The sequence below is a fragment of the Pleurodeles waltl genome, chromosome 12 (assembly GCF_031143425.1).
Source record: "Pleurodeles waltl isolate 20211129_DDA chromosome 12, aPleWal1.hap1.20221129, whole genome shotgun sequence".
NCBI lineage: Eukaryota > Metazoa > Chordata > Amphibia > Caudata > Salamandridae > Pleurodeles > Pleurodeles waltl.
In genome coordinates this window covers 443,385,727-443,457,815 of record NC_090451.1, presented here as the reverse complement: position 1 = coordinate 443,457,815, position 72,089 = coordinate 443,385,727, and positions in this window count along the sequence as shown.

Genomic DNA, 72,089 nt, shown 5'->3' with positions numbered 1-72,089 from the left:
TTTCAACTCGCCTTGGTAGTCTGCATCTATCACGCCTCCTAAAACTTGGATGCCCCTCAAGGCAAGCCCAGATCGAGGGGCGATCAGACCGTAATGCTCAGGGGGAATCTGAATTCCCACCCCAGTTTCAATCAGAGTGATGTCTCTAGGTTTCAATCGATGCATGTGTAAAGCATGTAAGTCAAGTCCTGCAGATTCTGGTGTAGCTCGATATGGGGCCAAAGCTCCTGGAGCTGTTTCCCAATACACAATGGTATTGCTCGTTGTAAACGGATTAATCTGTAAAGCAGGTGTGAGCATTCTCATGAGAGGTGTCTCAGCATTTGTAAGGGGTCGGTTATTCAAAATTTGCAAAGCATCATACAAATTATCCCTCCACCCCTTCAGTGTCCCATCATTCAGCTTACGCAATTGTTCTTTCAGCAACCCATTCATTCTCTCAATCAGTCCCGCTGCTTGTGGGTAGTAAGGTATGTGAAAAATCCACTCAATATTGCGTTGTGCACAATAGTCCTGCACTAGTCTGCCCTTGAAGTGGCTGGCGTTATCACTTTGAATCTGGAGTGGCACTCCATAGTACAGAATCAACAGATCTAGTGTTTTCAGGGTGCTCTGCTGAGTTGCGCGTTTGCAGGGAAAGGCTATGAGATAACCAGAGTAAGTGTCTACCACAGTGCAGGCATACTGACACCCTCTGCTCACTGGCATTGGTCCAATGTAATCAATCTGCCAAATCTGTCCTGGCAATTTACCTCTACCTAGCTGGCCTCTCACCACCTGTGGGACCGGTCTGTGCTGTGCATGCTGACAAATGGGACATTCAATGATCGCTGTTTTAATCAAATCTAGGGGAAGATGCATCCCTCTAATCTCAGCCCACCTGTGAGTAGCCTTTTCTCCAAGATGTCCGCATTTCTGGTGTGCCCATTTAGCCATTCCCACCAAATCAGAACTCTGCGCCTCCACTTCAGCCTCTTGAATCTTGGCTCGATCGTCTGCAAGACAATTGAACCATCGGTCTAATGAATCAGTTGGACAGTGAGCGTCCACATGATAGACAGTCACGGTGCTTTGAGGTAACATTTCCCAGATCTCCTGCCATAACTCCTTCCCCCATACCTCTTTGTTATGGATTTTGTACTGATGTGCATGCCACGTGGGAAGCCAAGTAGCTAACCCATTGGCGGTAGACCAGGAATCTGTATAAATGTGACATTTTCCGGGTAGCTCCTGTTTTAAAGCCTGATACACGGCATAAAGCTCTGCATACTGGCTACTTTTTCCCTGTCCTGTAGTTGTCAAAAGCTTCTTGGTAACAGGATTATAGGACACTGCCTTCCAGTGCCTTTTCGCTCCAACATATTTTGCTGAACCATCTGTGAACCACACATGTTTTTTGTCATCTGCAGACAAGTCTGCGAACGGCTGGCCCCACCCTACTGGGGATTCACACACTGAAGGTACATCATGCAACATTTCGGAATTCTCCACTGGAGCCTGCGCTACCTGCTCATGCAAAACGGCGGTCCCTTTTGGACCCGCTCGTGCCCTGTCCTGGACATACCATTTCCATTTTATAATGCTGGCTTCTTGCGCATGTCCAATTCTATGAGTTTTGGGGGAACTCATCACCCACTGCATGATGGGAATTTCAGGCCTTAAAATCACATTGTGTCCCAGTGTAATTTGCTCAGTATCAACCAGGGCCCAGTAGCAGGCCAGCAGCTGCTTCTCAAAGGGAGTATACCGCTCTCCTGCCTCAGGTAACTTTTGTCCAAAATCCCAGGGGCACCCTCTTTCTTCCTTGTTTTTGCCATAAACTCCAATTGGCATACTGCCCCTGGACTGTCACATTCAACTCAATGTCTCCCTCTCGAATCGGCCACAAATCCAAAGCATGCTGAATGGCGTCTTTCGCCAATTCAAACGCGCGCTGCTCCTGCTCTCCCCATTCAAACGCATTTTTCTTTCGTGTAACTTTGTATAATGGGGCCAAAATCTGAGACAAATGGGGTATATGTTGTCTCCAATACCCGAATAGTCCAATAAAACTCTGGGCTTCCTTCCGATTTCGCGGTACTGCGAATTCCTTGATCTTTTGTTTCACTTTTGGCAACACTTCTCTGTGTCCCTGATTCCACTGAATGCCCAAAAATTTCACGCTCTGAGACGGTCCCTGCACTTTCTCGGGGTTAATCTCCCACCCTTGATTCTGCAAATGTTCCACCACCCTGTCTAGCTGAATTTGCACCTGTTCTTGCGTCTCTCCCTGCATCATCACGTCATCTATATAGTGAGAAATTTGCACTCCAGGAACCACTGGTACTTCATCCAAATGCTCTGCCACCAGACGGTGGCAGATAGTGGGGCTATGTAAATACCCCATGGGTAATCTACAGAAGGTGTACTGACGCCCCGCCCATTGGAATGCCAGCTGAGGCTGGCTCTCAGTAGCTATTGGTATCGTAAAGAAGGCATTGGCAATGTCAATGGTTGCATACCAAGTCCCACTGTGTTTCTGTATGTTCTCAATCAAGGTAATGGTGTCTGGGACCGCTGCAGTCAGAGGAGGTGTATGTTTATTCAATTGGCGATAATCAATGCAAATCCTCCAACTGTTATCACTTTTACGAACAGGCCAGAGGGCATTATTCCACGCAGTGGTGATGGGAACTATTACCCCGGCCTCTAGTAAATCATGTATAGTCTGGCTAATCTCCTCATGTCCTCCCGGTATTCTGTACTGTTTCATTTGAATCACCTTAGTAGCTTGGGGAAGTGTTACCGGAGGAATCTTCAACAGCCCCACCCTTGCGGCGGCTATTGATATAAATCTTTTGGAACCAAATTGATAACATCCATCTTCCAAATGTAGGGTCATCCCTTTTAAAATGTCAATTCCAATAATGTATTCGGGAATGGGCACAATCAGGACAGTGTATTCTTTCTTTGGAAGTGCCCCTATTTTCATGGGAACCACTATCTGCACTGCCGGGGTTTCTTTTCCGCCCAATCCCGTAATGGTGAAGTACTGTCCCCTGAATTTTCTTGGATTGCCATGAATCAAAGTGGCCTCCGCTCCGGTGTCAACGAGGGCTCGAACTTTTTGAACATTTCCACGTTTCCATTAAATTTCTACTTTGACATGAGGTCTGTTATCTTTGCGAGCCCATCCCTGCACCGGAGTTTGGCCTGTTTCCTAATCTATTTTCACTCTGCGCACATCAGAGTCTGCCCAAGTCAAATCTGGATACAGTTTGCGGTAATTCTCAGGGAACTCCTCCTCTCTGTCTCTGCTTCGCAACCTCTCTGAGCTTACCAGCTCCCTCTCCCACTCTCTTCCTCGAGTTTTCCCAGAACCTGTCAGTTCCCGGTCTCTCTCCCTGCTCCGGGTTCCCTCTGCGCTTCGGTGCTCTTCCTCCCAATTTCCGTCTTCTGGGGATCTCTCTCTACTGTGGGGTTTTCTCCCTCTCTCTCCCTTTTCAACCTCTCGCTCCTCCCCTCCTGCCTTTCTCTGGTTCACCACTTTGTTATCCTTCTTGTTCCCTTTCCTACTCCCCTCCTTTTTATCCAAACCGCGTTTGCGGTACATTTCCCACATGTCCTTGGTGCTTATCCCATCAATTTCATTCCTGGTCACCCCATCTCGCATCAAGGCCTGAAACATGTCTCGCCTTGTCACCCTATTGTTATCAGTACGATTCTCAGACCGTGAATTCCTCTCTGGCTTAGCCCATTCTCCTAAATCACTTAACTCACGCACCGCTTCTACCACCTGAGACAATGGGTTACCCGTCTGATTAATTAACAAAGTCATGATGACATGCTTATATGCAGGAGGAGCGGCCCTAATCAGCCGGTTTCGCACAGACACACTTAAAATTCCATTCATCAAATCATGGGCATTACCCATAAAGATAGCTGTTTTCACCCCTTCTTCCTTCAATCTCTGTACTGCATCTCTCAAAGTATACCAAGGTTTATCATTAGGCGGCCAGTCTGACTCTGTCGGATACTTCTGAGCACACCCTTGCGCCGCTAGCTCTAACAAATTGGTCATGGGACCATTCCCTGGATAGGTTCTAAACTCATTTTGAATAACCGGGTCTGTACTTAACATACAAAGCCTCGGGGCGTCGCCGTGATCCAATTGGACCCCCTGGCCCCCCCCATATCGTGCACCCGCACCAACCACGTAAGCAATGTTTCCCCAGACCTCTGTCAAAATCTGTCTATCACATCACTTAGTTCTTGCTGTGTATAATCCTCCAGGGCATCCAACATCACCCCTCCAGGATTAGCTGGGCTATGCTGTAACTTTCGCCAATATATGGGCTGCGCACGGACAACATTCCTGCGCTCTGTCTTCTCCTGTCTAACATCTTGGCAGTCATCGCCCCCGGACCCATCTGAAAAATCAGATGTATCCCAGATGTTTCCATCCCAAAATTCAGGGTCAAAGGCTAATCCTGCCTGAGAGATAGCTAAATGCACCTTCTTTTTATTAACTTTCCCTCTTCGTTTCTTGTGTTTATATTTAGCTACGCTAACAGCCGTTCTCTCCGCAACCAGTTGGTACATTTCCAACTTATCACTTAATAATTTATTTTGACAAGCTAGCATGGTAGAGGAATTTCGGGCTTCCACTAACTCCTTCTCCAGCTGCTCGTGGTCTTTTTGTAACTGTAAACATTTTTCATACAACTTTCGGTACGCAGAAAGCAAGATCCAGCCTCGCCTCCCCAACGCACAAACCTCCCTTCCCTTGTCAATTGAAACTTTCCGTAAACATATGAGAAGATCTTCAGGTTCCACATTTAACATACACGCATTCCAATTTTCACACAAACCAGCACAACGTGACCATTCCTGAGCTAAAAGTTTATATGGGGCGGTTTCCCACCCCGGTATCTCTATGTCTGGATTTGCTACCTGAGAACCTGCTTTTGAGCTCGCTTTGATCTTATTAAGCATTTTTCCTTTTTTTTTTTTCGAATCCTGCCGACTACGCCAATTTGTGCTGCTTTACTCTTCAGAATATCAAAACTATGCACTTCAGGATATTTTAAGGCACAATGTAAAGCAATCACTCTCAAACACCTTCGTAAGTAGAATAATCAAGTTTATTTAAGGGGCAAGTTCTCACCTAGCAAAACTAAACCACACTAATATATATATATATACATCAGGAGAATAACATGAGAATAATGATAAAGATATAAGCACTCTGTGAATAATTGCAAGAGTAAGTGCATATAATACAAGCACACACAATATACCTCAATGCTCAATAGCATGAAAATGACAAGTGCATATTACGCGCGCACACACAATATACTTCAATGCTCAATAGCATGAAAATGACTGCAAGAATAAGTACACCTTACGCGCGCACACACAATACACTTAATAAATTAAAAAGCTTCACCGAAAAGAGCGTCTGCATCCCTCCGCCGTACACAAAGCTGGGGAACCCAAATCAGCTGACACAGGGAGCCTCTGTTCGGGACAATCAGTCCTCCTGGCGTTGCGTCCAACCCAGAAGAGAGTTCCTCAACCAGCCCATCCAGGCCCCCAACTTTTATAGTATCTACTAACGCCCAGGAGTCTTTTCTAGAAAAAGACCCCCTCCTTTACAAATTGTGCAATCGGAGGTACCTTGTTCACCCTTCGAGACGTCTCCTCAGAACGGGCCAAGTTCCCAGGAGAGGACTCCAAGGTGAAGCTTGCATTCCTCCTTGTGTACAGGCGCATCCCCCTGTTGTTCTAACTGATAGCTCGTGGAATGTAAATAGCGCCCTTCGTACCAGGCAGATGGAGCGAAGTTGAGCAGAAAAACACCCCACCCTTCAGCTTGACGAAGCTTGTGGAAAAACACAGAACAGTGCCTTACGCACCGAACCAGACTCGACAAAATGGAGTCGTGAACCAAAATGGAAGCGAAGGCCAATGAAAGCAGAGGCCAATGGTCCACACTCTGCACCACTGTTTACCTTGCACGTAGTGCTGCCGCATGCACGTAGTGTATGTAGCAATACAGCGGTACTTTAGTTAAATGTGTCCTTGTGCCAAAATTTATGAGAGAACGCAATGTTTGCTAATATATAGTGCAAAATGACAAATTTTTGCATCACATAATTTTGCGTAATTTCACAAAAGTTTGCAAAGCTTTCACTTAATTATGGGAAAGCAAATTATGTTAATTTCTCAGACCCCTACAAACAAATGATAAAGTTCTATTTTTAAAGATGCTGAATAAGTCACTTCCAATCACTACTAAAGCTCACAGTCTTCCAAGGAAGTGTCCCAGGGTTCAAGTGTGTCTCTATCCAGGGCTTTCACAAAGTGAAGTGTAGTCCACTTCCAACTGGCCAGCTGGTTAATATAGCCCTATTTTAGCCTTTTGAGGCCTTAAGACAGTAGAGCAGTGGTTCCCAACCCTTTGACTTCTGTGGACCCCCACTTTATCATTAATGGAACCCAGAGACCCCCACTGATTCATCATTGGAATCCGGGGACCCCCACTGAATCATTACTGGATGATTGGGACCTAATTTGTCAATATTTGTTAATATTTTTTAATTTTGTAAGCAGTCGCGGACCTCCTGAGAAGGCTTCGCGGACCCCCAGGGGTCACAGGGCCACAGGTTGGGAACCACTGCAGTAGAGGGGTAATGCCACCTGATCCTTGGAAAGCAATTTCAGTCTCCTTATTGAAAGCGGAGAGCAGAACACACCTCTGCCTTTTTCAATGTGGCATAACTGAGGCTCCCCTATCCAGGGCTTTAAATTCCCTCTAAAGTCCACTCTTATCAAAATGAGGAAACATCCCCTCTTGTGATGTGGAAACAGGTATAGCTCATCAATGTGTCAAAAGTGAGGACTCTGCTCCAGGCAATTTAAGATAGCTTTAGTTTCTGTTCACTCCAAAAGGGCACATCCCAGATAAATGTTGTGATTGCCCCAATATAGTCTTCCTCTTCCAAGAAGCTGATCGATTCTTATTTGGTAGAGTAACTACAGGAGGCCAGCACCTCTTATCTCAGTCCTCCTCTACCATAGTAAATCCTGCAATTAATGTGTCCCACCGACTTTGAAACCCACATAAGCTTGAAGTGAGTCAGAGGGTTTGCTGGCAGCTACACAGTCTGCTGCATGCTTGGAAAATGGTAGCACAATGTGATATCAACCCTGATGATTACTGGTAACAAAATAGCAGTCTCACAGATTGTAAACTCTTCATTGGGACATGGGCATCCAACTGAGGGGAGAAACACTACCTTCAACACTATTGCACATGTGTGAGAGAGCAGTGCTATTGTCCCCAGACATGCTGAGAATCAGCAAGTGATTTGCAGCACACCCACTTTCAGGGGCATAGCTTTGGGGGGAGGTTTCACACTCCCTCAATAAATGTATTTTCTGAAAAATTATTAGGTGCAGGTGCTTTCAGTCGGTATGGTTAGGTTCCTGTTGGATTATCCAGTGCCTTTTACACACACAGACAAAAAAGCACCTGCACTCTCTCACTCTCTATTTTGAAAGTCCTAAAAAATGTTGGTTATTTTTCAAAATATTGTGTTTTCTCTCTCTCACGCCGTATTCCTACCAAACTGCATTCCTTTCCTTTTTCACTGTCCCTTAGGCCACTCTCATGACCTCTGCTTGTCAGATAATGTATTTTAACATTATAGGCCAGCATGATTGTTGGAAACTCTGAAATTCACACACCCTAATCTTACTGACCAAGCCACGCCCCTGCCCACCTTAAGAAGCACTTCCAATTCAAACATTCTCCCATAAGAAAAAAAAGTTGCCTTCTCCATTCCTTCCTCATACCTGGTTTTGTCAGCATTACATTTTTTCATTCATGTACTGTACTCTACTCTTACATCCTGTTGCTGCAGTTCCATATCTTGTGCTAGCATACCTGTGTCTTCTATCTGTGTACAGACAACCTAATCCTTTAGTACAATCTCAGCTACTCAGGCATGCACATGTTCCTAAACTCCATCTTACCCACTTTAAAGAATCATTTCCGTTCTCCTTAACACTGCAACTAGTCTTTCCAGTACAATACAGGGTTTGCTTGCCTGAACTCCTAAAACATCCATTGCAACTCCTCCAACACGCCAATTGCCTAGTCCCAGGTTGAAGTCGCAGTGCTCTACAAATTAGAAACAACAATGAAAATCAGAAATTTTTTAAGCACCATTAACCAATGTTGTGACTATGACTTCAATGTTTCCAAATAGGAAAAGGATTCACACAATGGCCAACACATTCAAAGTACAAAGTCAAAGCTACAAATGTCTCAGGTGAAATTGAACATGGGCACCGTGGGAGCTACTCAGTGAACTAATATCTTGTATACATTTGTGAGACTGGCACAATGCTGGTGGCTGCACATATTTCTGAGCAGAGGGTTTTCTTTTATAACCACCTCCAAAACTGTAGGTATGAGTTTAGTTTTGAAGATCACTCATGGCAGTAAATGGCTCCACATAAAACAGGAAGGATCACAACACATGAACCTGCTACATACCTTATGGGAGGATGATACAATGATAAAAAGTAATAGGGACAGCATCAGGTTAGCTGTGCACACCGCTGGATTTTGCAGAAGTGAAAACACATGGTGATTGAGTGTGTCTGAATGACATGACTTTACTGATATTGAAAGTTAAGAAATGTTAAAGTGCTAAAGAGTGACCCTGGTGAATCTGCAGAACAAAATAATGGAATGCACATCATAAAATGCCTTAAGAGATATGGCCTTCTGTATCCTTTTTTGAGTCTCAATTGGTGTTTCATCTTTTGTAGTAGGTCAATGGTGAGACCTTCATCACACAATACCCTAGACTCTGGCCCTCATTACGAGTTTGGTGGCCTTTTGGCAAGTCTGCTGTGCTGGCGGCTGCCAAAAGACCACCAGTGATGGTGGTACAGTGACTGCCATTTTACGAGTCACAAACTGAAGCCTGCCAAATATAGCCACAGATCCTAAACTGTCAGGCTGACTGAGGGCGGGAGAGAGACAGCACCAGCACCACCACACCGACAACATCCCTCCCTCCATATTAAGACCCACAAATCAGTCATTGCATGGTGGAAAACTATTGGATGTGTGAATCACCGTAGTCTAAAAATCACCTCCAGCAGACCCCAACACCACATTGGACAGTCTGAGTTCCCCACACCGACCCACCTGCTCACTGCACTATATAAAACACCCTCACACACGCCCACAATCCTTTGCAACCACAACTACTGACATAAACATTGAGGAGCACACCAGCGGAAGACACTGCACATTGATACCATAGGCACCAACACACTTCCCACGTAGCACACACCATACAACTGCACCAGCAACACAATACACACATTGTGCCTGCACACAAACACCAGATACCACCAGCACACCAAACCAAACACCCCTACCCCACCAACCACCCTACACTGCACCCTACACACACAACACCCACCCACAACACAACCATTATGTCCCGTCAGAAACACCAACATTTCACAGATGATGAGCTGAGGGTCATGGTAGATGAAATCATCATGGTAGAGCCACAACTGTTTGGGGCTCAGGTCCAGTGAACCTCGATAGCAAGAAAAATTGAGTTATTGCAGAGGATCGTTGACAGGGTCAACTCAGTGGGCACCCATCCACACACAAGGGAGGACATCAGGAAGAGGTGGAATTGTCCACGGGGGAAGGTGTGTTCCATGTCATCACATCACCAGATTGCCATCAACAAGACTGGCGGTGGGCCCCCACCTCCTCCCCCTGAGTTCACACCATGGGAGGAGAAGGTCTTGGACACCATGCATCCTGAGGGCCTGACAGGAATCATCAGAGGGCTTGACTCTGGTAAGTGAACAACACTCCCCAGGCACCAACCACTCCTGTCCAACATGCATTCCCACCACCCATCAATCCCTAATCTACCCTATCTCACACTTCTGTACCACCCCGATCACCCCATGCCCCTCCCCTGCATGCCACACCACCTCATTGTCACTTTCCCCGCACAGACCCTCCCTAATGCATGGATACCAATCACAATGCGAAGCACCACAACTCTCACAATGCATCACTCCCTACACATCAAAAGATCACTGTCCCACTTCACAGTGGAACACCTGCACGGAAAACCATAGCACATGCCACAACAACTGGATTCTTCGACTGCGTTCCAACACTTGGCAATGACAGCAATGCTATTCACTATCCTCAAAACTCAATGGAAAATGGAAAAAATTGCACATTTCGTCACCTGCAAGCAATTTCTGCAGTGCTGCATCTGTCATTGCCATCACTGGGAAGCAAGCCAAGCTAATCAATGCATCAGACGATGATACGAACAAGCACATCTCCACAATGTAACTCTCTGTCTTTCCATCCACAGGTCCCAGTACCACTGCCACCGTGCAATGGATGCCAGAGACAGGCAGCCCTCCCAGGATGAAGGCCCTGGTAGATGTCTGGATATTGACAACTTGCCTGGTCCAGCAGGGACAACTGGTGAGTCCACCACCACCAGCACCACCCTGGACACATCGGAGTCCCCAACCCATGTGGCTACTGCAGCACTCCAACCCTTCATCCCCAAACCTGTGTTCCACAGACAGGTCAATCAGCAGTGTGTCCCACAGTACAGGGAGCAGAGTCAAGGCCACACACCCAAGACAATGAAGGTCCTGGTGAATTTGGGAGTGGGCGCACTGTTCCAGGGGCACAGGCACATGGGGCAAGGGGCAGTAGGAGGGCACCTATGGTCCAAGTCCCGGGAGCATACCACCATTCCCAGGACAGTATGAGCCAGATCCTCACAACCATGCAGGAGAACCAGAGGCTTCAGAGGGAATACCACCAGGAGGCCATGCAGCAGTGGCAGACCATCAATGCCACCATGGCCTCCACTGCAGAGGTGCTGAAGGAACTGACCACCATCCTGCAAGAGTCCTCCACCCACTAGCAGGCCCCTTCCACTAGCCACATGCCAAGAGAGCCCTCCACTTCTGTGGCAGCTAGTGGAATGGAAGCCCTGCCAGAGAACTCGCAGACCACCAGCACCCCTCCCCCTGTAGCGAAGGAACCTACACACAAGCGAGGACATCCATCCAGCAGGACCTGATACCAAGACCAAGACCACTGCCAGGAATTGACCCTCTCCTGACCATTCTCTTGTCTGCCTCCGACACACACTGTTGACTGTCCACTGTCATGTCTCCATTTTCCCATGGACCCCTGGATACTGGATCTGGACTACATACAGTTGGGCCAACTACTCCGAGGATTTCACCCACAATGAACCCACTCATCACCATTTGCACTTGTGAATCACATTAAACACCTTTGAGCACAGCTACTGCCTATGTGTCTTTACTGTAATAAGTAAGATTTTCTGTTGTATAACATGTCATTACAGTCAACCCATTGTCCTGCAAAAGTGTGTGAGATAGATAGAAGGGGGAGCAATGTGTAGCAAGGATGCTAGTAGAGAAGACATATTCTGTATACATGTGTCAAGGGAGCCAATAAAGCAAGGCAGGAACCAGAGTTGCACCACAAGAATGCCCTGCAAATAGACCAAGACGGGGACAGCTATCACAATGCAAGTCAATGTTGGCCACACAACACACATGCAGTACAATGTCGAAATCCCTAGTTTGGTTTGGCAGGTGGAATCTCAAACCATATGCCCATGTCGATCCACATTTCCTAGACATCCATACCCAATGGTCCTTCCCTCACAGCTGACAAAACATAACTAAAGGCATGTTCCACAGTCAGTAACAGTTAGGTTACACAATCTCCCATTATGGCCTGTGAGGGTAAGTAACAAAACTGATGACACCACTATGTTTGGCACTACAATTAACATACCAGTACAGGGATGCAACACAACAGCAGAGAAGAAAATAGCACTGAAATTTGAACAGTAACACCTCCTCTGATGGGCAATATGCACCCCCAAACCTACCCAGAGGGAGAGATGCACTCAACACTTCCACTGATGACAGACACCAGGAGGAGCTATGTCACAAGGAAGATAGAAGCACAGGTCACATACAAAACAATTGACACATACCTGTTCTCATGGGATGTATTGTTGAATTAACTCTGCTCTAGAGTCAGCTGCATCCTCATCATCTTCCTCCTCATCACTCAGAATGTCCACTTCATCAGCCACTGGTCCAGCTGCCACTTTCTCTACCTCCAGCAATGGGATTTGATGTCTCAGGGTCAGATTGTGTAGCATGCAGTAGGCAACAAGGATCTGGCAGACTTTAAGTGGTTTATAGAGTAGGGCACCTCCGGAGACGTATAGAGACCAGAATCTGGCCTTCAGTAGCCCAAACGTCCTCTAGATGACATGCCTCATCCTGCCGTGGGTGTAATTAAAATGGTTTTTAGCATCCGTAGTTGGATAGCTCACAGGTGTGAAGGATAGGGTAGCCAAAGTCACCTGTGTGCACAAAGGGTGGACCCATATCAATACCAGTCGAGACACAGGGCAGATTGTGAAGAGAGGTGAGATTACAGGGCCACACATACTATTGGATACCAATTCCAATTATTTCTTTATTCGAGTGTCGAAGACAATCATAATAGATAATATACACAATATATAAAAGACAAATAACAGATATTGTATGGGTGAACAGTAATAAATACAGAGATATGATCTACAAATTGAGGCTTTTGTAATAAAATACAACTGCTTTTATAAAACTACCGATTCTAAAGCAAACATCAGTGCTGGGTAGCAATTTTTAATATCGAGAAACAACTCTGCAATGTTTAAAACTATGAGTTTTAAGAAGAGGCAAAAAATATTGAACTCTACCAAATGTATACAGCTTACAAAATACTACAAAGTGAAAAACAGATTGGGAAGACACATTATCACAAGCACACTTCTCCCTTCAAGGTTCCCATAATCACCCCACAGAAAGAAGAAAAAAAAGAAGTAGCATAAAACATATAGGCCCTCATTAAAACCCTGGCGGTCAGTGAAAAAGCAGCGGTAATACAGCCCAGCAGAAAAAAAAAAGGAATAACGACCATAGCGGAAACCGCCAACAACATAGACAGCCACTTTAACACTCCGACTGCCACGGCGGTAGAAACAAACACTGTGGCGGACACCGCCAACAGACAGGCAGAGGAAAAAGTACCACCCACAGTATTACAAGAGGCCTATCCGCCATCTTTTCCGGGGCGGAACCAACGCTATCAAAAGCACGGCAGAAACAGTACACAGAAGAGAAACCACTCACCTCTCGACACCCAACGAGGAACCAGGACGCCATGGAACCCAAACTACACGTCCTGCCCATGCTGGTCCTCCTCCTTCTGTATCAGGAGAAGGAAAGATACAGTTGACAACCACGGTGAGTACTGCACCTACAACACAGGTGAGGGTGGGAGGGAAAAGAGAGTGACACACGCAACACGCAATACCCCCACCCTCGCCCACCACACCATACACACACATACATGCAGCAACTTTACATATACACCCCCTCACCCCTTGGAAGAATGCAAGGCCAAAAGGGAAATGAGTGTAACAATTGTAATCAATAAAAATCAGATAGTGCAAGTTCAAAAATCAGTATATACAAATATGTACACCAACTACACAAGTCCGGATATTACTCAAACATCGTCCGTGGATCAGTGTCCCAAAATGCATGGGCAAAGCCCACACAAGATACGTGACTCGAAATGGAGAGAACACTGCAGGGGCATCAGATCGAAATGTAATAGGCATCTCAGGGGGAGGAGGAGGGGGCATCTCAGCCGGATAAATGCATGACGCCACTGCTCCATGAGGGGGTTCCATGCCCACTGCTGTATCCTGGGGAGTGCAAAGCCACAGGCTCACAAGCCTTTCCAGTGGCTGGTTTGCCCACTACTGTTTCCTGGGGCGTGCAAAGCCACAATCTCACAAGTCTTTCCAGTGGGTGTTTTGCCCACTGCTCTATCCTGGGGAGTGCAAAGCCACAGTCTCACAAGTCTTTCCAGTGGGCGGTTTGCCCACTGCTCTATCCTGGGGAGTGCAAAGCCACAGTCTCACAAGTCTTTCCAGTGGGTGGTTTGCCCACTGCTGTATCCTGGAGAGTGCAAAGCCACAGTCTGTCAAGTCTCTCCAGTGGGTGGTTTGCCCACTGCTTTATCCTGGGGAGTGCAAAGCCACAGTCTCACAAGTGGATTTCAGTCTCCACTGGTTCTGGAGGGGGCTTTGTGCCCAGAGTGCTTCCTCCTGCCAAGGACTGAGGAAGCGCATGTGATTCTCCACTGGTTCTGGAGGGAGCTTTGTGCCCAGAGTGCTTCATCCTGCCAAGGACTGAGGAAGTGGATGTGATTCTCCACTGGTTCTGGAGGGGGTTTGTGCCCAGAGTGCTTCATCCTGCCAAGGACTGAGGAAGTAGATGTGATTCTTCACTGGTTCTGGAGGGGGCTTTGTGCCCAGAGTGCTTCATCCCACCAAGGACTGAGGTAGTGGATGTATCTCTCCACTGGTTCTGGAGGGGGCTTTGTGTCCAGAGTGCTTCATCCCGCCAAGGACTGAGGAAGTGGATGTGTCTCTCCACTAGTTCTGGAGGGGGCTTTGTGCCCATAGAGCTTCATCCCGCCAAGGACTGAGGTAGTAGATGTATCTCTCCACAGGTTCTGGAGGGGGCTTTGTGCCCAGAGTGCTTCACATGCAGTGTGGCGGGTCCCATTCCATCACATGGGTGTGTGCGCCACGGGATTGCCTGGGAACAGGTAGCATGATATGCCATGGAGGCAGAGACACATTCTACCCTGCTGCGACTTCACCTGACACCTGCAGGTACGAACAGTGCTGAGAGTCATGCCTCATGGACGCTGGGCACGGTCCAGGACGTCTTCTGCAGCCTCTGACGACTGCCCACTGGGGATGATTGCCATGTCAGCTGTGGTGGCACTGTCACAGGGCTGGTGGCGGTGCTTGCGGCGGTGTCTGTGGCGGAGATGCTGGCAGTGGTGCATGTGTCTGCACCTATTGAGGGACACAGCAGGATGACCCTTGCAGCCTCGGACAGCTGCCCACTGGGGATGATGCTAAGGACTGTTGCTGAGGCAGCAGACATACAGGTGGTGGTGCTGTTGGTGGTGCTGGTGGCGGTGCAGATGGTGGTGTTCACTGCCGTGCAGGTTGGTGTAGTGGTTGACAGAAGGGGTGACTCTGGTCCTTCAGTTGGAGCCACTGTGCCCTGTCCTGACATGCTCTTCGGCTTGTGTCCCTTCCCCACCTTTGATGTTGCTGCTGGTGTCTTGCCACTGTCCCCTTTTGGTTTGGAGGAGCCCTTGCTTGCTGGTAGGTGCGGCTTCTCCCTCCGGCATGTGGGCACCTTTTTCACCTTGGCAGGTGGCGGAATGGCCTGCTCCTTGGCCTCGCTAGGTGGCACACTGCCAGTGCTGATGGGTGGCCCCCACGATGAGACTGGAGTTGCTGGCTCCACTGTGCTTGGGGATTTGGTGGCTGAGGTGCTGGGCTGGGAGCTGGAAAGCCAGGCCCTTGGGGAAGGACGGGGGGGGAGGTGTAGGGAAGAGGTCAATGTTGGCTAGGAAAAATTTCTTAGACGCACTGGACAGGAAGATGGAGGGGGTTTGGGAGTGGAGGAAGAGGTAGTGGTTGTAGGAGGTGTACGTTTGCTGAATTTGGGGGATGGCTGCTGGGTGGGTGTGTGCCTGCGTTTGTGTACTTTGGGAGGAGGGCTCACAGACACACTGGGAGAGGACACAGGGGATGTGTGAATGGTAGTGGGGTGGTGAGTGCACGTGAGCGCTGTGTGGTGATGGGCGTGCTGGTGATGGAGGTAGTCAATGAAGATGTTATGCATGCAGGTGTGAGTGGAGACGAGACAGGGAGGGAGGAGGAGGACGTGGAGGAGGGGGACACAGTGAAGGCAGTGGATGTTGGTGTGTCTGCATGTGGATGGTGCTTGTGTGAGTGCCTGTGGGATGTGTGGTGCTTATGTTTGCCATGTCCACTCTTGTGTGTTGATGAGTGTGCATGCTGGTCTGATGGTGTGCTTGGGATAGGCTGAGGTAGAGGGGATTGGGTCTGGGTGGAAAAAGTTGGAGGGGGGAGGCTGGACAAAGGTACAATGGCTGCCATCAGTGTTGAGGCCAGAGCCTGAAATGCTCTCTGTTGGGCCGCCTGCCCAGAATGAATGCCCTCCAGGTATGCATTTGTTTGCTGCAAATGCCTCTCAACACCGTGGATGGCATTCAAAATGGTAGATTGCCCAACAGTGAGGGATCTCAGGAGGACAATAGCCTCCTCACTGAGGGCAGCAGGGCTGACTGGGGCAGGGGCTGAGGTGCCTGGGGCGAAGGAGATGCCCACCCTCCTGGGTGAGCGGGCACGGGACACACTCTGAGGGGCTGCTGGGATGGCGATGCAGGTAGGGGGGGTGGTGGCTGTCCCTGTTGATGCAGTGGGCACAGAGGTGCCCACCACCGCAAGGGAGCTCCCATCAGAGGATGAGTCGCTGTCGCTGGTGTATGCTCCTGTCCCCGTCGTGGAGCTCACCTCGCCTCCGTCCCACTGGTCCTTCAGACTCAGTTACTTCACCCTCCAGGGCCATGTGGGATGCAGCTCCCTCCTGCTCCGGTGCCACTGCTCCTCCGCCACATGATGCTAATGCACACAAGAACAGGGTGACAAAAAAAGGGGGGAAGACAGAAGAGACACATGGTCAGTGCATCCAACACCACTACCGTTGGTTGACACAACACACAGGGAGCAGCCCTATGCACTAAGCCATGCACTAACAGTACAGGGGAAAAGCACATACCCAAGGGGGACTCTGTCTAGACCCATTTCATGCACAGCTGGCACCTATGGGAGCCTGATTAGGTGTAGAGGACAAATACAACCTTTGGGGTTGGACTAGGAATGAGGCTGCAAAACAATGGATCTACCTTTGGGCTTATGCCCTCACCTAGGGGAACCCACAGGCTACCACCCCCACCCAGACACCTGGTCAAGCACACAGAGTCAGCTGAGTGAGAGTGTACTCACCCCTTTGTGGCTGCTGTGATGCCCTCAAGTGCCCATCCAACTCCAGATATGCCACCGCCAGTATCTGGTACATCAGGGGGGTAATGGACGACAGGCACCCTTTCCATGTTAGGATGCCATCCCCAGTTGGGCCTCCGCCGTCTTCTTGATCCAGCGTCGCAGGTCCTTCCATCTTTTCCGGCAGTGGGTGCTCCGTCTATGGTAGACCCCCAGGGTCCGCACTTCCTTTTCGATGGCACGCCAAATACCCTTCTTCTGGTGGGCGCTGACCTAGAGGAAAAGTGAAGTAAGAATGGATGTTACTATCCCGTACAGTTCTTCTCACACATTGCCTAAAAACCTCCCACCCTGGCCCAGACATACATACACAGACACTATCCTCACATACTGGCCTGTCCCCCTCCCCTCCCTCTTCCATCCACAACACTCTATACAATCATGTGCCATTAACCATGCTCACAGTGTACTCACCTGTTTGTCTGGAGGACCGTACAGTTGCGTGTACTGTGGGAGGACCCCATCCACTAGTTTCTCCAACTTCTCCGAAGTGAAGGCAGGGGCCCTTTCCCCAGACACTGTAGCCATCGTCACTTCCAGACACAGGTCACAGCAGCACTTGCAGTGTAGGTCCTCTCCTGTTGAAGGTCAGGTATCAAGTGAGTAAACAGTTAGAAAATGGTGGCAATGTCCACAGCAGTGCGTACCGTCACCACCGGCGTACATCGTCATTGGCTCCTGGAACCCATAGGGCCCAATGTTAACCAATACTGAGCTGTGCCACGGTCTTTGACCGCCTACTGCGATGGTGTACAAAGCCAGTGCAGTTACCTCATTTCCCCTTGTTCCACCTTACAGGTCAGGCAGCCGCCATTTCAGGGGGCCACATGGCAGGCCAAATAATTGCGTCACACCTATTTAGGCCAGGAATACAGACAGACAAAGGCACATGGAGAAATTATAACATTTTTACAAAAAAACATTGTGATACCTAAGTGTTGTATGACCCTCTGCTCACCGTTCTCCTCCGGTGTACAGACCCTGGTGGACCTGTCGACAATGGAAGAGAGACACATAATTATCACTTACAGGCTTGATCATGCAACAATCCAGGAACGGTGTGCCCAGTTGGAGCCAGACCTGATTTCAGCTATCCGCCATCCCACAGGAATACCCCCTATAGTGCAGGTCCTGTCTGTACTCATTCTCCTGGCCAGTGGGTCTTTTCAAACAACAGTCGCCATGGCATCAGGGATGTCCCAGCCAATATTCTCTAACGTGTTGTCCAGACTGTTGTCTGCCCTGCTGAAACACATGCGCAGCTACATTGTTTTCCCTCAAGTGGAGGTCCCCAACATCATTGGTGCCATTGATGGCAAACATGTGGCATTTGTTCCCCCCCCCCCGCCAGGAATGAACAGGTGTACAGAAACCAGAAAAGCTACCATTCTATGAATGTGCAGATGGTGTGTTTGGCAGACCAGTACATCTCCCATGTGAATGCCAAGTATTCTGGCTCAGTGCATGACGCTTACATTTTGAGAAATAGCAGCATTCCTTATGTGATGGGGCAACACCAGAGGCACTGTGTGTGGCTAATAAGTGAGCCTAAGGTCCCCACACAGTTTCATTTGGTGTCTGGGTATGGGGAATCCTTAATGTTTGGAGGATGTCTATCAGTTGTCCCTCGATATTTGCAGGTGACTCTGGTTACCCCAACCTGTCATGGCTACTGACCCCAGTGAGGAATCCCAGGACAAGGGCAGAGAAACGCTGCAATGAGGCACATGGGCGAACTAGGAGGATAATCGATCGCACCTTCGGCCTCCTGAAGGCCAGATTCCAGTGCCTCCATCTTACAGGTAGATCCCTATACTACTCACCAAAGAAGGTATGCCAGATCATTGTGGCCTGCTGTATGTTGCACAACCTAGCTTTGCGACGCCAGGTGCCTTTTCTGCAGGAGGATGGGCCTGATGTTGGTCTTGTGGCAGCTGTGGAGCCGGTGGACAGTGAAGAAGAGGAGGCAGAAGAAGAAGATGTAGACAACCGAAACAACATCATCATGCAGTACTTCCAGTGGGACACAGGTAAGAAGATAGAACTGCTTTCCACATCTCATACTATTGTAAGAACTAGCATAAGTCTGCCTTTTTCACTCTGTGTATGGACCCTAACTTGCCACTTTGGCTTTTCATTTCACAGATCTGGGTCCCAATTTGTGCCCTCTGCTAGGTTTACTCGTGGCCTACAGCTGTGTAACATTGGTATGTGAACAAGTACATTGACATTGCTATATTCCAGAGATTTTGCAATTACACATTTTTGAAAGCACAGACTAACTCCAGATTGTGTTGTGATTCAAGGGTGTTTATTTCTGTGCAAATAAGTGGAGGGTGTGTGAAATGGGCTGGGGTGATGGTGGAGGAATGTCCATGGCAGAGTCCAGTCTCTTGGTCTCACAGGTGCATTGTCCAATGGGGCATAGGAAGTGGAGCTATGGAAGTTTAAGGTGGACAGGATGACAAAGTGGGACAGAAGGGTGACATTCAGGAGGGTCTTATTTCCTGGCAGGGGTCTTGGCAATGTTCTCTGTCTTGTTCCTGGATCTCAGGGACCTTTTGTGGGGTGATTCTCCTTCTGCAGGGTGTGGGGTGCTGGTGGCCTGTTGGTCCTGTGGCGGTGCCTCCTGTCCACTAGCGCCGGTGAAGGTGTAGGGCTGTTCATTGTCCAGGCTAGTGTCAGGGGCCCGTTGGTGTGCCACTGTGTACCTCATGGTGTTGACAAGGTCTGCCAGCACCCCTGCAATGGTGACCAGGGTGGTGTTGATAGACTTCAAGTCCTCCCTGATCCCAAGGTAGTGTTCCTCCTGCAGCTGCTGGGTCTCCTGAAACTTGGCCAGTACCGTGCCCATGGTCTCCTGGGAATGATGGTATGCTCCCACGATGTTGGAGAGTGCCTCATGGAGAGTGGGTTCCCTGGGCCTGTCCTCCCCCTGTCGCCGAGCAGTCTTCCAGCTTCCCTGTTATCCTGTGACTCTGTCCCCTGAACCGTGTGCCCACTGCCACTGACTCCAGGTCCCTGATTGTCCTGGGTTTGTGGGTTTGCCTGGGGTCCCTGTAGTAGTGGACACACTGCTGATTGACGTGTCCTGGGGACAGTGGCATGGGCCCACTGGGTGGGTGCTGTGCTGGTGTTTCCTGAGGGGGGAGTCTCTGTGGTGGTTTGGGACTGTGTCAGGGGAACCGACTGTCCCAAGGTCCCTGATGGGCCGGGCTGGTCATCTTGATCCAGGCGTGCAGAGCTGCTGTCATCACAGTGGGCCTTTTCAGTGGGGGGACTGGATATGTCTGGCACCTCCTGTCCGTGACGTTGGGTATGGGTCCTGTTGGGGTGTATATGCATAATTTTAGTATCTGTGTGTGACATCTTGTGCATTGGGTGAAGTACTCTCTACTCCTGTGCTTGCATCATTGTGTTAGCCCTTTTGTGATAGTTGGTTTGGGGTCTGTGTGGGTTTCTGTACTGGACATGCTTTGGTGACGGTGGTCCATGCATAGGTGTTGCATGCAGGGCCTTGGTATTGAGATGTGTGGGTTGTGATAGTGGGACATATGGATTTGATGGTGTGATGGGGTGAGGGTAAGAGTCAGAGTATGTGATGGTATGCAGGTGGGGTTGGGGGGATATAGTAGTAAAGATATGACTCACCAGAGTCCAGTCCTCCTGCTACTCCTGTGAGGCCCTCAGGATGCATTATTGCCAAGACTTGCTCGTCCCATATTGTTAGTTGTGGGGGAGGAGGTGGGGGTCCACCGCCAGTCCTCTGTACAGCAATCTGGTGTCTGGATACCACGGAATGTACCTTCCCCCGTAGGTCATTCCACCTCTTTCTGATGTCATCCCGTGTTCTTGGATGCTGTCCCACTGTGTTGACCCTGTCAACAATTCTCCACCATAGCCCCATCTTCCTTGCAATAGATGTCTGCTGCACCTGTGATCTGAATAGCTGTGGCTCTACCCAGATGATTTCCTCCACCATGACCCTGAGCTCCTCCTCAGAAAGCCTGGGGTGTCTTTGAGGTGCCATAATGTGGTGTGGGTGATGTGTGAGGTGCTGTCTGTTGTGATGTGTGAGGGGATGTGTGGGTGTGTGTTGTTTGAGGTGCATGGCTGTTGTATAAGTGATGGTGTGTGTGTCTGTGGATGCTGGTGTTGTGTTAGCTAATCTGTCTCTCTGGCCTTCTTTCAAATTTGTGGTTGTGGTCGTTTGTGGGTAATGTGGGTGTGTGCTTTATATTGGATTGGGTGTGTGGGTGTGGTGTGTGTATGTGTATCAGGTGTGTGCATTTCTATTTGTCCAATGTGGTGTTGTTTTGTAAATTTGTGTGCATTTTGAGCGCAGCAGTGTGTACCGCCAATGGATTACCGCGGTTGTAAGACCGCCGCGTTGATTCATGGGTATTGATAGTGTGGATGTATTCTTGTTGGTGTGACGGTGTGGGTTTTGGTATTGCCAGTTTATCACTAACCTTTGGTGTGGCGGACTTGTGTGGGTGTCTGTATTGTGGCGGATTCCGAGCTGTGGGTTGTAATACCTGTAGCGGATTTCAGCCGCCACAACGGTATGTTGCTGGTCTTCCGCATGGCAGAAAGCAGGATTTACTACCAGGGTTGTAATGAGGGCCATAATGCCAACTCCCAATTTTAACAATAGGGCTCCTCCCAATTGTTAGACACATTAAAATCGCTATTATGCTATTTAAAAAACATTTTCAACCATAAAAACATATAAATACACAACACATCACAATCTCTTAAAACCTTGTAGCCCACCAATTATGACAACATTTTAAAGCTCAAAATGTATGGTACCATGCTTACGATAAGAATTTGTATAAACAGTACAGCATGATTAAAAATGTACACTATTCTGCCAAATTTGTGCCCCCTTTAGAAAAGAACCAATCCCTCGCCACACCATCGCCTCTGAAGTCATACATAACCATAAAAAAGCTGGACCATATTGCACAAAACCCCTATCCCTCATAAGGGGTACTAAATTTTGTTTCCTAAAAGGTGCATATAGCTCACAGAACATAGTAAAGTGTATTAGCGTCTGCGGGAAACACCATCACACGGACACAGTTTTATGGTGTTCTGATCAAACTGCCCTAACGGGAAACACAGATTAGTTCTGATCACCCCCAAACGAAAACGCGTGATGAGGTCCTTTCCCATACGTTTTTGACCTGCAAGAGGTAGGTCCCTGGGCCCACCCCCATCTTTATCGTAATAAAGTCCCTCATTGATTTCTTCCTTAGCTCTATCTCCTCCCTCTCAGCCATTGCCATTTTTAGAAAATTCTCCTTTACCCACTCTCTATCCGCTCTGGATAGACCCTCTGGAGCATCAAAGATGTCTGGACTCCCCAATGCATTAACAACATTTCTTACATAAGCCAGCCGGGGAATTTCCTTAGCTTAATTGCATCGCAAACAATAACGCAGGATTTCCCTGTTTGAAGGCACAGATTCATTTGTCCGTATTGAAATCCACAATAAAAAGGGAGCTAATTTAATGGTGTCTTCTATAAAATCCAAATCCAGCTCAAGATGCAAACAAAACCCTGAAGTGTTTTGACCCACCCATAATAGCTTTCTACAAAAACGGTTTTCCTCAGACACAGGGGTCCTATTTTCCATGTAACCCCAGAGTGGGGTCCCATACAACAGAACTGGAAGGCATTTACGTCTGTATACCTTGAGCAGGGGCTTTATAGGTTTGTTAATAACCCTGGCAGCAAATTCAAATGCAGCACCTACAGTGGAGTTAAAGAGGCTCCCTCTCTTGGCGATACAGGATTTCCACGTACCCTTATCATCAAAGATCACTTCAAGATATGGAAAATCCTGCACCTTTCAAATTACCTGTTCCTTTAATTTTAAGGCGCCCACCTTACCTAGAGGTTGACCATAGACCCTAAAATGTGATGTGCTGCAATTTATCTCCAAGTCTAATAATGTCATGAAACTTTCTTATGCTTTAACTGCCTCACGTAGACCGTTCATGGTGCGGGCCATAAGAACAGCATCATCCACGTATATCAGTACAGGAATACTCTTGCCATTGATTTTAGGAGCGTCCTTGCATCTCTCAGCTAAGAAATCAAACAACCCATTTGTGTACATCAAAAAAAGGGTAGGGGCCAGAACACACCCTTGTCGCACTCGCCTATTTAGTTCAAACAACTCTGTACTTTCACCATGCTGCCCGGCCCTCACATTAGCATTGGTACCTGAGTGAAGATAGCGAAGCAGCTCCAGAATGAGAGGATCCATGACCATCTGGGTAAGCCTATTCTAGAGCTTACTACGATTTACCTTATCAAAGGCGCAGCTTGGGTCCATGAAAGCAAGGTACAGGGTGCCGCTCGTGGCCTGTGTATACTTGACAATCAGCATGAGCAGATTTAAACACTGCTCTAGGGTACCTAACCCTTCCCTGAAGCTGTACTGAGCCCTACACAAGATTGTGTTTTCAGTCACCCAATCCTCAATGCGTCTTGGAATAATCCGAACAAAAGATTTTTGCTGAGGAGTCAAGTAGTGAGATCGGGCGATACAACTTCTGATCATTACTATTGCCCTTTTTGTAAATGGGGACAATACATGCCGATCCCCAAGTAGCAGGGATTCCCACACTCACCGCTGCATTGAGAACAGTGAGCAAAATTGGTGCCCACAGCTGTGGACAATGTTTGTATAAATCCATTGGAATAGTATTGGGACCTGGGGATTTGTGACTCGCACTGCGTTGCAGCGCCTCCTTGACCTCTTCTAGGTTAAACCTAATAGCTAGATCTGGGGAGTGTCCCTGCTGATCACCCCTTTGGTCTCCTATAGGGCACACAGAAAAAATTTCACAGAAGTGGGCCACCCACGTCCCTGAGGTGAAATTACAATCCAAGCCCTCAGAAGTTTCCGTTTCAATAGAGCCCTTATTGACCACCTTCCAGGACAAGCTGGGGTTCTGAAGTAGAGCTGCCCTTTCCAGCTCCTCCCAGGCCTGCTCCTTAAGCTGTTGCTTTCTGTCCTTCAGGACAGATTTAAAGTGGGCCCTCGCATCTCTTACTAAGGTTATATCTCTCGGTTTTCACTTTAAAACCTTCCTTAGAGATTGCTTGGCCTTATTAAAGGGCTTGGTAAACCAACCCCCCTGAAGCTTGCATGGGCGGTGGGCAGCTACAGTCATACCTTCTTTAAGGGCTGTATTTACTATGGATATAGCATCCATGACTTCCGCTGGACTCCGAGAATTGGGCAAGAGTGTTCCTAAAAATATATTTAAGTTTTTACCCACTACCCTCTCTGTTAATTGCTGAATGTTAACTTGTTTCCAGCCAAGACGTCTACCCTGGTCTTCGGGACTCACCATGACCGGCACACCCCACACTAAGTTCTGCATTTTCTCAGGGAAATTAAAAGAAATCCGAGGGGGGGTTATGATCACTAAAATGCTGCACTACTACTTCACCTTCCATGACCATATTCTTTAAAGGAGGTGACACAAAAATATAGTTGATTGTGGTTCCAACCCACCTACCAACAAAAGTTGGGAGCCTGATGTATACCCATCACACCCAGGGCGGAGAAGTTCAGGAGACCCAGACTCCTTAAGCCTTTAAACAACACACCACCCCTCACATTGTGTGTCCCCTCTACTGACCTTACCTTGTAATCCTGTTCAAAAGGGTTTTCCATGGTGCTGTAGCTCCCTAATTTGGCATTAAAGTCCCCTGCCACCACTGCGCAAAAAATCAACCCAAAAACCTCCAGTCTGCACTTCAATTTCAACAAAACAGAGAAAAGCACCTCAATTTGACACCCAGAATCCCAAACAGCATTATAGAAGTTGACCAGCACAGCATTAAATTTGTTTGAGAAGACTACCCAAGTGATTAAAAAACCCTGATATTTACACGTAATTGGATAAGCTCTAGCTATTTTAGAGATTTGAATTATGGTGACTAAACCAGCTTTTGGGCGACCGTCTTGGGAACTTACAGCCGAGACTGTAAAACTTAGAAAACCATCACATACAGCCAACCCATTTGACCAGGACTCTTGCAATAAGATAAAATAATAGTGTGCCAAAAACTTCAACCAATTACTATCCAAAAGTCTAGAGTCATACATGCTGCGTTTCGATTTGTCCAATGTGGTGTTGTTTTGTAAATGTGTGTGTATTTTTAGCGCGGCAGTGTGTACCGCCAATGGATTACCGCAGTTGTAAGACCACTGCGTTGATTCATGGGTTGTGATAGTGTGGATCTATTCTTGTTGGCGTGGCGGTGTGGGTTTTGGTATTGCCACGCTACATTCCAGGAAATGAGACAACACTTCCATTTGAACCACCCCATCCTTTGATATTCAAGGCATCCGGAGGAGAATTCATCACCCCCCCAAGTGACTCTGTGCATAACGTCAATCCACCGTCTCCAGCTCTCTAGAGGGAGTAGAAACATAACCCAGACTATTGGATACATACCGATAAGCAAGGCCCAATCCCTCTGTAGTTGTGCGATCATGTGTGGAATGTTGCTGTTCCGCAGAATGAATGAGTCATGCACAGAACGAGGGAACTTGGCCATAACCTGGGAGATATATTGATCAGAGAGACACACCACCTGGACATTAATGGAATAAAGGTTTTCCGGTTCCTGTTCACTTGTTCATATATCCTGGGTGGAACCAAGGCAATGTGGGTGCCATCTATGGCCCCTATCACATGAGGGACATGTGGCAAATTTTTGAAAGCAGCTTTAACAGTGGCCAAATCTGCATGTTGGGGGAACCCGATATAGCAGGGCAGATGTTTAAGCAAAGCACACAGTACATCCTTCAACACATTACTGAACATTGGCCATGACATCCCTGCTGCCAAGCCTACTGTAATCTAAAATGACCCTGAGGCAAGGAAGTGGAGAACTGACAACACCTGTACTGTGGGAGAAATGGCATAGGAATGACGTACAGCAGGCAACAGATCTGGCTCCAACTGGGTACACAGCTCCATGATGGTCTGATGGTTCAGACAATACATCTGTATGATGTATCTCTCTTCCAGGGTAGCAAGGTCATCTAGGGTCCGGTACACAAAGGCATGTTTCCTTATCACCATTGCACCGTATCTGGGAATAGGAGAGAGGAGAAGTCAAAAGCTGATGTATTCAATGTGGGGACATAGTCAATCTATGCAGTAGTCATTATAGTTCATCCATGAAGCACCTAAAATTCAACTACTAATCACTAATTACATGTAAAATAGCAACCACCTGTCTGCATGCACAGGACAGATGGAAGTGACCTAATTCCGCTAGCGTTAGTCGTCATGGTGGTAGGCGGTTTTAACCACTGTGCAACTCCTCCTTGGATAACATTGTTGCCAATGGGAGACTGGGGCCAATGGTAGTCACTGCCGGCGGTGACGGTCATGTGGGCAGTGGGCGTGATAGTAATTTACTGTGGCATAACTCACTTGACTCCTGACACTCATGCAAGCAAGACCTCCACTTCTTGTGGTGCTGTGTTCTGACTCTGGAAGCTAATATGCCACATTCTGGAGGAGATAGGGCCCCTGCCTTCACCCAGGAGGAGCTGGAGAAGCCTGTGGACATGGTCCTACCCCTGTATGGACAGTTGTATGGGGCACTAGAGCAGCAGGTGAGCCTTGTGCCACAGTCCTGTCTGATAGTGATGTGCGTGAAGATGAAAGGTGTTGGGACAAGGCAGATGGAATGGATGCATGAAGATGGATGAGGAGTCTGAGCGTTAGTGACGTGATGACACGTGAGTGTGGTCATGAAATGTGCTGTCCCTGTGATGCCACTTTATATGACTTTGTCCTTCTGTCTGTGTCACCCGAGCAGGTCAGTGCCCATCAGAAAAAGGGGGTTTGGTGTGCCATCGCCAAGCAAGTGCAGAGCCTGGAGGCCAATAGCCAGTGGGGCACCCTCTTCAGAAAGCGGTGGGAGGACCTGAGACACTGGGCACATATGACCACAGAGGCCCAGCTGGGGACATCCTCCCAACGAGTGAGGGGTGCCCTTTGGACCTTGACTCCCTAAAGGCCCACATTTTGGCAGTGACCTACCCTGAGGTGGATGGGCGCTTAAGGGAAGCACAACAGCCTCAAGGGGGTAAGTATACACTCACACCTCAATAATGTAATGCTTGTTTGGCTTTGGGTTGACTACTAGTGGAAAGATGTAGCATAGGTCATTGGTAGATGCACTTTGAGTATGGGTATCAGCCATCCTGGCTGGATTGGCTTCAAAGATGTGTGCCCATACCATTCAGACGGTGACTTATGAGGGAATTTACTTTCAATTTGGGATTTGTGTGGTCACCCTCAACATAGTTTAAGAGCCCAGCTCCTACTATCAGCATAAGTACATCTGAGGTGTCAGGGCATTGCAATCAGTATCAGTCTTCCACTGTGACAGAAGTAATTAGTGAGTCTGCAATCAGTTTAAATGAATGTATGTTTAGATAGGCACAGTTGGCCCAGATGTCACTGTGCTATTTGTCAAAGGATTAGTGGACAGTCTACCTACCCCTGCAGAATTCTGTGAGTAACATGCACAGGATATATCTCCATAAACGGCCATGCAAATGTGCCAAGCACGGGGTAAGTGTGACTGATATGACCTCAAAGTACATGAGTGCTATTGTTCCACCAGCAGCAGTTTACATCAGCATTACTGTAGTTTTTTCCATGGTGTCCTACTATTGTAGCATGTATAGGTGACGGCATGGCCTGCCACAATATAGCAGCAGATAATGATGTTGTTATTCTGGGTGAATTTTGGGTTGGTATTGACCCATTGCATCCTGTCTTTCTCTGACACCCTCCCTCCCTCTCCTCCTCTGTCTTTGTGTGCATTAGCATCATCAGGCGAAGTAGAAGGGGCACCAGAGAGTGGGGAAGCTGTAGCCCAAGGGACCCAGGAGGCTGATACCAGCGGAGCTAATGGGACCAGTGGGACAGAGGGCGAGGGGAGTGCCACAGGGGATACAGGATCAACTAAAACATCTTCGGATTCCTCATCACATGGACACTCCCTGGCAGTGGCAGAGCCATCTGGGACCATCCCAGCACCATCCTTGTCCACCACCCCCCTTATCTGCACTGTCCTCGCTGTAGCTCCCCACCCAGTTGCCTGTGTCCACTCACCCAGGAGGGAGGTCATCTCCTTCGCCGCAGGCCCCTTTGCCCCTGCCCCAGTCAGCCCTGCTGTCCTCATGAGGAGGCTATTGACCTCCTGAAGTCCATCTCTGTGGGGCAGTCCACCACTGTGAATGCCATCCAGGGATTGACATCACAGATGCAGCATTCCAATGCCTACCTGGAAAGCATTCACAGTTCTTCCCTCCCCCTCACCTACCTGTTCCCAATCCCTGAGCCCTCTCCCCTCACCCATCCAAGGCACACTTTCATACCAAAATGCATCCACATCAACAGACGCAGTTTACAAGGACAAACACAAGCACCACAAAAGGCAACACCGTCATGCACACACACAACAGAAACAATAACATCCATTCCCTACCTGGACTCCCCCACCACCTTCCCCTCACAGACACTACACCACTTATACTTGAAGCCACCGCATTATCACTCCCACAGCCTGCCACAAGTGCCCTCATTCCCATCATCACCACAATTGCAGACCCCCATACGTGCATCCCATACACCACATGCGCACTCAGCACAACTTTCAATACTCCCACATGCAGTACATCCACCCTACCTGCAGACATCACCACATCATAAATTCACACATTCACCCTGCCATCTCCCTGCATCTCCTCCCCCTCCTCCCACTATACCTAAACACCCACACACACCCACCTAACAGTCACACAGCACACACATGGCATCCACGCTCACCCCTGCACCCAAGGCACCTCACCGTACACACCTTCCAACCACTACCTCTCCCTTCACTCCCAAACGTTTATCCAATAACCAACCTTGTGCCCCTACAAAACATACAAAACATTTCCTGCAAGACTTTTCCCTGTGCCCCCACACTGTCCCAGTCACTGTTCTCACAGGTGACATGTTATCCTCCACAAACCCCTGCCTTTCTCCTCCCAGTCCTCCCATGGTCCTCCTGGTACAAGCCATGACCCTGCCCACCTAAGATTTCTACCCCCTACAAAGTCCAAGTTCACCTCTCCGAAACCCAAACCCCCTCCCCCAAAATCAAAGTTCAAACCTAACCCCCAACCAAAACCAAAGGACCCCCCACAAAACCCAAACCTAAGGACCCCCCCTCAAAACCCAAACCCCCATCATGTAACCCCCCTCCAACTCTGAGGCGCCTGCATGCCCGTTGATGCCACTGCCATGTGAAGGCCACTTTTCAGGCAGGAGCAGGTCAGGTTGGAGCCATGGACATATCCCTGTGTGCCTGGGGCACACAATACAGTTGGACTGGCCAGTAGGCCTATGTTGTATATAGTTATTTATGATACTCACATTTCTATCTAACTTGTCCTGGCTTTCCTTCTACATGTATGTGTTGCATATGTGTGATTTGTTGTGTGTGGATTGTGTGTGAGTGTGTGTATGTGTGTGTGTGTGTGTGTGTGTGTTGCTATGGGTGTTTGTTTGCGTGTGTTTGTGGCCGTCGCTAGCTGCGCCGGGTGTGTGTGTTGTGTGTCGGTATGTACTAATGGTCTTCTCTCCAGTGTGTACTAGGCGGGTGTACTTACGGTTGGTGTCTTCCTTGCTGTCGCTGGTTCTGGAGTTGTAGGGCCAGCAGGACCATTGGGAAGACTTCCAGTTCGGGTTCCATGGCAGCTGCATACATGCCTGTGTTCCAGAAGGTGAGTGTCCTCTTTTATGTTGTTTGTTTCTGCCAGGCTTTTTGTGGCGGGGTAACCACAGTGGAAACCCTGGCGGTGTGCGACCTGGCCGGAACAACGTCATGGTGATAATATGGCAATCTGCTCTGCCAGGCCTGTGGTGGTGCAACCTCCTCCTCCATTGCGGCAGTCCTCAGACTGCCAAACTCGTAATGAGGACATCAGTGCCATCAGTGTAGCCCTACAGTGTTCCCTTTTGTAATTTCTCTTCTGTGCTTTCTCATTCTCCTCTTGGTCCAAATGAACTTGACTATGTTTTCTGCAGTTCCTCTGAGATGGAATTTAGACATCACCCAGCTCCTTTACATGCACCGTCAATGTGTGGTTGTGGTGAATGTATGGGGCCATTGTGCTGTTCATTGTTGCATGTATTTTTATTCCGAGAAAAGTAAAATACATCTTTTACTGATTTGTTTGCAAGTTTGTTTTGCAGACACTGGTATTTATGTCATGTTATGACCTCTCTTTTTAGGTCTAGCAATAGCCACACTCTTTTGATTTTACTAAAATCATGTACTCACTAATAGTTGCTATCATCAGGCTGTCTTAGTCAATGGATGTGGTTCTGCACCCTTTGTGATTTTCTTCCACCCATTACAGCAAATAGCACGGGCAGTGCTGGACCCGGCCGTTTTTGCAGGGTCATCCCCAAACTTTTTGCCTCCTTCCTCCTATTTTTCCTGACCTGTTTCTGTTGGCTTTTGAACTCTGAGCACTTTACTACTGCTAACCAGTGCTAAAGTGCATATGCTCTCCGTGTACATTATACTGTTAATTGGTTAATCCACAATTTGCATATTTGATTTACTAGTAGGTCCTTAGTAAACTGCACCAGAGGTGCCCAGGGCCTGTAAATCAAATGCTACCAGTGGGCCTTCAGCACTTGTATTTATGTCATGTTATGACCTCTCTTTTTAGGTCTAGCAACATAAGTAGCCGTGTAATCATGTCTTAGACTTGCCACTGCAGTATCTGTGTGTGTAGATTTAAACTGTAAATTCGACTTGGCAAGTGTACCCACTTGCCAGGCCTAACCCTTCCCTTTTTCTACATGTAGGACACCCCTAAGGAAGGCCTAGGTATCCCCATGGGCAGGGTGCAGTGTATGGTTAAGGTACGACATATAATAATGTTTCTTATATGTCCTAACAGTGAAATACTGCCAAATTTGGTTTTCACTACTGCAGGTTAACCTGGGGGCTGCCTTTAAACATGATTAAAGCGTAGCTTCCCTTTGGGAGCAGATAGACATGTGGAGTTTGGGACCCCTGAACTCACAATTTAAAAATATATATTTTAGTAAAGTTGATTTTGCAATTGTGTGTTTGAAAATGCCACATTTAGAAAGTGGGCATTTTCTTGCTTAAACCATTTTGTGACTCTGCCTGTTTGTGGATTCCCTGTCTGGTTTAGTTTGACAGTTGGGCGGTTTGCACCGCTCACCAGACAGTGACACAAAGGGGTCTGGGGTGTAGCCTGCATATTCTGAAGAGCCATCTGTGCTAGGAGGGAGGGCTGTGCCTGCCCCCACACAATGCAGTCTCCAACCCCCTGGTGTGTGTCTGAGGCCTTGCCTGGGCAAGGCAGGATTTCACAAACAAGTTAGATTTTTCCTTTGAAGTAAGCTTACTTCAAATGTCAGAATGGGTATAAGAAGAGGACCCAAAACCACAGACTTTAGGCACTTCTTGGATAGGACTGCTTTTCTGACAAGGACTGCTGCCTTGCTGCCTTGCTGCTGCCTGGCTGCTCCCTGGCTGTGCTGAGAAGTGCTCTCCAAGGGCTTGGATAGAGCTTCCCTCCTGTTCCCTGACGTCTGAGGACCAAAAAGATTTCACTCCTTCAACTGGACTCCTTGTGCGGCGGAAATTCAATGCACAGCATGCTAAAATCGATGCACAGCCTGCCCCGTGGTGAGAAATTCACTGCACGCCGAACAGGAACAACGCAGCTTGACTTCGCAAGGAGAAGATCAACGCAGTGCCTGTGTTTCAAGCGGAACTTTGACGCACTGCCCACCGGATCAACACACAGCTACAAGGGGACGACGCAGCCCGACTTCCAGAGAGGAATCGACGCAGCCCTGATGTGCGAGAGAAATTTCCACGCAACACCCACTGAATCGATGCAGCACTTGTGACTTCGCTCTGCAAGCCCAGGATTCCACGCACAGTCCCCGGGGGGCACCAGAAAGCCCCACACCCCCAAGAGGAAGCATGTCCATGCGCCAGAAATCAACTCAAAGCCTTCACCTGCGTGAAAACAAACGACGCAAGTCGGTGTGCGAAGGGGCGAAACTGACACACACCTCCCCGTTTACCACGCATCTCCTCCTCGGCGGTCCCTTGTGGGGATTTTCAATGCGAACCAGGTACTTTGTGCTTGCAAGAGACTGTTTTTAAGTGACATTTATTTGTTTTGCAAAGACTTAAGACACTTTATATCACTTTTACAGTGATATCTCAACATCTACTTATTGCATTTTAGTCATTTTTACCTGCATTTATCCAGATAAATATTATATATTTTTCTAAACACTGTGTGGTGTATTTGTGTGGTACTATATGGTGGTATTGTATGATTTATTGCACAAATACTTTACACATTGCCTTCTAAGGTAAGCCTGACTGCTCAGTGCCAAGCTACTAGAGGGTGGGCACAGGATAATTTGGATTCTGTGTGACTTACCCTGACTAGAGTGAGGGTCCTTGCTTGGACAGGGGGTAACCTGACTGCCAACCGAAGACCCCATTTCTAACAGACAGTCATTCAGCCCACTTCAGGTATTGGCTAACTTCACTGTGAGTGACAACATTCTGCTCCTCTCACAAGGACCACATCCACATACAGACACACACACAGTGGTTGTCTTAAGTGTTGTGTTTGCATTTTGTCATTGTTTTCTCTTCAGATTTATGAGGGCCCATCAAATTTCCCAACAGTAAAGTTTTGCAAAAACATAGCAAAACAAGCAGGGACAAAAGCCCAAAGGCTAGCATCCCAACCTTACCTCTTGGGTTTGCCAGCAGTTGCTCTTAATACTTTTACTTCGCACACACACATGCACCTTACTTGTTGTATTGTTGTGAATTGCTTAATGGTTGTTTGCTTATTGGTGGCTGGGGCAGTAAAATACTATGGACAAAATGTAGGCCCTGATTTAGAGTTGGGCAGAAGGATTCTGGACCATTGCCATGGCAAAGTGCTGTTCGTCCAGTACAGAAGTTCACTCTAACCTACTGAAAAGGTTTTACCTTGTAAGAACTATGGTGTAATGAAATTGCATTGAAATTGGAACTCATTTATGAACTGAAGATATTCAAGGGTAAAAATGGGTTTTATGATGGAGGTACACAGCCTTAACCCCTTCGCTGCCAGGCCTTTTCCTCCTCAGGTGCCAAGCCTCTTTTTGGCTATTTGGGGTAGTTCGCGCTTGGGCCCTCATAACCTTTTGTCCACATAAGCTACCCACACCAGATTTGTGTCCTTTTTTTAGATTTTAGAGGTACCCAGACTTTGTGGGTTCCCCTGAAGGAGACCAAGGTTCTTTTTTAAAAAATGGGGAAAAAATGGCTGCAGAAGAACGCTTGTGGTTTTTTCCCTGAAAATGGCATCAACAAAGGGTTTGGGGTGCTAAAATCACCATCTTCCCACCTTTCAGGAACAGGCAGACTTGAATAAGAAAACCTCATTTGTCAACACAATGTTGGCATTTTACTGGGACATACCCCATTTTTGCTATTTTTTGTGCTTTCAGCCTCCTTCCACTTAGTGACAGAAATGGGTGTGAAACCAATGCTGGATCCCAGACAGCTAAACATTTCTGAAAAGTAGACAACATTCTGAATTCAGCAAGGGGTAATTTGTGTAGATCCTACAAGTTTTTCCTCTCGAAAATAACAGCTGAAATAAAAGAAAATATTGTATTTGAGGTAAAAAAAAAAAAAAAATCTCCACATTTTACTATGTAACTTTTTCCTGCGATGTCAGATTTTTTAAAGCAATATACTCTTTTGTCTGATGGACTCTTTTGGTTGTGGGGATGTATAGGGCTTGTAGGTTCATCAAGAACTCTAGGTACCCAGAGCCAATAAATAAGTTGCACTTTGCAATGGGGTTTCATTCTATACTGGGTATACAGAAAATAATTTGCTGAAATATAAAAAGTGAAAAATAGGTATCAGGAAAACCTTTGTATTTCCAAAACGGGCACAAGAAAAGGTGATTAGAAGCAGTGATTATTTGCACATCTCTGAATTCTGGGGTGCCCATACTAGCATGTGAATCACAGGGCATTTCTCGAATAGACGTCTTTTTTACACACTGTCTTACATTTGGAAGGAAAAAATATAGAGAAAGGCAAAGGGCAATAACACTAGTTTTGCTATTCTGTATTTGCCCAAGTCTCCCGATAAAAATAGTACCTCACTTGGGTGAGTAGGCCTAATGCTCGCGACAGGAAACACAACATGGACACATCACATTTTTACATTGAAATCTGACATGTTTTTTGCATAGTGCCTACCTGTAGATTTTGGCCTCTAGCTCAGCTGGCACCAAGGGAAACCTACCAAACCTGCTCATTTTTTAAAACTAGACACCTAGGGGAATCCAAGATGGGGTGAATTGTGGGGCTCTGACCAGGTTCTGTTACACAGAATCCTTTGCAAACCTCACAATCTAGCAAAAAAACACTTTTTCCTCACATTTCGATGACAGAAAGTTCTGGAATCTGAGAGGAGCCACAAATTTCCCTCCACCCAGTGTTCCCTCAAGTCTTCTGATAAAAATGGTACCTCACTTGTGTAGGTAGGCCTAGCACCAATGACAGTAAATGCCCCAAAACACAACGTGGACACATCACATGTTCCCAAAGAAAACAGCTGTTTTTTGCAAAGTGCCTAGCTTTGGATTTTGGCCTTTAGCTCAGCCGGCACCTATGGAAACCTAGAAAACCTGCACATTTGTGAAAACTAGACACCTAGGGGAATCCAAGATAGGGTGACTTGTGGGCGACCAGGTTCTGTTACCCAGAATCCTTTGTAAATCTCAAAGTTGGGCCAAAAAACACTTTTTCCTCTCATTTCGGTGACAGAAAGTTCTGGAATCTGAGAGGAGCCACAAATTTCCTTCCACCCAGCATTCCCCCAAGTCTCCCAATAAAAATGGCACCTCACTTGTGTGGGTAGGCCTAGCGCCCACGATAGCAAATGCCCCAAAACACAATGTGGACACATCACATTTTCCCAAAGAAAACAGACCTGTTTTTTGCAAAGTGCCTAGCTGTGGATTTTGGACTCTAGCTCATCCGGCACCAATGGAAACCTAGCAAACCTGCACATTTTTGAAAACCAGACTCTTAGGGGAATCCAAGACGGGGTGACTTGTGGGGCTCTGACAAGGTTCTGTTACCCAGAATCCTTTGCAAACCTCAAAATGTGGTCAAATAAAACACCTTTTCCTCTCATTTCGGTGACATAAAGGGGATTATTCTAACTTTGGAGGAGTGTTAATCCGTCCCAAAAGTGACGGTAAAGTGACGGATATACCACCAGCCGTATTACGAGTTCCATAGGATATAATGGACTCGTAATACGGCTGGTGGTAAATCCGTCACTTTTCCGTCACTTTTGGGACGGATTAACACCTCCTCCAAAGTTAGAATAACCCCCAAAGTTCTGAAATCTCAGAGGAGCCACAAATTTCCTTAAACCCAGCATTCCCCAAGTCTCCCAATAAAAATGGTACCTCACTTGTGTGGTTAGGCCTAGTGCTCGCAAAAGGAAATGCCCTAAAACATTATCTGGACACATCAAAATGATCAAATACAAAACTACCTGTTTTGGGGGTGGAGGGGGGGCGGGTTACCTGTGTTTTTGGTCCTGGGCTCAGCAGCCAGCTAGGGAAACCTACCAAACCCAGATATTTCTGAAAACTAGACACCCAAAGGAGTCCAGGGAGGTGTCACTTGCGTGGATTCCCCAATGTTTTCTTACCCAGAATCCTCAGCAAACCTCAAATGTAGCTAAAAAATTAACTGTTTTCCCACATTTCTGTGTGGGATCACCGCACTGGGGCAGTTTGAAAATTTTAGGCTAACAAGTGCAGCAGAATTTTTATTGGTATAGATGAGACAATATTGGGTGGTAGGAATTTTGTGGATTCCTGCAGATTCCGGAAGGTTCTATCACAAAAATGTGGGAAAAATGTGTGATTTCCATCAAAGTTGGAGGTCTGCAGGGCTTTGTGGGTAAGAAAATGGTGCGGGGTGCATGTGAAGCACACCACCCTGGAATCAACCAGATATTTTGTTTTCAGATGTGTCTGGTTCTTGTGGTTTTTCCTACATGGCAGCGTCCCAAAGTCCAAAAGTGCAGCCCTCACCATTCCAAGTGGGTTGATTTTGAGAGTTAACAAGCTCTCATGGCTCAAATGTAAAACCAAAATCCAAAGTAATCAAATGTCCTCTTTCTTGCTGTGGGATACGATGCTTTAGTGTGCGGGGGGAGAGCTGAAAGACTGTTACCCCCTTCAGTTGGGGTGGGGGCATAACCAGGCCCAGTAGCCACCACCCCACTATTTTGTTTTTTTTATTCCATGCCATCTACGAGGGTCGTTCCCCATACATAAAAAACATAAAGTACATACATATATTTATATATCCCTGGTGTCTAGTGGCTTCTATCCCCGGGGGGGGGGCAGAAATGACCTAAAAATAATTTAGCCCCCAGGAGCGACCTTTTCCTAAGGGGTCGCTCCCCACATATTGGTGTCTAGGGGTTTTCTGCCCACCCTGGGGGCAGATCGGCCTAGTTATATTAGGCTGTGGCAGAAATGGCTGAAAGATATTTTGCCCCCCTCCCCCGGGGAGCGGCCCTTGCCCAAGATGCCGCTCCCCTCATGCGTAAGGATAATAAAATAAAAAACTCCCTGGTGCCTAGCGGTTTCTGCCCCCAGGGGGGACAGAAATGGCCTAAAAACAATTAGCCCCCCCCAGGGAGCGACCCTTGCCTAAGGGTTCGCTCCCCACACACATATATGTAAAAAAAATATATATTTAAATTCCTGGTGTCTAGGAGTTTTCTGCCCCCCCGGGGGCAGATCATCCTAAATATATTAGGCCAATCTGCCCCCGGAGGGGGGGGGCAGAAATGGCCTAAAAATAATTTGACCCCCTGGGGAGCGGCCCTTGCCCAAGGGGCCACTCTCCTTAAGCGTAAGTGTAATAAACCAAAAAATTCCCTGGTGTCTAGTGGTTTCTGCCCCCCCGAGGACAGATCAGCTTAATTATATTAGGCCAATCAAAACAATTTGTCCCCCCAGGGAGCAACCCTTGACTAAGGGGTCACTCCCGACACATAAATGAAAAAGAATAGATATCCTTGGTGTCTAGAGGTTTTCTGCCCCCCCCGGGGGCAGATCGGCCTAAATGGCCTAAACGGCCTAAAAACTATTTCTCCCCCGTGGAGTGGCCCTTGCCCAAGGGGCCACTCTCCTCATGTCTATTCCACCCCCCCAAAAAAAATTCCCTGGTGTCTAGTGGGCATTTCTGCTGCCCAATCGCATTTCAATCAGGTAGCAGAAATGCTTGCAGAGACATGAAAGGAAAGGAAAGGCCGTTCCTTTCCATTCATGCCTCTGCTGGCCCCCTCCTCCCGAGCGGAAGAGAAATGCTTTTGCAGAGGTGACCTCTGATGAGGTCAGCACGCTCTTGAGTGCTGATGTCATCAGACGTCACAGGGGGCTGGGGGAGAGTCGAGGGTGGAAGAGGAAGTGATTCCCCTTCCAGCCCTGACATGGAAGGGTGGCCCTCGGGGGGAGGGCTAGCGCTTCCCCTGAGGGCCGGAAATCGGGAGTAATGGTTACGTCCATGGCGCCTGAGAGGCCCGCAAGGGGTTAACAACATGGTTGGAACCACGCATGCCTTTATCACACATGCCTTTACAACAAATTGTGTTGTAAAAACATGTCTAGTAAAGGCATGTGTGGAAATGATATGCAAAACGGCATGTGTGGTTCTTTCATGCAACCCCCTACCTTCCCTGAGCCCCAAAACTACCCCCACACCTAATACCTAAACTACTGCAAACCCCCACCCGTCCTGAGCTCTAAAATAAAAAAAAACAATCCCAACACCCCCACCCTGCCCCTTAAAACTAAAGTACCCCAACCCCCACCCGCTCTGAACCCTAAAAAAACTACCCACCCCATAAAACTAAACAACCCTGATACCCTATCGCACCTTGAGACCTAAAGAAAAAAATATCCTGACCCCCACTCCACCCTTAAAAATGAAACTACCCTGACCCGCCCTGAGCCCCTTAAAAAAAGTACCTCAACCCCCACCCAAGCCCCTAAATACTAAACTACTCTGACATCCACACCCTGAGCCCTAAAACCTTCCCCCAATGAGTACACTACCCTGACCCGCACCCATTCTGAGCTCTAAATAAAAACTATCCTGACCTCCACCCCTAAAAAAGTAAACTACTCTGGCACCCTCTACCCACCCTGAGCCCTAAAACCTTCTCCCCATATAGGTAAACTACCCCAACCCTCCACCCATCCTAAATCCTAAAAAAACGAATCAACCCCACCTGTAAAAACAAAATTACCACAACCCCCACCTGCCCTGAGCCCTAAAGAAACTACCCCGACCCACCCACCAACCTCTTAAAAACTAAAATACCCCCACTCACCCTAAGCCCTAAATCCACCAAACTGCTAAAAACTACCCAACAACCCTGCCCAAACCCAACTTACCTCACCGCATCCTCTCCCGATCCTTTTTCCTCATCTCTCCTCCCTCCTACGGCCCTTCCTTAAACCTTCCCCAACCCTAAATTATAAACTATTCCCCCCACCTTAAGCCCTACAAAAAAAAAGTCCATAAAAAAAATAGGCCAAACCCCCACCCTAAACCTTAAAAAAAGAAAAATCCAACCCCTCAACCCGCACCTAATTTTAAAAAGCCTGACTCCTCCCCCACCCACTCCGAGCTCTTAATCCATCCCTACCACTAAAAACTGCTCCCAACTCTGCCCCAAGCCCCCTTACCTCACAGCATCCTCTCCCGATCTGCTCTGCCTTTTTCTGTGCCTTAACCACGCACATGGATAGTTTGGCACATGCATGGTTAAGGAAACGTCAGTTGTTGTTCCTGCAAGCATGGTTACACTTGCATGAGAAACGTCTGTGTTGCTCACAATGCGTTGTGCAGGACGTTTTCCGTAAAAAATGCGATAGCTCAATGTGTCCTAATTCATGTGCCTGTCTCATAATTTATCTCCCTAACATTCAAACATGGCCTTTGGGCTATAATATATATGATGGTTATTCAGAAAGGGACTGATACACTTATTGAAACAAAATGTGCAGGGCACTCTTGCTGGTAGTGGATTCGCACATCTTCTAAATACATAGACCAGACAAAAACGGTATGGCAAATAAACTAACTATACTAAAGTTACGAGGCACTCAGTGGAATATAATTATCTATAAAGGGTGAGAAAACATCTCCCAAATGTTTGTGGCATGCTTCATCATAGGCTCACTTGTCCACCCTGATAAGGTAATACTATCAGGGCGGCCATAACGTCAGTGTGAACAAGTTCTAGATAAATGATGCATGAGTACTACTATAACTACTTCTGTGTAAATCCAAAGGAATGCCATTTATTCAAAGGTGCATAGGGTATAATGAAAAAATAAAAAATTGCATGAAAATTGAAGATTGTGTCTCTGTCATTATTTTGCATGTCATCATGTTTCAGCCCTTGTAAAAGCCCACAAAGCTTCTTGGACCTTCATTAGGGTGGATGGTATCCCTATCATGTATGTCAAATGTATGTATGTGCAAAATGTAAGAATACGTTTTACCTTAGATTTAATAGTGTGTTCTACTACCTAGAGGGACAGAAAGGTATAACATGAAATACAGTGAACCAAATACATTACTATATCCACTGGTACATGCATGGTATTGGCGCAAACCTAAGGCCCCTAATAAATATAAACAATTCATTGAAGAAATTATGAGTACACTCCTCACACTCAGAAACGTGATGAAAATGTGATAATACTTGCAGTCCGTTCCCACTAACCCTAATTTATGGTTGAACAGATGACCTAGCTTTAGCAGCATGGGACACATTCTCTAGTTACACATTTGGGGAAAAGAAGTAATATAAGTTCCTACTAGAGCAGTTATTCGAAACTGGACCTATAGCCATATGCTAACCCACAACCTACTAGACTATCCCTTCCATGTGTACCTAGAGAGAGGATCATTCTATGGGGTTGTCTTATTTACCGGAAGTTAATATCAGTTTGTTATGGCGATAGTTAGATGTAGCCACAGCAAGCCAGACCCTGAATGTGGGCTATTTTACTTATTGCAAAAAGACCCGCTGGTATCACTGTTATCAATCAAATTATAGTAGAGGTGAAGCTGACATACAAAACACATACTGACGCTCAGTCAATTCAATGTCACATTCTTTCATAATACTATTAAGTAGCCAAGAATCAGCAATCTAACTATCACCATAACTGGGGATCACAACAATGCCACAACAATTATCCAGCCTCAGTTATGGGGCTTTGTAAAGTATAAATCCTATTTAATGACAGCTGGATATTTAGAATGATAGGGACATTGCAAATGAGGGTTAAACAGTGAAATGCACCTAAATCCAAAATACACAGTAAACCAGTAATGCAGTAGAAAAACAATATTATAAATGGTACCCTGGAAAGTTATACTGTTGCTGATCACTAAATGATGACAAACACTGGAATGCCCCTCAAAACAAGGACTACAATTCCAACCCAATACAGGTGTACTAAATATGGTTATAAGATGCAAACTTTGTTTGAGGAGATGTCACAATCACTGCCAGATTGTGAACATCATGCTGTCAATTAAAAGATTTCCATAATGTGACCAAATCACTGTTACTTTTTTACGGGTCTGCAAACCTTAACCTTAGTGAGTTTACTTGTACCCTAACTCAGGAAAAGGAATATAAATTGACGCAGAGTTCAGGAAAGTGATTTAAAGTTATTAGGGTTTATGAGTACTGTGTAATTTGGCTATCATATCACATCATTGCTCTAATGAACCCAGGTTAGTAGTTGATTCATGTGATATGGTGTGCATACCCTACATGACAAAATGGCATCCATTGGCATTTTTGATCCATTTATCATTCAGTCAATTTGGGTGCTAGAACTAGAAGAAAGGCAGGTTCAAAGGATATCAAAAAACAAAGTTCATGCACGAAGGAACTGTGACTACTAGTTGCAGGCACCATTCAGCCCAACTTGTAGAATTAGAATTTTGATGCATCCACTGACCAGTCTCTGGTGAGAGGTAAAGAGGACATATTTGTACCTTGTGCAACTGAATGATCTCCTTGGGCTGTGTGAGTTCTTCCAATCTGGCAAGATCAACATCAGCAGAGCAGGACAATCTAATAGGCTTCCACAGGCTCTCAGGCCTGTTTTCAGCTTCCATCTAATCAGTGCAACCCAACCATGCATTCTGAACCATGTTCTACTGAGGTCTGTATGAAAGATGAGGTTGTTCTAGCTGGAGTAGAACTCCAATTCATTGCATTTTAAGGTTTGTAAATCCTACTACATGGGTGGATGCAGAGTTCCCCTTGTCATAGTGGTTTCTGTGGATGGTACCCGCTGCCCTCTTCCCAGAATGCACAATGTCTCCACTGCTTACATGAAACATGCATGTATAATTTTCAGTAGCATATTTTGGAGGGAAATATTGGATATTAACCTCAGATAGGTAATGATATACAGGAAACAGGAAAGGAAGAGCAGGGATGATCACAAGCCATGATGCACACAAACCACCCCATAAAAAGCCACATGCAGCCAGTGCTTGAATTGTAAAGACGTAAGTGCCAGAGCCCAGTGTATTTCAAGGGAAGCCACTGTTTTTTGCACCACTCACAGTCCAAGACAGTGCTGCCAAATGCCAGTGCCACTGTTACGTACTACCCATCACACACCAATAAATGTAACAATTCCAACAATTCTCACTATTGTATCTCATCCAATCAAAATCACACGTCATCCAGGCTGGAGAATGACTTGAGAAACCTTTATTTTAATTTGTGATGCACATTGGCCTGCTACACACAGTTGCTGATCTGCCCTGATAAAAAAAAAATAGACAGACAACATCACTCTGTAGTGGACTGTCAAAAATAACTGCTGCTGTTAAGAAATAAGTGCTGGTGCTAAACACCAGCACAATTTAAGTAATGCATATAACATATATACAGCACAGGATAACCTATTAAACTACAACAGAGATCTGCACCTTGCATCTGTGAAGAATAAGGTCTTAGTTCAAATAAACAACTGCTGTACTAAAGGTAATTTTCAGCATTCTAAACATGGGTGCCGTAGAGAAAAATCTAAATTACATCATACACATAAAGCCAATAACCATACAACATATAAGCTTATCATAGGCATTTTACATGCTAACAATAGAGTTCACAAATATACTGACCAAGTTATGCATTTGCATCTGTGAAGAATAAGGTCTTAGTTAAAATAAACAACTGCTGTACTAAAGGTAATTTTCAGCATTCTAAACAGGGGCGCCGTAGAGAAAAATCTAAATTACATCATACACATAAAGCCAATAACCAAACAACATATACGCTTATCATAGGCATTTTACATGCTAACAACAGAGTTCACAAATATACTGACCAAGTTATGTTTCTATATATTATGTTTCTCCTTATATTACAAAAAAAGAGAACATTAATTGCCAGTTATGTTCAAAGGCAACCCACTAGCCTTTCAGAACATCCATCTGTGACACAAAACACTCTTATCAGACTGTTTCTGAACTGAGATGCTAAACAGCAGCTTACTCTGAAACAAAAAACACTGCTGCAGCTATTTTTTTGCCGTCAAACTGCTCTTTATTAATCATGTGCAAAAGCCAATGTTTAAATAAAATACATGCTAAATATAAAATTTAAAGTAGGTAATCATACCTGAACGTTGCAGGCCTTCCAATGATTAAGATGCTGAATTAAGTTAGCCTAACTGTCGATGCCATGCTAAATGGCAAAATAATGCATTAACACTGAAAAGGCTTGATTCTCATCAAATAGTTGTTTGTGCAATATGCTGTTCTTCTCTTTGCTGCAGATGTTACAACTTCAGAAGCCCACTGTTATCCATTGAATAGACAGTTGTTTTGTATTAGACGACTGATAGTAAGGTTTTTACTGGGAAAAGCAAATGGCAGGAAGGATGAGTTATCAGAAAACGTCTTTGGACCAAAATAAAACAGTGTGGAAACTTTCCAAGGACAAATGTTTGAAAGTCTTTTATGTCCTGATGACATTCTATTGGTGGATGAAGAAGATGAAAGAAAATAATGTTGCAATATAGGCCCATATTTATACTTTTTGAGGCAAACCAGCCCCGACGCAGGTTTGCGTCAAAAATGTTACCGCCGGCTAACGCCATTCCTACGCACCATGAGGGCGCCTTATTTAAGGAATGACGATAGCCGGCGCTGCGGACTGGTCAGAGTAAAAAAAAGACTCAAACCAGGCAGCGTAGGGGAAAATGGGGGTTGTGCTTCAATAAATGGTGCAAGTCAGGTTTGAGGCAAAAATCATGCCTCAAACCGGACTTGCGCCATTTTTTGACGCACAACCTATTAAAATGACTCCTGTCTTAGCAAAGACAGGAGTCATGCCCCCTTGCCCTGGTAATTGGGCACAGTGGCATGTAGGGGGGCCCAAATTAGGCCCCCCTGTGCCACTTTAAAAATGTTTAAAAAAAATACTTACCTCAACTTACCTGTACTTACCTGGGATGGGTCCCCTCATCCATGGGTGTCCTCCAGGGGTGGGCGAGGGTGGCAGGGGGTGTCCCGGGGGCAGGGAAGGGCACCTCTGGACTGCTTACATGGTCGGAGACCATGGAAGTGAGCCCACAGGTCCCTTAATGCCTGCCCTTACCCAGGCGTTAATAAACGTCGCACATCGGGCTGTGTGTCGTTTTTTAAGGCCCGTCCCCTCGTGTGCATCCAAATGACGCAGGAGTATAAATAAGGCGCACAGGCCTTAAAGTCATTTTTTGGGCGGGAACGCTAGGTCATAACTTCCTAAACCACATCACAGCAGGAAACAAAGCGGGACTGATCATACTCTTCCCACATAATCAGCACAAGAATTGTCTTGTCATATACATGATACCACAATTCCAAACTGAGTCTGAGATTGTGCAAACTACTGCAGCACTGAGAGCTTGTGAAGCGATAAGGGAGAGACTTAAGTTCTCTAAATGGGAGGCTAATGCATTTCAGTGCAACGATGCTGGGACAGGCACTGAAATTCATTAGTGTAACTCATTGTTGGAAATGGCCTTTCGCCAGGGTCACCCCCAAACTTTTTTGCCTTCCTCCTTCTCTTTTTCTGACCTCATTTGTGCTGGCTTTAGGACTCTGCACACTTTACCAATGCTAATCAGTGCTAAAGTGCATATGCTCTTTCCCTAAAACATGGTGACATTGGCTCATATCCAACTGGCATATTTAATGTACTTGTAAGTCCAAAGCAAAGTGCACTACATGTGCCCAGGGCCTGTAAATTAAATACTACTAGTGGTCCTGCAGCACTGGTTGCGCCACCCACATGAGTAGCCCTTAAACATGTCTCAGGCCTGAGACAAGGTTAAGGGGCTATTTAATTGGGTGGCACAATCAGTGCTGCAGGCCCACTAGTAACATGCAGCCCTGTGCACACATAGTGCACTCTACTAGTGACTTATAAGTAAATTAAATAGTCCAATGGGGTATGATCCAATGTTACCATGTTTAAAGGGAGAGAGCATATGCACTTTAGCACTGGTTAGCAGTGGTAAAGTGCACATAGTCTTAAAATCAGCAAAAACAGTATCTAAAAAGTGAAAGGAGGCAAGCAAACAGTTAGGGGTGACATGTGTCCCCCCCCAACTGAAAGTGGGGAGAGCCACCCAACCTCCTGGGAGCTCTCATCGCTAAGGCGGAAGTGTCTGGAGAGACTATCAGCGTTGGCGTGGTCATTCCCCGGGAGATGCTCCACCGTAAAGTCCATCCCCTGTAGGGAAATGGACCACCTCAAGAGTTTAGGATTCTCACCCCTCATCTGCATGATGCATCTGAGGGGCCTGTGGTCTGTCTGAACCCGGAAGTGAGTCCCAAACAGGTATGTCTCAGCTTCTTCAGTGCTCAGACAACAGCAAATGCTTCTCTCTCAATAGCTCTCCACCTCTGTTCCAGTGGTAATAGTCTTCTGCTAATAAAGACTACTGGTTGGTCTGAGCCCTCCTCAATTAGCTGTGCTAGAACAGACTCTATGCCATGCTCCGAAGTGTCTGTCTGCACAAATAAATTTCTGGGAGTAGGCAGGGGCCTTGAGCACAGGGGGTCGTGCACATGGCTTCCTTCAGAGAATCAAAGGGTTTCTAACAAGCCACGGTCCAATTGACTAACCTAGATTGCTTTTTGGAAGTGAGTTCTGCCAAGGGTGACACAATGGTACCATAGCCCTTGACGAATGCGCGATAGTATTCAGTGAGGCCTAAAAAGGCTCTCACTTCAGTCTGTGTTCTGGGTGGTTACCAGGCCTTGATAGTCTCAATCATGGCCTGGAGTGGCTGCACCTTGCCACCATTTACTAGGTGTTCCAAGTACACCACAGAACCCTGCCAAATCTGGCACTTACTAGCCTTGATGGTCAGGCCTGCCTGTTACAGAGCCTGACGTACCTCCTTGAGTTGGAGCAGATGTTCCTCCCAGCTGGAACTATAGACAGCTATGTCATCTAGGTAGGCTGCGTAGTAGGCATCCCTGCCAGCTAGGACCCCGTTAACCAACCGTTGGAAGGTAGAGGGGGCATTTTGCAACCCAAAGGGCATCACCCAGAACTGGTAATGGCCATCAGGTGTGGATAATGTAGATCTCTCTTTAGCCCCCTCAGTCAGGGCGATCTGCCAGTACCCTGATGTAAGATCAAACTTACTCAGGAACTTGGCAGCGCCTAGCCTGTCAACGAGCTCATCAGCTCGGAGGATGGGGTGAGTGTCAGTCCGTGTGACTGAACTGAGACCCCGGTAGTTCACAGAGACCTGGCATTCTGGCTTTGCACCAGAGGCAGCAGCCTTAGAAACCAGCACCACAGTCATGGCCCAGGGTCTACTGGATTTCTTAATAACCCCTAAGGTCAACATCTTGGAGATCTCCTCCTTGATGCTGGCCTTTACCTTATCTGACAACCTGTAAATTGTATTCTTCATAGGGGGACTGTCTCCCATGTCAATATCATGGACACATAGATGGGTAAGTCCAGGAGCAAGGGAAAACAGGGAAAACAGGGAAAACAACTCATAGCAGTATCTTCTCTTGTCTAGAGTCAGGGAGTCAGAGGGAATGACACCCTCCACTGACCCATAACCTTCTTTGGCAGAGAGGAGGTCGAGGAGAGGTTCACTCTCCTCTTCCATGCCCTCATCTGTGACCAGGAGCATACTGACATCAGACCTCTCAAAGTGAGGTTTGAGTCTGTTGTGATGGAGGACCCTTAGGGGGTGCCTAGTGGTCTTGAGGTCCACTAGGTAAGTGGCCTCTCCCTTACGCTCCTTAATCTCAAATGGGCCAGTCCAGAAGTCCTGTGCTCCATCACCCAAACCTTGTCTCCAGGTGAGAACTCAACCAGAGCGGTCTTCTAGTCATACCACTCCTTCATCACCTCTTGACTAGCCTTAAGGTTACTCTTGGCCTGCTTCCAGAAGCATTGGGTTTGGTTGCGGATGGCCAACTTGTAGCTGACCACATCCTGGGGAGGTGTCTTGGGAACTTTCTCCCAGCCTTCTTTAACTATGCTTAGTCGTCTCCTGACTGCGTTACAATAGAGAAGTTCAAAGAGGCTGAACCCCACCCCTTTCTGGGACACCTCCCTGTAAGCAAACAGCAGGCATGATAAGAGGGTGTCCCACTTATGCCTCGTAGCTTCAGTCAGGCCACTAATCATGCCTTTAAGGGTGCTTGTTGAATCTCTCAACAAGCCCATTGGATTGAGGATGGTATGTGGTGGTAAACTGGAAGGTCACCCCACACTCATCCCACATGGACTTCATGTACGCAGACATGAAGTTTGTGCCCGTATCAGACACAACTTCCTTAGGGAATCCAACACGGGTAAATATTCCCAACAGGGCTGTGGTCACCACCGGTGCAGTCACTGTTCTCAGAGGGATTGCCTCTGGATAGCGGGTGGCATGGTCTACCAAAACCAGGATAAACCTCTTGTCCAAAGCAGTTTTGAGATCGAAGGGACTAACCATGTTGATGCCCACTGTGAGAAAGTAGCCTCTTTCCAGCATGGTTACCCCCACTTTTGGCCTGTTTGTGAGAGTGTGTCAGTGTGTATTTACTGTGTCACTTGGATCCTGCTAGCCAGGACCCCAGGGCTCATAGGTAAAAACCTATATGTCAGTGTGTTTTGCCTGTCTCACTGGGATCCGGCTAGCCAGGACCCCAGTGCTCATAGTTTGGTCCTAATATGTATGCCTGTTTTGTGCCTGACTGTGTCACTGAGGCTCTGCTAATCAGAACCTCAGTGCTTATGCTCTCTCTGCTTTTAAATTTGTCACTGTAGGCCAGTGACTTCATTTACCAATTTCAATTGGCATACTGCCCCCCCCATAAGTCCCTAGTATATGGTACCTAGGTACCCAGGGCATTGGGGTGCCAGGAGATCCATATGGGCTGCAGCATTCCTTTTGCCACCTATAGGGAGCTCAGACAAACCCTTACACAGGACTGCCATTGCAGCCTGCGTGAAATAGCGCACACAATATTGTGCCATTTTCACTGCACTTAAGTAACTTATAAGTCACATATATGTCCAACCTTCACTTGCTGAAGGTTAGGTGCAAAGTTACTAAGTGTGAGGGCACCCTTGCATTAGCAACGGTGCCCCCCATAGTTCAAGACCATTTCCCCAGACTTTGAGTGTAAAAACGGGGACTCCTTTACACGTGTGCACTACATATAAGTCAATACCTATATGTAGCTCCACAATGGTAACTCTGAATATGGCCATGTAACATGTCTAAGATCATGGAATTGTGCCCCATTCCAAATCTGGTATTGGGAAGCCAATTCCATGCATCCTGGGGGCTCCACCATGGACCCCCAATACTGCCAAACCAGCTCTCTGAGGCTTGCACTGAAGCTACAGCTGCTGCCACCTCACAGACAGGGTTCTACCCTCCTGGGGTCTGGGCAGCCCAGTCCCAGGAAGGCAGAATAAAGCATTTCCTCTGAGAACAGGGTGTTACACCCTCTCCCTTTGGAAATAGGTGTTACAGGCTGGGGAGAGGTACCTCCCCCAGCCTCTGGAAATGCTTTTAAGGGCACAGATGGTGCCCTCCTTGCATAAGCTAGTCTACACTGGTTCAGGGACCCCTTCTCCCCTACTCTGGTGGGAAACTGGACAAAGGAAATGGGAGTGACCACTCCCCTGTCCATCACCACCCCAGGGGTGGTACCCAGAGCTCCTCCAGTGTGTCCCAGACTTCAGCCATCTTGCTTTGCAAGGTGTGGGGGCACTCTGGAGGCCTCTGAGTGGCCAATGCCAGCAGGTGGCGTCAGAGACCCCTCCTGATAGGTCCATAGCTGATAAGGTAGCCAATCCCCCTATCTTTTTTTTTTTTTTTTTTTTTTTATTTAGAACACACAGCGGGTTACATGTTTGCAACATAAAAGAAGAGAAACAAAAATAAAAAAAAGTCGTAAGTACATCAAAGTTGTCATACAGGGGAAACATGCATTCTATTCTAAATCAATAGTCATGGTTTCTGCTTTTAAAGATCTCATATAAAATTACTTATTTAATTAACATATTCTCAAGGCCCGAGAGCCATGCAGAAAAGGGTGCCCAAACTCTAGTGAGTCTTTTACCGGCCGTTGCTCCTTTTAGTTCATACAGGCTTTTCTCCAAGTGATACATAGATAAAAGTCGTGAAAACCATTGATTAAATCGTGGGGGGTCTGCATCACGCCACAGAGATGCTATGCAGCTGCGAAATACCGACATTGCTATGAACAGAAAATATCTATCTCGACTATTACAGGCTGCATGACCAACTCCCAGCAAAACCATTTGAGGTGTCAGATAGATAGTCTGTTTCAAGATTTTCTTCATTATATCGGATATCCCGGTAATCAGACTTTCCAGTTTTACACATTGAAAAAACATATGACAGAGATCTGCATTCGGGCAACCACATCGTGGACACATGATTCCCATCGTTTTACCCCAGCTCGCAATCTTAGCAGGTGTATAATATAAATTATACAATACCATAAAATGTTGAGCTTGCGGGCTCGCAGACAATAAAACGGTCTGTGCCATTTCCATAGATTCACAAACCTCTATCTCTTTAGCTCCAACCCGTCCTTCCCATTTTTTAACAAGTAAAACCCGGTCATCCAATATAGTATTTAAAAGCAGCGGATACAGGTTTTTAATGCCGCAGCTAGTGGGGTGTCGTGAAACTTCCATTAGTTTAATCTTGTCTATGTGCCAGCCTTGGGTCATACTAGTTAGTAGAAAAGCTCTAATCTGTAGAAATTTTAAAAAGTCTGTTTTTTCCAGCGCAAATTCCACACTCAGTTCCTCAAATGATTTGAAGTGGCTGCCAGAATGAAAAAGGTCCCCGACTTTATGAATACCCCGGTTGCTCCACCTCAAACAATAATGGTCTTTAAATATCACCGGAAACGTGGGAGTATTCCACAAGGGAGTGTAGTAGCAGATTCGTCCTATACCTATCTTGCGCTTAACCTGGGTCCATGCCTTAAATGCAGCGTAGATTACCTTAAATGTAACCTTTTTGTAGTAGCTGGGTTCCAGAATCCGCAGAAAGACTGCATCTGCTTCTTTGCCCAAAATCAGGGTATATATCGAAGGGAGAGCATCTTGCCCGGATCTATCTGTGACATAAAGGCCCTCATTCTGACCCTGGCGGTCAAAGACCGCCAGGGCGGAGGACCGCGGGAGCACCGCCGACAGGCCGGCGATGCTCCAATGGGGATTCCGACCGCGGCGGTAAAGCCGCGGTCGGACCGGCACCACTGGCGGGCTCCCGCCAGTGTACCGCCGCCCCATTGAATCCTCCACGGCGGCGCAGCTTGCTGCACCGCCGCGGGGATTCCGACCCCCCCTACCGCCATCCAGATCCCGGCGGTCCGACCGCCGGGATCCGGATGGCGGTAGGGGGGGGTCGCGGGGCCCCTGGGGGCCCCTGCAGTGCCCATGCCACTGGCATGGGCATTGCAGGGGCCCCCGTAAGAGGGCCCCTACATGTATTTCACTGTCTGCTGCGCAGACAGTGAAATACGCGACGGGTGCAACTGCACCCGTCGCACAGCTTCCACTCCGCCGGCTCGATTCCGAGCCGGCTTCATCGTGGAAGCCTCTTTCCCGCTGGGCTGGCGGGCGGTCTGAAGGCGACCGCCCGCCAGCCCAGCGGGAAAGTCAGAATTACCGCCGCGGTCTTTCGACCGCGGAACGGTAACCTGACGGCGGGACTTTGGCGGGCGGCCTCCGCCGCCTGCCAAGGTCAGAATGAGGGCCAAAGTGTCTGTGCATACTGAAGCACTGCTGCCAGATAATAAAGGTTAAAGTTGGGAAGTGCCCACCCCCCTTTCTCTCTAGGAAGAGTCATATAGTGGAAAGCCCGGCGCGGCTTTGTATAGGACCAAATGAAGCTATTAACCAATCCCTCTATTAGTTTGAACCAGTCTTGCCCAATCTCTAGGGGGATTGTTCTAAAGAGATAGAGTATTTTGGATAGAAAGACCATTTTTATCACGTTGCAACGTCCCATAAACAACAAATGTATATTGTTAATGCGAGCGAGATCTTTCCTAGTCTTTGTTAAAATCGGGCCCATGTTTATTTTCACAACTTCGTCGAGGTTTACTGTGAGTTTAACACCTAAATATTGTACCTGTGTCAGCACCCGCTCATCCTTAAAATCTATTGAGTCGTTCACCAACATTTGACATTTACTTTTGTTCAGCAAGTAGCCAGATCTTTTCCCAAACTGCAGGGCTTCCTGCTCTATTTCCAGTATAGCAGTCCTGGGGTCCGTGGTCACCACCGCAATATCATCTGCATATGCTAAAATCTTAGTACACCCTCCTTTCAATGAGACTGGAATGATCCGATCATTACTGATCATTCTCCTGATCAAAGGGTCAATATATAACGCAAAAAGCAGTGGCGAACACGGGCACCCTTGTCGCGTACCTCTCTGGATGCTGATTGAGGTCGACTTTAGCCCGGCAACTTGTATCGTAGCCGTTGGTTTATGGTAAAGTTGTTGAATTGCTTTAACAAACCCGGGACCGATGTTATTTTTACGCAAGACAGACCATAAAGAGGGCCAGTGAACCCGATCAAAAGCTTTTTCCGCATCTAGCAAGATTACTGCCATGGGAAGCTTGGCTGTTGCACTAACATCAAGTAGCGTGATGACTCGTCTTATATGGTCTGCCGTGCTCTTCCCCGGGATGAAGCCATGCTGCCATGGAGATACTAAACCTGAGATTACCAAACTCAGGCGACTGGCAAGTATTTTAGCATAGATTTTGGCATCACTGTTAATTAGAGAAATTGGGCGATATGAACCAGGCTGCGTGGGTTCCTTATCCTTTTTCAAAAAGACTACTATCTTAGCCTCCCCCCAGGAGGTCGGTTGAGGAGCCCCTGCTTGTACTTCAATAAATAAATTAAGCAACTGTTTACATATCTCCACAAAAAAAACTTTGTAGAATTCCAGTGGAATTAAATCCCCCCCTGCCGCCTTCCCACTTGCCAAGGCGCGAGTTGCTATCTCCAATTCTTCCAATGTCATAGGTACTTCTAAAGCTGCCTTATCTTCCTCTCTTAACTGATCTGATATCTCAATGCCCATAGCATTGATCCCTTCCTCTTCTTGGGGCTGTTCTTCCTGGGTATATAATTTTTGATAGAATTGTCTAAAAACTTCCATAATCTCTGGACCGTTGTGTACCATCCGTCCCTCTTCATTCACTAAACTTTTAATGTTCCCAAATACCTGCTTTTGTCTTATTCTTAAGGCCAGCTGTTGGCCCACTTTCCAGCTATACTCATAACATTTTTGGCGATATACTAAAAATTTTGCAGCAGCCTTATCCATAAAAATCTTAGTGGCTTCTGCCTTAATGATATTCCCCTCACACAGAATGTCTGCGATCTCTACTCCGCTGCGGATCGCTTCCCCTAGTCACTGCTCTGCTTTAACCAGCTTTGTCTGAACTAATTTTAACTGATCCATGCGTATTTTCTCCTTTCTTAACCCATAGCACAGGGTTTCTCCTCTGACAGCAGCTTTGAATGTATCCCAAACTGTTTGGCAAGAAGCGGAGTCCTGATTTATCTTAAAGAATTCCGGGATCCATTCCTTCATTTTTTGGATATACCCTGGATCGGCTAATAGTGCCCTATCAAATGTCCAAGATCTAGACTGCAAGCCCTTTCTCCCAATCTCTAAAGCCAAAACCAATGGGTTGTGGTCTGATATGATTCTAGGAAGTCTGTTGATCCTTATTTGGTTTTGTAGAAAGGCTGTCACAAAAAAGAAGTCTAACCTGACTAATTTCTTATGCGGGCAGAGAAAAAGGTGAACCCTGAGTCCTGCGGGCAACACAGCTGCCAGACGTCAATCAAGCCATGATTGATGGCCAATGATTGAAGTGCCCTAAAAACTTTATTCTTTCTATCCAGGTAGAGTGTTTGTTCCTGAATGGGTTCTTTATTATCTAAATGTATATTGAAATCTCCACACGTTATGATAGGTGTTGCCCAGGTCGCAAGTTCTAAATTAAGCCAATCCAGTATCTCTGGATCATCTGTGTTGGATCCATAAATAGAACATAGAGTGAACCTTAGCCCCTTAGCCGAACATTCCAACAGAGCCAGCCTGCCGAGTTTATCAGCGAACTGTTTATGTATAACCAAAGTACTGATCCGGGTTAATATCGCGACCCCTCTAGTGGTTGTGTGTTGTCGTGTAAAAACCGCTAGCTTCCAGCCATAAAACTCCATTAGTTGCTTTTGTGTAACTGGGATATGTGTTTCCTGCATACAAATAATATCGACATTCCATGACTTGAAAACCTCTCCTACAAGCTGCCGTTTTTTGTTATTATTGAGCCCACAAACATTCACTGTGGCAATACGTATTTCACTTAACTGTCCTTTTTTCATGGATGTTGGTCCTTCTGGCTCCCCTGTATGCCCCATTCAAATTTGCTGCTTTCACACCCTGTCCCTTTTTCCACTGATGAGGGCTGTCACCACTCCCCCTGCTGTGTGTCCCATTATCCTTTTTGTCCCTGTGACCCCCCCACCCTCCTTTAACCCACCCCCCAACCCTTACCCCTACAAATGGAATCGCCAGGCTCCTGAGCCTGTAAGATGGAATTTGACAGTCCCGCTCCCCTTAGCCCACCCATACGTGAAAAAAAAACCTTCACACATCTATTACCAATCCTTGCCCGCGGCCCCTCTTCTTCACCCTCCCGATCGAAACCCTTGACCAATAAACAATTCAAAGAGAAAAAGAAAAGAAAAGGCCAAAAAGAGATACATGAAAAAAAAAAAATAATAATAATATGGGAGAGCAGAGAACGGAGTGCGCGGGGAGTTTACCTACCCCCAATCAGTATCACATACATTTACATACATTTATATATAAACGGCTATTTACGGCAAACCCTCCCCCCCCTTCTCCCGTACCCCCTGCACTTGACCAGTTTTCAGTTGCTGTACATATTCCCCTGCTTTAATTTCTGAGAGAAAAAATCTTATAGTTGTGTTATAGACAACTTTTAGACGTGCAGGGCTTAACAAGTAGGCTTCCGCCCCCAACTCTTGGAATAGAGCAATCATCTGCCTGAGTCGCCACCGTCTCTCTACAGTGGCATGTGCAAAGTCTGGCCTACTAAAGAATGATACACCCTCCACCATCACCTTTGAATTGGGGCGAGCTTTTTCAAACACAGCCTGTCTCAGTAAAAAATTACCAAAATACACTATAATAGCCCGTGGATCGCTCTGGTCTCTACCGGCAGAGGTCAAGGCTTGTTTTTTCCTCGTTAACGGAAAGCGGTGTGCTCTCTGAATCTCCTTTTCCCAATCCCACCAAATCAGGTCTGGGAATGCTTTCTTAAAAAGTAAAGCTATGTAGGCCCTAGTATCCTGCCCCTCAAGGTCCTCTGCTATACCCAAAATCCTCAAGTTATTCCGCCGCTGGCGGTTTTCCGCATCTTCCAACTTCCATTGAATATCCAAAATCTGCTGTCCTTGTGTCGTCGTCTGTGCTGTTGCTGCTTTAACTTTGATTTCCAGCTCCTCAGTTCGAGTCTCCATGGTGGCGATGCGTGCACCAATGTCCTGGCAAGATTTGCCCACTTTTTTAATGGATAATTGTAACTGCCTGTTTGCTACTTTCATTTTCCTGCTCTCCCTCTGTGCCTGTTCATGATTCTGAACCATTGTCCTGTAGATAAGATCCAACGAGGGAGGCTCTGCAGGGCCACCCATGGAAGGGGGCCCTAGAGTACTGCAGGCCGAATCACTTTTCGAAAAAGCCTGTTGGGTGGCCGTATAGTCCCACTGCATTTCACCATCCTCCTCTTGTGGCTTAAGCGTGTCTCTCCTAAGCTTGGCCCCTGAACTACTCCTGACATCAGTTTGCTCGACTGATTTTCTTCTACATGTAGATTAATTGGATACCCAGACACTTGCTGCAGAGCTACTCTCAATATCTGAGTCTGTTAAAGGGATTTCTTCGTCTAAGTCTGAATCTCTAGACTGATCGGAGAGAGAAAAAAAGCTTTCTGCTGCATCTAATGGCCCCTGATCAATGTTTGCTGGTTTCGCCTCTTTCCCCCTCTGGACTGGAGCTGAGGGGGTAGTCTCATATGTCGTGGGGGACTTGGCCATACCCTCAGCTTGTTGCGAGTTTAACTTGCAGCTTAACGTACAAGATTGTTTTTCACATTTCTCTAGATTAGATTCCTAAGGCCCCTGATTTGAATCTTTTAGTTCCTGCTCAGATAATTTCTCACACCCCACCTCCCCGCTCTTTCCTGGACTCGTACTATCAGTCTCTCGACTGGGTGGCTCCCTCCCCCCTGCATTACATATAGGAGTAAGTACTTCAAGAAATGTAGATGCAACAGGTACCTGCTCATCATTGACTTCTGGCACGTTAGATTGCGAATCACATACTGCCATTTCCGTGGACATTTGCTTAAGCCGCATCACGCTAGTAAACATTGTTGGAACAGAGTACCTGGTGTCTTTTTCCATGTCGGTTGTTTTATGCAGGCCCCCTTTCACTTGAGGATTGCTGCGCTCCTTCAATCCGGGGACCGGTAGCTTTTTGTCCTTTCTGGTTCCTCCTGGATCTTGGTTCTGCCGTGCCCGTAAGGAGCGAGGGGTCCTGCTTAACTTCGGCACCATCAGGGCATACCACACACCCCACAAGCCAGCAAATGTTGCCAAGAAATGTCGGGGCCGCGCTCGGTCGAGAGGAACAGGAGCGCGGGTCTAGGGCGAGCGCCGCGCTCGCATCTTCTTGCGGGGCCCTCTGGTGCTTGCCGACGCGGCCCCGATCCTAGCAGGGACCTCCAGAAAGCCGTGAGGCGCCCGCAGCGGTCCGTGCTGCAGGCGCACAGCGTCCGCGGCATCCGCGGCTTTCGCGGGTGAATGGGAGCCGCGTGTGATGTGGAGGTGGGCTAGAGCGGTAGTGGTGATCAGCTGGGAAATCCGGCCGCCATCTTGGATTCCCTCGCCAATCCCCCTCTCAGGGCAATTTAGGGTCTCTCCTGTGGGTTCTCTTCAGATTCTGCTTCCAGGTTTCCTTCATGAATGCCCTGCAACCACTTCAGACTCTTCTGACCTCGGATCAACCGCAGCCAGCTCCAAGAAACACTGTAACTGCAACAAAGTGTCTACAAGAGACACTTTTCTTCAGCAACCTCAGCTCCAAGTCAGCAACTGCAACAGTTCCTATGGTGTGCACGCTCTGGGGACTCCCTGTCTTCATCCTGCACCAGAAGAACCAAACAAATCTCTCATGGAGTGATGGAATCACTCCTCTGCTCACAGCAGGCACCTTCCAAGGTGATGACCAGTACCCTGGGACTCCTCTCACAGCAATGAGTGTGCCCCTAAGGACACAGAGGGTAGACATCATCGACATAGACTGTCCTGAGGTCCTGCTGACGCAATTTGGAGGAGGTAAAACCTTGCCTTCCCCAAGAACGACTGTACCCTGTGAATTGTGTCTTCTTCGCCTCCTGAGGCCTCTGTGTACTTTTTGCAAAATTCATTTGTGCACATTCTGGCCCAGGTCCCCAGCATTCCACCCTGCAATGCTCAACTCACTGAGTTGTTCTCTGGCAGCGTGGGACCTTCCTTTGTTGTGCTGCATCAACTGCATTTTGCACCTACTTTGAACCCAGATCCTGCGGCTTTCTGGGGTCCTGGCAGGCATCATGAGGGCTCTCTAAAGTGCTGAGAGCCTCCTCTTCCTCCTCACATAGAGTTGAGGCCCCCAGGTCCCTCTTGAGTCCATCCAGCGCCATTTGGAGGAAAAACATACTTTTGCAATAGCCAAGGCTTGTTGGTACCTTCCAACACAAAATCTCATCTGCAACGATCTTCACGCCGTGGGACACCTTTTGCATCATGCAGGAATCCACTGGCATCTTCCTAGGGTGCATTTCTGCAGTCTTCTACTAACTGGGGACTCTTCTTTTGCACCCTCTTCTGGGTTGGCAGGGGCTCCTATCCTACCCAGACGTTCTTTCGACTTCTGGACATGGTCCCCTTCCTTTGCAGGTCTTCAAGTCCAATAATCCAGCAGTTGTTCTTTGCAGACTTGGTTGGCTGCTGCAAAATCCCTAAAACAAGGTGTCGTGTGTCCTAAGGAAACTTGCAGTATTTTACTGCTACTTTTCTGGGCTCTGGGGTCGGGTAATTTACTTACCTTTACTGAATTCTTACTCTCCCAGCAATTCTGCACATACTACACTTGTCTAGGGGTGAATTCGTGATTCACATTCCACTTTTTTAGTATATGGTTTGTGTTGCTCCTAGACCTATTTTCTCCCTTTGCATTCTATAGGATTTCCTACTGTTTGCATTGTTCTATGACTCTTTACTTGTCTAATGTTGGTGTCTAGTGTATATATTGTGTATAATACTTACCTCCAGAAAGAGTATTGTCTCTAAGACATTTTTGGTACTGTGTCACCCAAATAAATACCTTTATTTTTTGGTAACACTGAGTATTGTCTTTACTTGTGTAAAAGTACTGCGTAACTATAAGTGGTATTGCATGAGCTTTGCATGTCTCCTAGTTCAGCCTAAGCTGCTCTGCTATAGCTACCTCTATCAGCCTAAGCTGCTAGAACACTGCTACATTTTACTATTAAGCAATAACTGGTCCTGGTATAAGGTGTAAGTACCCAAGGTATCCACTACAAACCAGGCCAGCCTCCTACACCCACTCTTTCGGAGGGGGTGCCAATGACGGGGAGTGGGATCAGGGGAGCTTTAAGCTTTTCCCTGTCTTCCCACTAGCCTGGCTTGTTGGGCAAGCTCTGCAGAAATTATCTGAGGCTACCCTCATTCTTGGCCAATGGAAGTGGGTGTCAAGCCTGTTAAAGGTCTTGTCTTGGCCAAGATGTTCTGCCAGGAAAATGTCATGAGCCAGACCCAGTAGGAAGGCTCGGTAACACCGGTGGACCACACGTGCTGCCCCAGGGCCCAGAACCTTAGGCTCACTATAAAAGAGATCAATCTCCCAGTAAATATGGTGAGTGCCAGAGGCGTCACCTGCTGCTCAGCATGTGGCCTGTTACCTCAGACCCTCAAGAGTGGGCATTCCTTCTGCGCCTTGCAGAATTCTGCCCTGGTTGGCCCACCCTCTACTTGCCAGCAAGCAAGCTCAGGTAGGTTGCCCAGGTCAGCTATGTCCTCCCCAGTTGGCTCAGGGGCCTCCTCAGGGGCCCCGTCCACCACCGTGAGAAAATCTGAGGCGGGTTTCCCGCGCCTCTTGCCCTTCCTCTTTGCAGCTGTCTGGGCCATTGTTCCAGGCTCCAGATGCCCTTGACTCCCTTCCCGGTCAGCAATGGACCTTGTGGTCATGCAGACCCACTCAGGCAAACCTAACATCTCCAAGTGAGATCTGAGCTCTACCTCCTTCCAGGCAGTATGCTCAAGATCATTGCCTAACAGACAATCTACAGGCATGGCAGGACTCACAGCTACTTTCAGAGTACCAGAGAACCCCCACTCAAAGGGAACCAGAGCCACCAGTAGGTGACTCTCACGATTGTTAGAGACTATGATCTGGTGGAATGTATTAGGGACTATCTGCTCTGTTGACACCAGCTGACTCTTGACAGTAGTCATACTGGCTCCTGTGTCACGCTTAGCCTCCACCCTTCGCCCATCAATGGTGACCCACTGCCTATACTTTGAAGTATTTTCTGGCATGTGGATTTTAGGCACCATCTCTCTTTCTACCAGGGACACTAGGGAAACCTCTGCCTGTTCCCCAAAGGTAACTGAGATTGTCTCCCCCCGAGTGCTACACTAGCCAACCCAGGTGTCTGTCCAGTGGTGGCCTGTGCTCTCTTGGAACACTGGGAGCCGTCCTTAGAGTGTCCATGCTTAAAGCACTCTAAGTATTTGGGGATGAATTTCCCTAATGTTCTATCAAAGTACCTTGGCTTCTTCCCAAATCTAGAAGAGGAATGGTTACCACACCCCCTTGGGAATTCTTTTGGGGGGCTTTTGAGAACTCATTATCTTTAAGTTTTTCTCCCCTCTCTTTCTTCTGTTGGTAACCCTGACTACCTATGTGGGTGTCCCCCCCAGATGCCTTCTTGGACAATCTGATGATAGCCAAAAGGTCCGCCTCCTCAGCAAGCTTCCTGGGATCAGTCAGCTTGCTATCCACTAAGTGTTGGCACAACTCTGTAAAAGAAATACTGAGCAAATGCTCTCTCAGAATCAGGTCATTTAACCCCTTGTTATCATCTACTTTGCTGTCCAGCACCCATCCATCCAGTGCCTTATTGGAGAAATCATAACAATCTACCCAAGTTTGTGTGGAAAGTTTGGTGCTGTCCCTGAACCTTTGACGATATTTCTCAGGGGTCAGCCCAAACTTGGCCAGTAAAGTGGCTTTCATGGGTGTATAGACATATCTGTCTTGTGGAGCTAGTGTAAGAAGTGTATCCCTTCCAACTGCTGGTACATAAAACCCAAATCCGGCCCCCAGTGCTCCTCATAGGTCTCATAGGCCCTTTGTCCAACTTCATAGGCAGCCAGCCACTTGTCAATGTCATTTCCCACCACAAAACATGGCACCACATTCTTGGGTATGCAAACCTTTTTCTCCCCAATAGGTCCTGTATGTATGCTGCCACCATCACTGCTGGGCTCAGGCTGTCTCCCCTTGATCTCCAGCTCCTTGAGACTCAGTTCATGAACCAATAAAAGTTTGTTCTCAGCTAAGGCTCCCTCAACTGTTTTTGCTTCGATCTCTGTTCTCCTTTCCTCCTGTTGAGCCTCAATTTTCAGCCTTGCCATTTGCAATTGAAATTCACCCTCCTCTCTCCTTTCCTCTGCGGTCAGGCCCTGATCAGAGACACTGCTCCCTGGTTTGGTAGGAGGCACAATTGCAGTTGTAACATCATCCACTGATGGTAAAAAATCCTCTGGGGAGCCATCTTCTGGCTCATCCTCCTCAGCATCCTCCTCTGAATGGGCTTCTGCCCAGGCCCTCAGCGCCATTTGAAATTCCTCCTTTCTGGAGGCACCTTGGGTGGGTACTCCCATACCCCTGCAGAACCCTTTCAGCTGTTTGACAGTATATGTCTCCAACAGGGCCAGGTCAAAATCTCCTGCTTGAGACCAAGCCTGAGACATGTAGAGTGAGGATTCTGGTAAAAGAATTGACAGGAAAAACAAATTGCAGAAAAAAAGATACAAATCAAGTTGACCTTCAACTGTGGGTAGGTAGTGAAATACTTAGCTACTGTATGTCACTGCACAATAACAAGTCCTAGCCTCACCACTGATCACCAATTTAGAAATTGGGTCTTTGGTTGGCAGTCAGGTTACCCCCTGTCCAAGCAAGGACCCTCACTCTAGTCAGGGTAAATCACACATAATCCAAATTATCGTGTGCCCAACCTCTGGCAGCTTGGCACTGAGCAGTCAGGCTTAACTTAGAAAGCAATGTGTAAAGTATTTGTGCAATAAATTATACAATACCACCGTATAGCACCACAAAAATACACCACACAGTGTTTAAAAAAATCTATAATATTTATCTGGATAAATGCACGTGAAAACAGTCAACAATGCAATAAGTAAATGTAGAGATATCACTGAAAAGTGATATAAAGTGTCTTAAATCTTTTGAAAGCAAACAAAGTCTCTTTCAAGCACAAAGTACCTGGTTCGTGTGAAAACTCTCTGTAAAGGGCCGAAGAGGAAGAGAAGCTTGGAAACAAAGGAGTGTGCGTTAATTTCTCCGGCCGCACACAGCAATGCGCCGTTTAGTTTCCACACAGAGACGGTTGTGCATCAATTTGCGGCGCTCGGTCGTGGATCCTCTTTGGGTTGCAGGGTTTTCAGACGCCCCGGGGAAAGTGCATGGATTTCCTGCACTGGCAGGATGAAGTCACAGGAGCTGTGTCGATCCAGTGGGTGTTGCGTCAAATTTTCTATTGCACCACAAGGGCTGTGTCGATTTCTCTCTGGAAGTTGGGCTGCGTCGTTCCGGCTCAGCTATGCGTCAATCCAGTGGCCCGTGCATCGAATATCTGGTCTCTACACTGGCACTGCGTCAATCTTCTTTTTGCGAAGTCGGGTGGTGTCGTTCCTGTTTGCCGTGCAGTGACATTTTCACCGCGGTGCAGGCTGTGCGTCGTTTCTGGCAGGCTGTGCGTCGCATTTCACCACACAAGGAGTCCTTCTTGAAGAGATGCAGTCTTTTGGGTCCTGAGACTTCAGGGAACAGGAGGCAAGCTCTATCCAAGTCCTTGGAGAGCACTTCTTCACCTCAGCCAGAGAGCAGTAAGGCAGCAGGGCAACAGCAAGGCAGCAGTCCTTCACAGGAAGCAGTCAGGTGAGTCCTTTGAGCAGCCAGGCACTTCTTCTTGGCAGGATGTAGGTTCTGGTTACAAGTTTTTTCTACAGGAAGTGTCTGAGTTGGTAGGGGCAGAGGCCTTGTTCATAGACCCAAATGTGCCTTTGAAGTGGGATAGACTTCTAAGAGTGGCTTAGAAGTGCACCAGGACCCCTTTCAGTTCAATCCTGTCTCGGATTGAGCTTGCCTCAGTTTCCTGAAGTCTCAGAGCCAAAAAGACTTCATCTCCGCAAAGGACTCCTTGTGCAAACAAAATTGACACACAGCTTGCCAGAATCGACGCACAGCCTGCCCTGCGGTGAGAAAAGCACTGCATTGCCAAACCGGAATGAAGCAGCCTGGCTCCCCGAGATCGATGCAGTGGCAACGTTGCAGCCCAACTTCCTGCAAGAACAATCGATGCAGTGCCTGCTGTGCGGCAGAAATTTCCCTGCATCGCCCACTGGATCGATGCAGCTCCTGTGACTTTGTCCTGCACACCCAGGATTTCTCTGCATCGTCCCTGGGGTGTCCAAATACCCCGCAATCCAAAGAGGACCCAAGCCTGCATGCCGGAAATTGACGCAAAGCCCTTGCTGAATAGAAAAACATTGACACATTGTCTGTGTGCACCTGGAGAAACTGACGCACACCACCCATTTTCCACACATCTCCTCCTCCGGAGTCCTGTATAGATAATTTAGACGCAAACCAAGTACTTTGTGCTTGCAAGAGATACTTAGTGCTTTTTAAGAACTAAGAGCTCTATCATTACATAAGTGATAGTTCAACTTGTATTTATCAAATCTTGATCATTTTGACCTTAATCGAGTCAGATAATGTAAGAAAATGCCTCCTTGGAATGCTTACCCCCTGACTTTTTGCCTATTGTTGATGCAAGTTATGATTGAAAGTGTGCTGGGACCCTGCTAACAAGGCCCCAGTGTTCTTTCCCTAAACTCTACCTTTGTTACCACAATTGGCACAGCCCTGGCACCCAGATAAGTCCCTTGTAAATCATACCCATGGTACCAAGGGCCCTGATGCCACGAAAGGTCTCTGAGGGCTGCAGCATGTCTTACGCCACCCTGGGGACCTCTCACTCAGCACATGAACACTGCCTCACAGCTAGTGTGTGCTGGTGGGGAGAAAACGACTAAGTCGACATGGCACTCCCCTCAGAGTGCCAATCCCAACTCACACTGCCTGTGGCATAGGCAAGTCACCCCTCTAGCAGGCCTTACAAACCTATGGCAGGGTGCACTACACCACAGATGAGGGCATATGTGCATGTGCAGAATACTGACATCCTAAAAATCCCCAAAAGGATTGTAACAAAATATGAAGATGGTGATGATGTCACCACATAGTTCACAGCTTTCTTTTGAGAGGGATTTGCAACCAGAAAAGTAAACAAATCTCACTGGCGTGCTCTCCTTTGGGAAATATTCACTGGAAAGTGTATGGTTAGACTCCTCACACTCTCTGGAAAAGATGCAGAATCCTATGACCTCATGAAGGCTACCCTCATTGAGGGCTTTGGATTCTCAACTGAGGAGTACAGGATTAGGTTCAGGGGGCTCACAAATCCTCGAGCCAGAACTGGGTTAATTCAGTCGAAACACTAGATGGTTGGATAACTGGCAGTGGTGTAAATGATGATGATGGGCTGTATAACTTGTTTGTGAAAGAACATCTGTTGAGTAATTGTTTCAATGACAAACTGCATCAGCATCTGGTAGACATAGCTCCAATTTCTCCCCAAGAATTGGGAAAGAAGGCAGACTTTTGGGTCAAGACTAGGATGACCAAGACTTCCACAGGTGGTGACCAAAAGAAAGGGGTCACAAAGCCTCCCCAGGGGAAGAGTGTTGAGACATCCAAGGGAAAAAGAGTCTTCTACAGGGCCCCAAAAACCTGCTCAGGAGGGTGGGCCCAGAGCCTCTTCACAGTCCTCAAATGGGTATAAGGGTAAAAACTTTTATCCCAAGGAGACTTGGTGTCGCATCTGTACTCAGCATGGACACCAAACTGGAGACAAGGCCTGTTCCAAGAAAAGTCCCACAACAAATACTACTCTAGTTAGCACTAGAATAGCCAGTCTCCAGTTGGGATCAACAGTGTGTCCAGAGCAAATCAGGGTTCACACTGAAGCTACATTAGTCTCTGAGGGTGGGGTGGACCTAGCCACACTTGCTGCCTGGCCGGCTAACATGCAAAAATACAGACAGCAGCTCTTAATCAGTGGGACTAGAGTAGAAGACCTTAGGAAAACAGGTGCCAGTGTCACTATGGTGACAGACAAACTGGTTTCCCATAGGACAGTACCTGGCTGGACAGACATATCCAGTCACCAATGCTGACAATCAGACTAAAGTCCATCCCATGGCAATGGTAACTTTAGAATGGGGAGGGGTCACTGGCCTGAAACAGGTAGTAGTCTCCTCTGCAATCCCAGTAGAATGTATGCTAGGAAATGATCTGGAGTCCTCAGCATGGGTTGAGGTAGAGCTCAAGACCCATGCAGCCATGCTGGAAATCCCTGAGCTGGTGTGTGTCAAGACAAGGGCACAGTGCGGGGTGCACAGGGTGAAAAAGAAGTGTTGGAGTGTGGAATAATGGCCCAACCTTCCAAGAGAAAATGAAAGAAGACTGGAGAACCAGCTTCAACACATCAAAAGAAACCGAACCTCTCTTCCCAGAAAGATGTTCAATCCCCTGAGGGAACTGAGTCCATGGAGCTGGATCCTTACCAGGTTGAGCTCTTGGGCCCAGGGGGACCCTCAAGGGAACAGCTGTGTAAGGGGCAAGACACTTGCCCCTCTCTTGAAGGCCTAAGACAGCAAGAAGCGGAGCAAGAAAAAGGAAATGTCAGTGGAACTCACAGGGTCTATTGGAAAGATGGACTCCCTTACACTGAGGCAAGAGATCCCAAATCTGGTGCCACTAGGAGACTGGTAGTGCCTTCAGGAGTTTAGGGAGTTCATTATGACCTTAGCCCATGACATTCCCCTTGCTGGGCATTTGGTACAAACCAAAACATGGGATAGATTAGTCAACCATTTCTACTGGCCCAAAATGTCCCAGAAGGTAAAGGAATTTTGCACCTCCTGTGTCACCTGTCAAGCCAGTGGAAAGACAGGTGGCCATCCAAAGGCCCCCCTCATTCCACTTCCAGTTGTGGGGGTCCCCTTTGAAAGAGTGGGAGTGGACATAGTGGGTCCACTGGAACCTCCCACAGCATCAGGGAATCAGTATATCCTAGTAGTAGTGTATCATTCTACTAGGTTCCCTGAAGCAATTGCCCTTAGGTCCACTACTGCCCCTGCAGTAGCCAAAGCACCCATTGGTATTTTACCAGAGTGGGATTTCCTAAGGAGGTGGTTTCTGACAGAGATACAAACTTCATGTCAGCTTACCTAAAACACATGTGGAATAAGTGTGGGGTGACTTACAAATTCTCCACCCCATACCATTCACAAACCAATGGTCTTGTTGAGAGATTCAACAAAACATTGAAGGGCATGATCATAGGGCTCCCTGAAAAACTCAAAAGGAGAGGGGATCTCCTACCATGCCTGCTTTTCACCCACAGACAGGTGCACAGAAGGGAGTAGGGTTTTCCCCCTTTGAGCTTCAGTTTGGCCATCCTGTTAGGGGACCACTAGCACTTGTAAAAGAAGGCTGGGAGAGACCTTTCCATGAGCCTAAACAAGATGTGGTGGACTATGTAATAGGCCTATGTTCAAGGATGGTGGAGTACAGGGAAAAGGGAAGCAAAAACCTTGAGGCCAGCCAACAACTCCAGAAGATGTGGTATGACCAAAAGGTTGCTATGGTTAAGTTTCAGCCAGGGCAGAAAGTCTGGCTTCTGGAGCCTGTGGCTCCAAGGGCACTTTAGGACAGATGGAGTGGCTATTACCCAGTTCTTAAGAAAAAAAGTCAGGCACTAGCAAGATCTCCAAAAGGGTGATCTATGTGAACCGCCTCAAACTCTTTCATGATAGGACAGATATAAACATGTCAATGGTTACAGATGAGGACCAGGAAGCAGAGAGTAAACCTCTCCCTGATTTCCTCTCCACTGACCCTAAAGATGGCTCAGTAGATGGAGTGATATATTCAGACACCCTCTCTGGCCAACAGCAGGCTGACTGCAGGTAAGTCCTCCAGCAGTTTGCTGAGCTCTTTTCCTTAACCCCTGGAAGACACACCTGTGTACCCAGTATGTTTACACAGGAGACAGTATGGCTGTCAAGAATAAAATATTTAGACAGTCTGATCAAATTAAAGAAAGCATCAAGGTGGAAGTCCACAAGATGCTGGAGTTGGGAGTGATTGAGCACTCTGACAGTCCCTGGGCTGGCCCAGTGGTCTTGGTCCCCAAACCTCACAGAAAAGATGGCAAGAGAGCGATGAGGTTTTGTGTGGACTACAGAGGGCTCAACTCTGTCACCAAGACAGATGCTCACCCCTTCCCAAGGGCAGATGAGCTCATAGATAAATTAGGTGCTGCCAAATACGTAAGTACCTTTGCCTTAACAGCAGGGTACTGGCAAATAAAAATGGCACCTGGAGCAAAAGAGAAAACAGCATTCTCTACACCTGGTGGGCACTACCAATTTACTATGATGCCCTTTGGCTTAAAGAATGCCCCTGCCACCTTCCAAAGGTTGGTGAATCAAGTCCTTGCTGGCTTGTAGTCCTTTAATGGAGCTTATCATGATGATATTGCTGTTTTTAGCTCCAACTGGCAGGGTCACCTGGTCCACCTGAAGAAGGTTCTGCATGCCCTGCAAGCAGCAGACCTCTCTATCATGGCATCTACATGTCAGATAGGGCAGGGTTCTGTGGTTTACTTGGGTCACCTTGTAGGTGGAGGCCAAGTTCACCCACTCCAACCCAAGATCCAGACTATTCTGGACTGGGTAACTCCAAAAACCCAGACCCAAGTCAGGGCATTCCTTGGCTTGACTGGGTACTATAGGAGGTTTGTGAGGGGATATGGATCAATAGTGACATCCCTCACAGAACTGACTTCCAAGAAAATGCCCAAGAAAGCGCACTGGACCGTGGACTGTCAAAAGGTCTTTGACACCCTGAAGCAAGCAATGTGTACAGCACCAGTTTTGAAAGCTCCAGATTTCTCTAAGCAGTTCATTGTGCAGACAGATGCTTCTGAGCATGGGATAGGAGCAGTCCTTTCCCAAACAAATGATGATGGCCTTGACCAACCTGTTGCTTTTATTAGCAGGAGGTTCCTCTACAGGGAGCAGCGTTGGAGTGCCATTGAGAGGGAGAACTTTGCTGTGGTCTGGTCCCCGAAGAAGTTGAGACCATACATTTTTGGTGCTCACTTCATAGTTCAAACTGACCACAGACCTCTCAGATGGCTGATGAAAGGAGAAAACCCTAAACTGTTGAGGTGGCCCATATCCCTACAGGTAATGGACTTTGTAGTGTAACACAGACCTGGGACTGCCCATGCCAATGCTGATGGCCTTTCCAGGTTCTTCCACTTAGAAAATGAAGACTCTCTTGGGAAAGGTTAGTCTCATCCTCTTTCGTTTGGGGGTGGCGGGTTGTGTAAGGAAATGCCTCCTTCGCATGGTTACTCCCTGACTTTTTGCCTTTTGTTGATGCCAGTTATGATTGAAAGTGTGCTGGGACCCTGCTAACCAGGCCCCAGCACCAGTGTTCTTTCCCTAAACTGTACCTTTGTTACTCAATTGGCACAGCCGTGGCACCCAGATAAGTCCCTTGTAAATGGTACCCCTGGTATCAAGGGCCCTGATGCCAGGGAAGGTCTTTAAGGGCTGCAGCATGTCTTATGCCCCCCTGGGGACCCCTCACTCATCACATGCACACTGCCTCACAGCTTTTGTGTGCTGGTGGGGAGCAAATGATTAAGTCGACATTGTACTCCCCTCAGAGTGCTATGCCCACCTCACACTGCCTGTGACATAGTTAAGTCACCCCTCTAGCAGGCCTTACAGCCCTAAGGCAGGGTGCGCTATACCACAGGTGAGGGAATATGTGCATGACCACTATGCCCCTACAGTGTCTAAGCAAAACCTTAGACATTGTAAGTGAATGGTGGCCATAAAGAGTATATGGTCTGGGAGTTTGTCAAATATGAACTCCACAGTTCCATAATGGCTACACTGAAATCTGGGAAGTTTGGTATCAAACGTCTCAGCACAATAAATGTACACTGATGCCAGTGTGGGATTTATTGTAAAATGCACCCAGAGGCATCTTAGAGATGCCCCCTGAGTACCAGTCTGACTCCTAGTGCTAGGCTGACCAGTTTCTGCCAGCCTGCCACAACCAGACGAGTTGCTGGCAACATGGGGAGAGTGCCTTTGTCACTCTGTCGCTGGAAACAAAGCATTTACTGGGTGGAGGTGCTTCTCACCTCCCCCTGCAGCAACTGTAACACCTGGCGGTGAGCCTCAAAGGCTCATGCCTTTTTTTACAGCACCCCAGGGCATTCCAGCTAGTGGAGATGCCCGCCCCTCTGGCCACTGCCCCCACTTTTGGCATCAACGCTGGAGGAGATAATGAGAAAAACAAGGACAACCCACCAGTCAGGACAGCCCCTAAGGTGTCCTGAGCTGATGTGACCCCTGCCTTTAGAAATCCTCCATCTTGAGATTGGAGGATTCCCCCAATAAGATTAGGTATGTGCCCCCCTCCCGTCAGGGAGGAGGCACAAAGAGGGTGTAGCCACCGTTCAGGACAGTAGCCATTGGCTACTGCCCTCCTGACCTAAACACACCCCTAAATTCAGTATTTAGGGGCACCCCAGAACCCAGGAAATCAGATTCCTGCAACCTACACAAAGACGAAGGACTGCTGACCTGAAAGCCCTGTAGAGACGATGGAGACCACAACTGCTTTGGCCCCAGCCCTACCGGCCTGTCTGCAGACGCAAAGAACCTGCACAGCGACGAATCTGACAGGGACCAGTGACCTCTGAAGCCTCAGAGGACTGCCCTGAAACCAAAGGACCAAGAAACTCCCGGGAACAGCGGCACTGTTCACCAACAGCAACAATTTGGCAACAAAGAAGCAACTTTTAAAGAACTTACTCTTCCCGCCGGAAGCGTGAGACTTCACCCTCTGCACCCGATGCCCCCGGCTCGAGCTCTAGAGAACCAACACTACAGGGAGGACTCCCAGGCAACTGCGACCTCATGAGTAGCCCGAGACGACCCCCCTGGACCCCCACAGCGACGCATGCAGAGTGAATCCAGAGGCTCCCCCTGACCGCGACTGCCTGTAACAAGGAACCTGATGCCTGGACTAAGCACTGCATCCACAGCCCCCAGGACCAGAAGGAACCCAACTCCAGTGCAGGAGTGACCCTCAGGCGACTCTCTGCCTAGTCCAGTCGGTGGCTGGCCCGAGAAGCCCCCTGTGCCCTGCCTGCACCGACTAGAGTGACCCCCGGGTCCCTCCATTGATTTCTATTCAAAACCCGACGCCTGCTTTGCACACTGCACCCGGCCACCCCTGTGCCGCTGAGGGTGTGTTTTGTGTTCCTACTTGTCCCCCCCCCAGTGCTCTACAAAACCCCCCTGTTCTGCCCTCTGAATGCAAATACTTACCGGTTGGCAGACTAGCCGGGGCACCCCTGTTCTCCATAGGCACCTATGTGTTTTGGGCCCTCCTTTGACCTCTGCACCTGACCGGCCCTGTGTTGCTGGTGCAGAGACTTTGGGGTTGCCTTGAACCCCCAACGGTGGGCTGCCTATGTCCAGGAACTTAAATCTGTAAGTGCCTTACTTACCTGGAAAACTAACCAATACTTACCTCCCCCAGGAACTGTTGATTATTGCACTGTGTCCACTTTTAAAATAGCTTATTGCCATTTTAACTAAAGCTGTGTACGTTACTGCTCTAATTTAAAGTTCCTTACTGACCTGCGTGGAGTACCTTGCATTTTATGTATTTACTTCAAATCTTGAATCTTGTGGTTCTAAAATAAATTAAGAAAATATATTTTTCTATATAAAAACTATTGGTCTGGAGTTAAGTCTTTGACTGTGTGTTCCTCATTTATTGCCTGTGTGGGTACAACAAATGCTTAGCAGTACCCTCTGATAAGCCTACTGCTCGACCTCACTACCCCAAATTAGAGCATTAGAATTATCAAATTTTGCCACTATCTTACCTCTAAGGGGAACCATTGGACTCTGGGCACACTATCTCTCACTTTGAGATAGTCTATACAGAGCCAGCTTCCTACAGATAAATATTCTATAATTTTCTAAACCTGTGTGGTGTATTTTTGTGGTGTTTATACTGTGTTAATGCATGATTTATTGCACAAATACTTTACACATTGCCTTCTAAGTTAAGCCTGAATGCTCAGTGCCAATCTACCAGAGGGAGGGCACAAGATAATTTTGATCATTTGTGACATACCCAGACTAGAGAGAGGGTTCTTGCTTAGACAGGGGGTAACCTGATTGCCAATCAAAGATCCCATTTCTAACACCTGTGTTTGGTGGTACTTGGCATGGCTAATGCAGACATATGTGCACCATTGACACTGGTAATTGAAAAGTACCCCTGACCCTGCTTTGGTAGGAAACACCTATAATTAGTTTGTAGTGGGCTGTTCACGCATCTGGATATGTTGTCACTCTAGCTCCTACACACACTACTGATAGCCACTCCCCTGACTAGGTGTCAATATATGTGCAAGCCAGTTTACTATAGTGCCAGGTAAAACATATTTTTTTTGCGCTCTTGATCAAATGAGTTGCTTACTACAAATATGTTTAAACCATGAAATACAGAAATGTCCTTTACCTCTTCTGTCCATTCGGGACATTTTATTCTCTTTCAGCGATTCAATGCTGATTGAAACAAGCAGAAGACTAATAGCTAAATGAGGCAAATAATACATTATCCCTGAAATTTATTTCTTATCCAATGAAATACTCCAATAATAGCGGAGGTGTTTGGTAAGGAGTAATGAGGGTGGCATAAGTATGAGTTGTCTTTGCCTAACCTGATAGCTTTTACTCTGCAGTTTGTGCATACTCTAAAACTACAATAAAATGAGAATACACATTGCATTGTCATTTGTGCCTTACTCTTTAACAGTGTGCCAGATTTAGGTGCCCAGGGGAGTATGAAACCCTCAAAGGCATAGGAGCTCTACTGAACTAGATTATCATTATGCATGAATGTGTCACAAATTCATGGAGCTGGGGATTCGTTATAGGGAAAGACATATACAGGTCAAACAGCCTGATTGTCATGGGACATAGCAGTGTAATCCAGCAGCATTGTGACTTTCAACTCTAAAACTGATTGGAGACACTGTACAGGTTATACCATTTGTTCATATTAGTGACTTCCCACAGGACCATGAGCTGCTTTTGGCATAACACACTAAGCAGAAATGATTGGTGGTCCAAAATGGCACCATTCCACAAAAACCTCTCATGTATGCAGTATTATTGTGTTAAATATGCGTTATTGGTTACCTTCACAAAGTGGCATATAAAGGTTGTCATGGACAGGTGATTAGAAACTAGTGCACAAAATGTGGAGGAGGGAAAAGCATTGTGGTTCTGTTTTTAATATGCTGGTGGAGTGAAACTGGGCTAAAAAAAACACTTAATTTCACTCAGTGTATAAATCTGAGAAATGGGTGAATTTCGTGGTTCAGTCATTTTGTGAGTGACTCTTCTGTACGCTGAATTTTTACTAAGAAATATTAGGAATCTGCATAGAATTTGACTTAATATAGAAAATAATGTGCGATTTGGAAAATGTGCCCACTTGAGTGGCCGTCAATAATCACAAAGGGGGTTATTCTAACTTTGGAGGAGGTGTTAATCCGTCCCAAAAGTGACGGAAAAGTGACGGATTTACCACCAGCCGTATTACGAGTCCATTATATCCTATGGAACTCGTAATACGGCTGGTGGTATATCCGTCACTTTACCGTCACTTTTGGGACGGATTAACACTCCTCTAAAGTTAGAATAACCCCCAAAGTGTCCTTATTAAATGCATATTAATGTTAATTGAAAGGCTTTACTAAGAAAATGTAGTAATGTGTTATATTAATGAATTTGCATTATGCATTTGCTTTATTAATTAAAGGCCTTGAGTTAGTGAAGTTTGGGCCTAGTTTGTACAGCCTCTCGTTAAGCTGCACTGTTCAGATAATGTTGTGAGAAATGTACTCTGGAATAAATTGATATGTGTATTGTTTTTCACTGAGTTGACCAAACGTTAGCAGATGTCTTTAACTCTCTCATGAGAACTGCTTGCTAGAATGTCATTTTTTTTTCTTCATTTTATAACAAAAGACAGGAGGAACCCGAATTGTGTCCCAACCCTAATCAGACCCCTAATCAGGAAAGTTGACACCAGAAAGGTGACCTCCATCAGCCTAAAGAAAGGAGGCCTGAGGGGGAGGAGAGTAGAAAAAGTCCTGTACCCTGACCTCCTCTCTGTTGTGTCATAATGTTTAATCATTGGACTTTTACCTAGTCAAATATCAAAGGCATAGTCGTGTTATGCATCCCCCAGTCTGAAGATAGAAGCGTTAGTTCTGTAGAAGACTAGAAAGGATTCACACATTCCCTGGCATTTGACTGAACCGTTACTGCGTTCTAGGTTAGAGATTCTCTTCACCAACAATAGCAAGTCTGTATGAGCAGGTGGAGATCTAGATATCCACTTAATACATATTTCCTGCCGAACTATTAACACCAGGTAAAAGATAAAAAGAACCTGAAGTTAG